The following is a 72,089-nucleotide window of genomic DNA, read 5'->3' as shown; positions in this document are numbered from 1 at the left end:
ATAGGAAAGAAATTCATCTTGCTGTTTCAGGTTTAAGAACATTCATTAATTCCCCATTCTTCAGCCACGGGTGAATTCTCATTACGGCTGTAACGTATTACTCGCGCCTCTAACGTTATTGTCTTTTCTAAAATGCTCACCAGTCTGTACATACGTTTTTTATATATATCGTTTGTTTTCTTGTTTTCCTTTCTGTGATGTCACGTCCCGGACGACTCGGCATTTGTATACAGTCGAGAGATGCGCGTCTACGCTCTGTTAAATGGATATATTCTAACACAAGAAACAACAATTCTTCTTCATTGTCAGAAACATCGCTCCTGGAATATGAGGACTAAAGCAGACTAGTTCAACATAGGATTTTCGTTGGTTAAATTTATAGTTTAGTAAACATAGGGGAGGACTGTTCTTGTTTTTCATTTTTGAGTTGACTGTTTTGTTTGTGGCTTCAGAGGTGAGATCTGATCACTTGTTTGCTGAAAACGAATCAGTTTGATACCGATCTAAGCGATAAGCGCGGGCGAAAGTGTGACTTGCTAAGGAGTATGCACTTTGGAAGATAAAGACTTTTATTAATGGCATCGTTTCTAAATGTTACAGAGAATTTGATAGAAAAAGCGATTATGAGTGTTGACGAATATGCGTTCTGAAAAAAGTCAAATTCAAAAAAGGAGAGCGCTAAAAGATTTGAAGAGTTATTTTTGTATATGGACAGAATAATCTATTATATAAATTTCACCTTTCTGTTAAAATGTATGTATGTATGTATGTATGTATGTGTGTATGTCAGGTCATGTCATATGCTACTGGTACCATGTAACCCAGTACTACCTGCCTCATGGTCGGGTCACCGGCGACTAAACTGATTCCCCCACCAGACTTGTTTGGTGAGGAGGGTGGCTAGTCTCTCTGAAGGATTAAAAACAAGACCTTCCAAAGGGCGAATGAACCCTTTTCTGGGGTCAACGGTCAAGTAGCACCGTGTGTTTTTGTGTGTATGTATGTGTGTGTTGGGGTGGAGAGGACTCCCGTAAGCCGTAGTGAAGGCAACCTTTCTAGAAGAAGCAAATCTCTGATTTAAAAAAATATATAAAGCGGGAGACCAGTACCCACATTAAGCTGGTCTGCAGGTTAACTTGTTGCTGGATCTCAACATTTTGAACCAGAGAGAGACTTAGCTGTCGTACAAAGCTAAGACTCTGTAACATCATCTGTGTATAGATACTCCCTTAGTCATTTGTCTATTAAAATGGTCCTGTGGCGATGGAAGTCATTTTGGGCTCATGGATTTTAAGTGTCTGAGGGAGTGGCACTCGTCTGACAAGACGTCGCAATCATCATGTGTGTATGTATGTATGCATATATGTATGTATTTATGCATAAATGTCTCGCAAAAACTTTTGAGAGAGGCGATGAATCCTGACAAGATCGCTACCATTTTCAAGCTCGACGCCTTGGACGACAAATATCGAAAATTGGACAAAAACATTAAACCCTTCACCCTAAACTCGGCCGTTTTATACAAGTAGGGGTCGATGTTTTTCGCCGACGTTTTAGCACGTCATTGTCACCGTTGGTATGACTTCAGTTAATTTCAACACTTTTGATTCCGGTCGCGTCATGGAGATATCCGCTAAGACGTCAGATTTGATTCAATTTTCTTTTTGCGCCTTCGCGGCACGGGTGCGAACCTGTCTGCCTACTACTACTTTTTTTTTTTGCTCAACACATACCTATAAACATCCACCGGGCCCTCAGCCTAGTTATATAGAAAACTAATATATATATATACATATATATATATATATATATATAGTAAATTATGACTGAATATTCCGCATTGCACCACTCTAGGATTCTTCAAGCTTAATATATTTATATTATACATATATATATATATATATATATATATATATATATATATATATATAATGAACTCATTTTTCCCTTCTGATTTTGACCTTAATAGGATTAAACATCAAGATATTTGATGCAAATATAATATGCACAAACAGTAGCACAATATCTGAGGTATGTTGTAGGGCGATTACCTATCCACTTCCTCGATAATCGTAGACTCCTATATTCTATCTGCGGAGAGTTCATGGCCCGAATCGGTTAAGATCAATGGAAGTGGTAAAATCTTTACTGTCTATTTTTTTTACAAGGTGGTCACCACTTATCAAGGCCCGGAAGCGACTCAGGGATGAGGGTAATTGTAAGTACAGTACGTTAGTGTGGAGATTTAAAGTGTCTACTTAAGGGGGCGCTTCATCAGGAATTTGGTTACGTTGGACTTGAAGACAGTCAGGTTGTAGTCGGGTGGGAAGCAGGCAGATGGAACAGAGTTCTAAGAAAGAAGCTTTGTTCATGGAATCTACGTTTTGATTCATGCATAGATAAAGAGTAATTAAAGTTTTGACAGTGGATTCAGCTTAACAGGTGGCGAGGGGGGACCAGAGATTGGAATTCAGACGACCACCTGCCATGGAAATAACGATAAAACAAAGATAGGCTTGCAACGTCTATTCTGTGGGAGAGAGGTTGCAGAGAAGAGAAAAGGGCATCACCCACTAAGCCACGAAGTCTATTTTGTACTCTATCAAGGCAGGATGGGCTGTTTTTAGCAGCTCCTGACCAGATATGGCAGCAGTATTCCATCTTTGGACATACTTGGCTTTTATATAGATAGAGAATTGCATCAGTAGTGAGATATCTTCTGGAGCGGTAGAAGGTTCACACCATCTTTCCAGCGACCTTGGCAACAGACTTGATGTACGTGTTCCATTTAAAATCAGGAGTAAAGGTCAAGCCTAGAAGCTTGTCAAAATATGGGGCCTCTCCTAGACGAGAGCCATCCATTTCAATTGATGCCAGCTGGGAATCAGAGCGTTGATGATGTAAAGATAGGAGTTTGGTTTTAGATGCATTAAAGGTAACCAGCCATGTCTTCCCCCACTGAACCACGCGCTCGAGATCAGAGGAAAGAGAATAAGAGAGAGCTTTGTCATTTACAGCCTTTGATGTGTTGTCGTAGATGGTCCTGTCACCAGCATAGATATCAACGAATGATTAAGTATGTGTTTAGGGAGATCATTGATGTAGATCAGAAAGAGAGTTTGGCCCAGGATTGACATTTGAGGGACTCCAGCATTAATACTGCAGGCCTCTGATTTTTGTCCATTGACCACTACTCTTATAAGCCTATCACTGAGAAATGATTTAATGATAGAGAGAACATTTCTAGTTATACCGCAGCTGGAAATGTTGTGAAGTAGGCCTTTATGCCATACCTTGTCGAAGGCCTTTGATATGTCAAGAGCAATTGCCCTAGAAAAAAGCCTTTGTCAAGAGATTCACTAATCCTCTGAGATATAACCGTTAACACAACTGCGGTAGCTCTTGCAGTGCGGAACCCATATTGCGTGTCACCAAGAAGGTTATTTCCGCTGAGGTGGTTGACTACTTCTCTATTTAATATGGATTCCAGCAACTTACTCATGACACACAGGAGACTTATGGGTCTGTACTGAGAGGGAGATGACTTATCACATGAGTTCTTTAATACAGGGCATACTGATGAGTTTTTCCAGGGTGTTGGAGGCACTTCTCCTTAAGGCAACGCTAAAATAGTTTCGTAAGTATGAGAGCAGGTTCTGGTTGAAGCTTTTTTACACTATAATTGGGATGTCGTCAGGGCCAGTTGCTTTACTGAAATAAAGGTTCTTGATTAGCTTGGCGACATCATGCACGGATATTTGTATGTTACCTAGCGTGTTGTGTGTTATAGGAGGAAATATGGGGAGTTGATGGCTTTCGTCGCATAGGGTAGAATTAGCTGCAAAGTTCTTTGCAAATAGTTTGGCCTTGTCTGACGCTGACGAGATGACTTCTGGTCCATTGATAATGGTTGGGATAGAACGCACACTTCTGTTCAGGATCCTATTTGTTATTTGCCAAAACTGGTGGGAACCAAGCCGCTGATCAGCTACTTTGGAGTTAACAGACTGGGCATATAGCTCTCTTGCATTTTTATTACTCTTTTACAGTGGTTGCTGGCGTTCCTGAAAGCAGCTTTAGTCTCAGTGCATCTATTACGTTGGTAGCTATGGAAAAAGTGATTTCTGTGCGCGATGGCAGCAGCACATTCTGGGGAGAACCATGGCTAGCTTGCTGTTAGGTTTTTGTTGGAATTTTTCGGATGATATGAATCGGTCTATGCCTACAATTTACCATTCGGTCAGGTCTTATACTATAGAGGACACATACTTTATAACATGGAAATCAGAGGTAGATCAGATATGAATGTACGGAAGCTATCCCAGTCAGCCATAGAGTATCGGTATACAGTACGGTGGAGGGGTACGTCTGGGGACTTATTACATTTCATTTTTATCTTAACTGATATGCCGGGGTGGTCGGGGGATCCTAGAGGAGAAAGAACGGAACATGAACATAGCTCAGGGGAAGTTGAGAGAAAAAGTTCTAGGAGGCTTGCATATTGACCTGTAGTATCTGGCACTCGGGTGGGCTCGCGAATAATCTGAGTGAGGTCATTAGCAATGGCAAAATCATGACAGAACCTCCCCTCATCGTCCGTCTTATTTGAGTGGGTTAGCGATTCCACGTTATTGACGTTGAAGTCACCACAGATGTGGATGTTAGTCGAGGGATGTGCAGACAAGATATGGTTTATTTTCTCAGATATACTCTTAAAGATAGTAACTCCGCTATTATGTGGCCGATAGAGGGCAAATATAAATGCAGTAGTGTAAGCAAGTGCAACCCGGAAGCACATATAAGGTAAATTAGGATCTTCTCTAGAGATATCCCTGCCACATAGGGAGCCGTCTTTAATGTAGGCACATATTCCACGTCCATGGCGATCTTGGGTGTCAGATTTAGATGTTAAGTTAGAGTATCCGTTAATTATGAACTCATCTAGGGAAACGGTCGGCCCTATTCCAGTTTCACTTAGAAAGAATATGTCCGGTTTCGTCTCCTGTAATTGGGTTTTAACCTCTGGAAAGTTGGAACGTAGACCCCTGATGTTGGAGAAGGAGACAAGGTAGTAGGAGTCTACGTTGGAAGATGGGCTTCTAGGTTTATTCAAGTTTTTTTTTCTGGATATGTTTTATGTTGAGGTTTTGGAATTTGTGGAACAGGTCGTCATACTTGGTTATAGCAGGATATGGTGGGAAAGTAAGAGAGACAAAGGGAGGATTTTTTTATCACATGAAAAGGTAAACCCGTAACAATTGCCCACTAGTATGGCATCGAGAGGCCCCACCAGAGACTACTGCATGGTCCAGAATCCATTCACCAAATGACAATACAGCAGTCGCAGTACTTTGCGCCTGCTGATACGACAGCCTCCTTAGTGGTTATTCCAAGCTTCGGGTCCCTGACTATCAGGCGGATAACGTCAACCCAGATGAAACGTTTACCTCCAGCACCCTTACTATTGATATGGCCACAAGGATAGACATAGAGATAGAAAAATTTCCGACATCTCAGACTACTGTTCACCAAGTACTACCGACCTTTAAAGCAGCTTTTTCTTCACCCTTTGTCAGAAAAATCTCTCATGAATGAGGACTGAGGGACAAAAAAAGAGAAGCGAGAGTTACTGGAGCTGCCGATTGCATAACCACTGTATTATCTACTCTCCATTAAAAAAGGGGGAATGGGTACAAGGGACTTATTACTATCTACTTATACTAAGTCCGGTACTCAATTATCAATTGAGGACGCTTTTGAAGATAATCCCCCTCCCATATTAATGGGTGGATGTTTTGGGCGTAATCTATCTCGAGTTTGAATCATTCGAGCTTCACCTTATAATTTAAATCCAATAAGGAACCTTTATCAATTTGTGAAGTTGGCTTAATATTAATTTACATTTGAGTTTAGATAATTATTCAAGGTTTCAATTTGGGAGGTTCTCGTTTTCATAGGTGACTTTTTTCTTACCGTTTTACGTGTAACAAGACAATATTGGTTAATAGCATATTTGACCAAGATTTCAGAAAAAAAGCAAGACAAGATAGGTAAAATTTAGTTACGAGTTTTTAAGTCAAAGCTGTAATAAGAAAACAGTTAGCGTTAATTAGCACAACTTAGGTTTAAGAAAATGGAAGAACAAAAACTGTGTACACATGCAAAATGGAAATTTAAACCTTTTTCTCATTTTGGAACTTTTTCCATTGCGCCAATTTGAGCCACAGCAACGTATGGCAGGGTACAGCTAGTATATATATATATATATATATATATATATATATATATATATATATATATATATATATATATATATATATATAGCGGCGCTAGAGGCCTGAAATCTTTGAATTTTTATGGATCGTTCTTTTATTGGTCTTTAACCGATTAAAATAGAATTTAATGGGTCAAAATGAAGAAATCGTCATACAATTTGTAAATTCATTTTATTTTATGTTTTACTTTTAATTTTTTTTCATCAGTTCAAATGCATGTCACGTTTGTACAATGGTAACGTCACCAGCTTTGAATGCTACAGTTTAGCTTTCGCGTTTGATTCTAGCTGATGGCGTCTAAATACTTTTTTATGTTTGAAATTACTACTCTATAATAATATATACAAAATCTGGAGAAATTAAAATACTATATTTAAGCGTATTTTATGACCGGGTAAAGTCCCCCCCACCGCTACTCTAGCATATAAAAGGCTATATGCCTGTCTGTGTGTATCCATATTTCTACACTCTATCTCTTTCGAAACTAAATGTCACAGAGCGGCACTAGGGGTCTCGAATAATTGGATTTTTATGGACCGTTATTTTATTGGTCGTTAGTCGGATAAAATAATTTTCAAGGTTCAAAAATGGGTAAAAATTGAAAATAATCGTTTTTACATTCGTCTTAATTTATTTTTAATTTTTATATTTTAATCAGTTCATATTCGTGTCACGTTAGTACTCTTGTAACGTCACCAGCTTTAAATTCTACAGTTCAGCTTTCGGTTTCGATTCTAGCTGACGGTATCCAAATACTTTTATTTTTACTTTTGAAATCACGACTCTGTAATAATATATACGAAATCTGGACAAATTAAAATATCAGATTTAAGCGTATTTTACGACCGGGCAAAGTCGGATGCCACCCCCTCTTCCCGCTAGTACTAGAGAAAAGAATGATAAAACAGAAAACGAAAGTTCCAACATAAAAGAAAGAAAACGCCGAAATAGAAACAATAGGAAAGATAATAATAATAAGTATACAGAAATAGTGAATAATGAAAAAGACAAAAAGTTTGAATAACACAAAAGACGACTAGAGACAAAGGAGGAGAAGGAGGAGGAGAAGAAGAAAAAGAAACAGAGCCCGTCTGTTTTGTTGTTGTTTTTTTTTTTAGTTTTTTTTTTTTCGGAGCAAGAGTCCTAGAGACCGATCTTAATTTTAGTAGTAGAAGAAGGACGAAAAGAAGCAAAAGAAAGATGCGGCTTAAAATAGAATAAAACAAACATTAACTCAAAAATATTGTACAGCCTCATGGGATATTATTTCTTATTCGTTTTTATTTAATTATTTAGGTGTTTTCCTTAGGAACTTTTCTCACAAAAGCATTCAATAGCGTAAACATTCATCAGTTGAATTTTCGAAAAAAATATCCTTAAAAGAAGACACATTTTTTGCTTCTACATATAATATCACATTTCAGGGCTTGTGTATTGTAAAATCACGATTTCGCAATATCAAGGTTCTGTCAGTCGATCTATCCTTCCGCCCGCTTCTATTTTAACTCGCACTTCTCAAGAATGAAATTTGTATTAAATTCGCATCTACAAGAGACTTTGCAGGCCGATCTATTTGAAATATTTTTGACGAAAATCTATAGTTGTTAAGTTAGACATGGCATTCACGTAAGTGGACTATAGTTTAGTTTGAAATAGAACCATCATTAGCCTGTCACGATCAAGTCTGAAATAGACTTTACTAAATCTATCATATTCAAGTTTGAAATAGCATTATAGTCGATGTTTTTTAAGTTGTAAATGCCGTTTTTGTTGTCCTTCATTCTTAAACCTGAAATAACGTTAGCCTCGGACTTCAGTTTGAAGTAGAATTATCATCGATAACGTTTGTTTAAAATAGAATTACATCGGTCTGTTATGCTTAAGTTTGAAATACATTTTTATGAATTTATCACATTTAAGCTTGAAAAACCACTTAAGTCGATCTTCACACTTAGGTATAAAATATCCTTTTTTGTCGGTTTGTTAAATAAAAAGGTAAAATAGAATTATCGGTATCGGTCTGTCACGTTCAATGGTTTAAATATAATTTAGTGAGTTTGTTATATTTTTGGTCGTATTTTAATTTGAAATATCATTTTCGTTGATCTGTCAGAATAAGGCTTTAAATAAAATTTTCTATCGTGTGTCACGTCTAAGCAATGCATAATTTGAGTTAAAAATAGGATTATCATTTGTTTGTCAAACTTAATATCAAAGAAGAATTCAAATTGATTTGTCGGAATTGAATATCGAAATAAATTATCGTCGGTTTGTTATACTTAATTGAATATCAAATAGAATTACCGTCGGTTTGCATTACTTAAAATAAAATTACCGTCCGTTTGTCAGATTTAACATCAAATCGAAATACAATCAGTATGTAAGACTTAAATAGTAAATCGAAATACAATGGGGTTGTTGAACTTGAGTTTAAAATAGAATTACTGTCGGTTTGTAATACTTACGTATTAATTAGAGTTACCATCGGTTCCTCAGACATACATATCAACTCGAATTACCATGGGTTTGTTATATTTAGGTTTAAAATAGAATTACTGTCGATTTGGAAAACTTAAGTATCACGTCGAATTACCATCAGTTTGTCAAATTTAAATATCAAATAGACTTACCATGTTTTTTATACTGATCATTGTATCTTAATATTAAACTTTTCAATATAGTGTTCTTGTTTTATTCTGCTTAAGTTCGAAAAACATTTCCCAGTCTTCTATAATATAAATCTCACCTGTCTTTTTAAATGTATGTATGTATGTTTGTATGTCTGCCTAAAACTTTCGCCAGAGGAGACGGATTTTCACAGGATCGGTATCATTTATAAGCCGACCCTTCGGACGACATATATAAAAAATTTGGTCAAAAACATTTATTCCTCCACCCTCAACTGGGCAGTTTTCTAAAGGGACGGGTCGCTTTTCTCGCCGATATTTTCGAAAGTCATCCCCTCTTTTCGATTGTTTAGCCTTAAATTAAACCTACGTCACTTCCGCTATGGCGAGGGCTCTCTCTCTCTCTCTCTCTCTCTCTCTCTCTCTCTCTCTCTCTCTCAGTAGTCCGTCGCTGACGACGATGACGTTGCATCATGCCTAACAGTCCCAGATAGATTACGCCTGATGGACTCGCTGGTGACTGTGGAGTCCAATTCGTGAATTGCATACATGGCCGCAGGCAGCACAGGGGAAGATGCCGTCTGCCCGCTGCGCCGCGTGCCTTTGGTGTCTTCTTCGCTCTGCTCGGTCGTTATAGGTGGAGGTGAAAGTTTCCAAGCCCTCTTGGCAGATGTTTCGCCATTCTCTCCGATCAGCAGCAGCATGTTCGATGGCGTTGGATTCTATGCCACATTTTTTCAATGATGTTTTTGTTGGTCCTTGAAACGTTTACGTGGACCCTCAGGGTTGCGTCTGCCCTCTGCAAGTTCCCCGTAGAAGACCTTGCGTGGGAGCCTTTCTTCTGGCATCCGGATGGTGTGACCAAGCCACCTAAGTTGTCTATGAGTTAGAATTATTTCAAGTGGGTCCATTTGAGTGCGCCTGCGTATCTCATTGTATGGCACCCTGTGCCACCATTTTAAACCTAGTATACGCTGTAAGCAGTTGGTATGTAATGATTCTAGCTTTTTCAGGTGGCGTCTATGAGGCACCCATGACTCGCTGCCATACAAGAGGATGGAGAGACAGATTGCTCTGTAGACAGAAACCTTGGTGGTGGTGGTGGTGGTGAGGTTACGGTTCATAAAAACTCTGTGCGAGAGTCTGCCAAAGGCTGCAGCAGCCAGACCAATGCGCCGTTGGACCTCACTTGTTAGGTCACAGGAGTCAGTGAGCACTGAGCCAAGATAAGTAAACTCTTGAGTTTTTTCAGTGGCTATTGGTTGATTGTGAATATTGGGGGTTCCTGACGATGTTCACATATGTTAAGTGCCTCTGTTTTGTTGATGTTGATGGCTAGACCAGCTCGGGAGTAAATGTTGGAGATAGTGTTGATGGTGAGCTGAAGACCCTCTTCAGATGAGCTCACCAGAGCTGTGTCGTCAGCGTATTGCAATTCATGGATTGCTTCTTCTGTCACACGTGATCTGGCATGGAGGCGACGCAGGTTGAAGAGGTTGCTATCCAGCCGGTATGAGAGGCGGATCCCATCAGCAGGATGGATTTGCTGTTTGGCAACATTGGAAACTGCAGCAAGAAAAAGATTAAACAAGATGGGCGCAATGACGCATCCCTGCTTCACACCTGATTCTACCAGGAAGGGCTCAGATTTTAGTCCTGAACTGGAGACGCGCGCCATAGATCCATTATGGAAAGCCTTCAGGACACCCAGGAATATTGGTGGGCAGCCAAATTTGACGAGTACTTCCCAGAGCAAAGGACGGTTCACAGTGTCAAAGGCCTTGGCGAGATCTACAAAAACCATATATAGATTTTGGTGTTGCTCGACGCTTTTCTCCTGGAGCTGTCTCGCCACAAAGATCATGTCAATCGTGCTGCGCTCCTGTCTGAAGCCACACTGCGATTAAGGTAAGACTTGATTGACAATGTGTTGGATGATACGAGACAGTAAAATATATAGAATTACCATGTTTTTTTTTCGTATTGGCGAGGGCACTACAGCAAACACGTAACGTTTTTTTTTTTCACGTTCTTTTCCTCCTTCGTGGGACGGATTCGAGCCTGACTGCCTGCCTACTACCCCCTTTTTTTCTTTTGCTCAACACACACCTCCAAACACGCGGGCAATGCCGGACACCCAAGCTAGTAATTTATAAATCATAATTTTATTTGAATCATCGCAAATCTATACGAGTGTCTGTTCGTGTCTTTGTCTATCATCCCTAAACACGAATATGAAATGGACGCATCTTAATTCCTACTTCATTAAACACTAGTATCCGACAAATATAGAGAACAGAGATGAAGGTATCCAAGATGTACCCATTTAATAAGGAAGTCGCTCGTCGAACTAAGAAACAAACATGATTTATTTTTTTAAATTTATTTAATTGTCGTTGGATTATTTCTTTTTAAAACCTTGTTATATTTGATAAAATCAACTGATGCTTTCGTCTAATTAAAGTGAATGTTCACATGCTTTCCCCGCCGTTTCTTATCGCGTAAACTTTTGCTCATTAATTCGCATTAAAAAATTGTTAGGATTTTTTTAAACCTGATTTCATTTTCAGAATAAATAAATATTTATAAACAAAACCAATGAAGAAATCATATATAATTGGCATTTTCTGTAGCAAAATTTTACGGGGTTGCCGGAGGATACAGGCACAAGATAACATTTGAAATTATAAGATAATATTTAAATCTGGAGGTTCTCTGTTTTGATTGTAACGTAGAACCAGACTATTATTATTTTTTTTAATTTTAAACCTACAAAGCACCTGCTATGAACTTTTAATTTACACTCTCTTTTTTGCGGCATTTCAAAATATAGCATAACCCATTGTATGATAACATGTTTGTAAATATTGAATTTAATTCACTGAATAGAGTTGTCTTGCATCATTTTATGTCTCCTTATGAGGATTAGGTTATATATTTTATACAATCTTATACCAATAAACACCATTCCTTTTGTTCCACAAATTAAATATTTAAAAGAGAAATTATCAGTGTAAGTCAAGATCTATGTTACAAAAGAAGATGGTGGACTGGATATAGTGGACAATCAATGAAATTTATTGGCATTAAATTTTTCTCTTGTAATAGTGGAGATCGATCAGTGTCGTAATTGATTACTGAATAAAACTGATTATATTAAAATTACTTATTCGCAACTTCCATACTTTTCTATGGTATAATTAGTAAAAACAAACATTTGCAAAACCATGTGTTACGTAATTTCTAATGTGACGTAATTCCTGATGCATGGTCGTTTTCGTATTATCATCAATAAATATATTTGTGTTCATTAATTGTTAAAAACAAGACATATTGCGACTGAAGCGTAAGGGTCGTGATAGGTGCTCATATATATAGTATGAACCGAAAATTGTACCATCAAGGGGCTGCTTTAAGGTTAGGTATTTCCCAAAATTTTATTACAATTTATGCTATATTCATGAAGTTATGGCATTTGTTTTTGTTTGTTTTTTTTTTGTTTTTTTTTATTATTCAATTTTCCCCCCAAACGAGGCGCATTTTGCAAGGGTATTATTAAGGGAGATGAGTAGCAAGATGTCTGTTTACATTACACGTGAACATCTGCATGTCAGTACAGTTAGGAAAACAGAATCCCGGAAACGAGTTTCAAAGTCTAGCAGTTCTGGTGAATAAACTATTGGAGTAGAAGGCTTTTTTTAAACCTAGGGATCTCTACTGTGAAGGGGTTGGATTTAGCTGCTTGTCGGGTTTGTCAAGGGTATTCACGTCGAGGGGGCACAAGTGCTTGCAATTCGTCAGAGTATTCACCACAAATACTTGTAGAACAGGCAGAGGGATGCAACATTTCGTCGATTGGACAGAGGTTGAAACCTAAATGATAGTTCAGGACCTATCAGGTTGTGTGACTCTCTTTTGAACTCTGTTCAGGGGTGGGAGACCAGTAGCAGATGCACTAGCCCAAATGTACTCCATACATGGGGGAATAATTTTATCAGGGAGGTCATTTATGAATATCAGGAATTATAACGGTCCGAGGATAGACCCCTGAGGTACTCCCACATTTATATCATATTGTTTTGATATACGACCGTCGAGGGCAACCTGGATGTTTCTCTTACTTAAGAAGAATTTAATTACATTATGTATTCTTCCGGGATTCCATATGATCTAATTTTTCTTAGACCATCGTGTCATACCCCGTCAAAAGCCTTAGATATATTGAGGGTTACTGCTCTACTCTCCCCTGTTTTGTCCAGTGACTGTCCATCGCTTTATTGCGGATCTCTTAAAATGCCAAAAATTAGGCGATTAAGTTATTTAAATACAAAGGATAGTTGCTGGACTCGCAGGAGGATCGTCCATCAAAGATTTAGCTACGAAGCTGTAAACGGATCCAAGAACCTTGGCCTTATTCCTGAACAACGCGAACACCAAATCCAGAAAAAAGGCACAAGGAAAAAACCTTTTAGATCGTGATATTCGGAAATTTCGTAGGAAAGTCAACCGAAACACAAGTCTCACCAGTGCTTTCGGTTTTGAAAAAGCTGAAATCGCTCCAAGATCCAGACAGGCTGGATACAATATGTTGAATGAGACTGCAAGGAACATCAAACCCCTTCCAATGCCTTCATTGAGCAAACAACCTAGGGAAAAACGAATGGCTTGGGCACAGAGTTACATGAAAATAGATTTTCAACAGGTCATATTTAGGGATGAGGCCCATGCTACTCTTGACGGTCTGGATAGATGGACCAAAGTTTGAAACCCGAACGGAACTCCGATCCGTTACAGAGTTTATCGTCAACAAGGAGGTGAAGGCATTATGTTTTGGGTGGGAATCATTGGGGATAAGTTGATTGGACCATGCCAAGTACCAGAGAGTGTAAAGCTTATCAGCAATGCGTACACGGCCTTTTTGGATAATTATTTGTCGACATGATTAGATGACCTACCATTGTCACATCACTTTCAGATGATTTTTATAGATGGCAATATACCATCCAATTCTGTTTGAGCGACTGCAGCATTCCTTGAATCGATGGGATTCGTTGGGGAAACTCTGATGACCTGACCAACATGTTCTCCAGACCATAACCTCATTGAATATCTCTGGTCATATTAAAAAGAAGAGCTTACGAGGGAGGAGAGCAATTTACTTAAAAGGATGCCTTGTGGAGGAACATAGTTGATATTGCTAGAGCCATAACTCCTTCTAAGATAAAACAATTGGCTTTCTTGGGGGACAAAATGTTATTATAAGTTATTTAAAAAAATATCGATAAATATATGAGGGTTATACCTGGGATATGGTTTTGTTTATTTTTATTTGACACAAATATATAATAAAAAGTAAAGTTCGCTAGATAAGACATTGTATTATTTCCCTAAAAATACATTTTAAGAGACCTGCAATAAAGCGATAAACAGTGGAAATTCCTCAATAAAGAATAAAATGTCATAACTACGTGAATATCAAATGAATTTGAATTAGATTTTGGGAAATAACTAGCTTAAAGAAATCGTTTAATGATATAATTTTCATTTTTTTTCTGACGTCTATTTGTATTGATATTTTACTAATCTTCCGGTGTTTGGAGGTGTATGCTGAGCAAAAAAACGGTCAATTTTTTTTAACTTTGACCCCTATTATGATCCCTTAACATTTATTGTTTTGGGCTCAACTAAAGTTATTAAGTTACATCCATGTCCAAGGGATCTATATCTAAAATTTGAAGTATTTAGACCCAAAATTGTCGGAGGAGTGTGGTAGAATTCTCAAATGTAAAATCGTTTAACTCTGACACATTTACAGCCAAATTTCTGGCCGAAAACGGATTACAAAGATTTTTCCAAATCTCAGTAACCTGCATATCCAATTTCGAGTCTGTAGACTAAAAATTAACAGAGTTATTGTGTAGGGAAATGTACACAGACAGACACACAGACACATTCACTTTTTAATATATATATATATATATATATATATATATATATATATATATATATATATATATATATATATATATACTAGCATGGGCGCCCAGCGTCGCTCGGCGATTTGGAGATGTATATTGAGCAAAAAAAAAGTGATCAATTTTTTTAACTTTGGCCCCTATTATGCCCCCTTAAAATTTATTGTTTTGGGCTCAAAGTTATTTAGTTAGATCCATGTCCAATGTACCTATATCTAAGATTTCCAGTGTTTAGATCCAAACTTTTAGGAAGAGTTTGGTAGAGTTCTCAAATGTCAAATCATTGAACTTTGACCCCTTAATCGCCAAATTTCTGGCTGAAAACCAATCACATCGGTTTCCCCAAATCTCAGTACCCTGTATATCATATTTCGAGTCTGTAGACTTAAAATTGACAGACTTATTGCGTAGGGAAAAGTACACACACAGACACACACACACAAACACTTTCACCTTTATAGATATGCTAGCATTTCAGCCCGGCGTTGCCCGGATGTTTGCATGTGTCTGTTGAACAAAAAAAAAGCAAAAAAAAATGTGGTAGTAGGAAGGCGGGCTCGAGCCCATACCGCGAGGGAGGAAAGGAACGGGGTAAAAACCTAACGTCTATGCTGTTACGACCACCGCCCCGCCAAACTGGAAGCGGCATTTTTTTAAAAATTAAGGCTAGACAATCTAAAGGAGAGGATAACTTTAAAAAATATCGGCGAAAATGTGACCCTCCCCCTGTAGAAAAGTGGCTACTTGAAGGGGAAGATATTAATGTTTTTAGCCAAGTTTTCGATATTTGTCATATGAATGGTTGAACTTAAAAACGATACTGATTTTGGTAAAATCCGTTGCCTCTATTGAAAGCTTAAGGCAGACATGAAACATAAAAACAGATACATGCATACATTTATATATTGGTAACTAAAAATGTTCGACCCAGACCGATGAAAAAGCTTGCCCTATCTCTGAATAACCTTTATGTAAAATTTCAAATATTTAGACCAGAAATTGTCTGAATAATTTGGAAGAGACCGCAGAGGTCAATTTTGACCCCTTTTTGACACCTTAACATGTATTGTTTTAGGCTCAAATCAAGTTATTAAGTTAGATCCATGTCCAAGGAACCTACATCTAAAATTTCAAGTGCGTAGATCCAAAATTGTCGGAGGAGTTTAGTAGAGTTCTCAAATGTCAAATCGTTGAACTTTGACCGCTTAATCGCCAAATCTCTGGCCAAAAACCGATCACAACAATTTTTCCCAAATCTCAGTACCCTGTATATTAAATTTCGAGTGTGTAGACTAAAAATTGAGAGAGTTGTTGCGTAGGGAAATGTACACACACAGACAGACACACAGACAGACGCTTTCACTTATATATATATATATATATATATATATATATATATATATATATATATATATATACATATACTAAAATTTCAGCCCGACGTTGCCCGGGTGTTTGGATGTGTATGTTGAGCAAAAAAAAAGTGGTAGTAGGAAGGCAGGCTCGAACCCGTACCGCAAAGGATGAAAAGAACGGGGTAAAACATAAACATTAAGGCTAGACAATCTAAATGAGAGGATAGCTTTGAAAAATATCGGCGAAAAAAGTAACCCTCCCCCTGTAGAAAAGTGTCTAGTTGAAGTGGAAGATATTAATGTTTTTAGCCAATTTTTCGATATTTGTCCTATGAACGGTCGAACTTTAGAACGATACTGATCTTGGTAAAATCCGTTGCCTCTATTGAAAGATTAAGGCAGACATGCAAACAGACATACATACATACATTTATATATTGGTAACTAAAAATGTTCGACCCAAACTGATGAAAAATTTTGCCCTATTTCTGAATAACCTTTATGTAAAATTTCAAATATTTAGACCAGAAATTGTCTGAGTAATTTGGAAGAGGCCGCATAGGTCAATTTTTTAAAACTTTAACCCCTATTATGACCCCTTAAAATTTATTGTTTGGTGGCTCAAATCAAGTTATTAAGTTAAATCCATGTCCAAGGAACCTATATCTAAAAATCAAGTGCGTAGACCCAAAATTGTCGGAGGAGTTTGGTAGAGTTCACAAATGTCAAATCGTTGAACTTTGACCCCTTAATCGCCAAATTTTTGTCCAAAAACCGATCACATCGATTTCCCCAAATCTCAGTACCCTGTATATCAAATTTCGAGTCTGTATTGACAGAGTTATTGCGTAGGGAAAAGTGCACACACACACAGACGCGTTCACTTTTACATATATATATATATATATATATATATATATATATATATATATATATATATATATATATATATATAGCAATGTTTGATATCATTTTGAAGTGCGTTGTTAGCTATATGGGATCGTGTTATTAGTTACCGTTCTCTATCTCTTCATTATTTTTTTTTTTGCAGATTTTCGACAACATGGACACAATTTAAATTTCGAGTCTGTATTGACAGAGTTATTGCGTAGGGAAATGTACACACACACAGACGCGTTCACTTTTACATATATATATATATATATATATATATATATATATATATATAGCAATGTTTGATATCATTTTGAAGCGCGTTGTTAGCTATATGGGATTGTGTTATTAGTTACCGTTCTCTATCTCTTCATTATTATTATTTTTTTTTTTTGCAGGCTTTTCGAAAGCATGGACAAAATTTAAATCCTCACGATTTTCTTATTCCAGTTCAAACTTGGCCGAAAAGCTCGTTATATCAATGATGCGTTTGGCCCAGGAACCAGTAACTAATGTAAGGCACAACAGTGGTTCAAGAAATTTCGCAATGGTGAAGAAAGCCCCGAAGATGAAGATGGTTGCGGCCGGCCGACTTCGGTTATTAACGAACATGTGAAAGCCTTAATTCAAGATGGTCCTCGCAAAAAGCACACGAGAATTTGCTGTTGAACTCTCGATCGACCACTCAACAGTCGTTCGCCATTTAAAGCAAATAAGGAAGTCAAAAACGTTGGATAAATGCGTGCCGCATGAATTAAAAGATAATAAAAAAAAAATCTTCGTTTTAAACTGTCTTCTACGCTCCATCTGCACAACAAAAACTACCCATTTCCTCGGACAGATTGTGACGGTGGATCGGCACAGTGGTTGGATGCCGGAGAAGCTCCAAAACACTTCCCGCACTAAAAAAGGTTATGGTGACTGTTTGGGGGGGGCTGCGTAGGTTTCATCCATCACAGCTTCTTGAATTCAGGCGAGATGATTACGGCGAAGTACTGCCGATAAACTGACGAAATGCACCAGAAGCTAAAACGAATGTACTCGAGATTGGTCAAACTGAAAGGACAATTCTCGTCCATGGCAACGCTCGCCTGCATGTTGTTCACCTGACCGCGCAGATGCTGAACGAATTGGGCTACGAGACTCTGCCTCATCCCTCATATTTACCGCACCTCTCGCCCATCGATTATTACTTTTTAAAGCATTTCTACAACTTCTTGCGCGAAAAATGCTTCAAAAGCCGAGATGATACCGAATCGACCTTCAATAACTTCATCACTTCAAGAACTCCAGATTTCTATGCTAACGGGGGAAAATCGGTCCCAGTATAGAACACTTTGGAACCTCATATAATACACTTAGTAGCTATGTTTTTTGTTTCTCTTCCATCATCCCATGCTGGGGAAATATCAGATATTTGCTAATTTATATGCAAAACTAGGAAAACAAACAACTATGAGTGAAGTATTGGTAAAGATGCAGTATCTTTCCACTCACGACAAATCATTTAAAATTACCACCGTTATAGGATTTCGAGGGTGCTGAAAACGAAAATAACAGTAAAAATTTCAGAAAACGAGTAATTTCCCAAGATATGAAGAAATTATCAAATCGGGGATCACTTAAAATGCATATCCACTTTATAGGCATGGTAGCCATAAACTGGGTGCTCATTTAACGTTAAATTAATATAAAAAAGTGATACACCACTTCTTTAAACAGTAATGTGCGACGTCAAGGGTAAATGTCACATACTACACTACACAAGTCAATGCATTAGCTTTCCAACAAGTCTTCATTTGTTAAATTCTGATCAGCAGTTGCGGAGATTTCGAACTTATAAAATTGACCAAAGAAGTGAATATGAATATATCTATACTCGTCGCCAAATTGAATATTGAAATGCTCATATCTTTGGTTCTATGCACCGAGATTACATGAAAATATGCAGGCCTATGGAAGATTATAATACCATTCTATGCTTAAAATTTTATGACCATTAGTTACAAAGAACCTATATCTTACAAACAATAAAATTAGCATATATATATATATATATATATATATATATATATATATCCTAACAAATGCCCCGGATATCCGAGCACTAATCGAGACTAACCTACGCTCCTCCATCCCCTCTACCACCAAATTCAACCCAAATACCTATCATACTTTAATAAATCAGAGTCCATTTTCTGTAGGCAGTTTTTGAACCCAGTCAACGATGGGTACTTTTGCTAGTATATATATATATATATATATATATATATATATATATATATATATATATTACTAAATTGTAAAGGCCAACGTAATTAAAAAAAATAAATTGTAAGATGGTCAACATCATGAAACTTAGAATATAAACTCTTGTCATTTGTTTGTTATATGCTCTGTAATTACATTGAACTTCAGACATTAAGGATTAGTATATAAAAAATGGCGAAATATAATTGAAAACATCATATTTACACACACACAAGCGCGTGCGCGCGTGCGCGCGTGCGCACACAGACAAACACAGCCACACACACATATATATAATACATATTTTACAATAGTTGATGCAGTAGTAAAAACACTAACACAACTTCTATCTATTTGCATCTACTGAAAACTTGCCCAAATATCTATTTACTTAATTATACATACGGAATATGCCATGACTTAACATGTACCTCCAGTTACACCCTGAGTGTACTGCACCTACACCTTAACCTTCGTAAATCGAAATATACAGTGAATGCGCAAAATTCTTAGCTCAATTCCTAATACCTACTCAAACTATAAGGTTATCCTGAACCTACACTAACATAAAGTAAAAAAAAAAATGGAAAAACCTAAAGGTAAAAGTCTTAATCCGCATTAACGCCTTTCTAACAAGCCTGCTCACATAACTGCTTCCACTGCATGTCCCTAAATCACGTTGAGGAGTGTAACTATTCATTAGATATATAACCTTTACAAACTAACCCTGTAACATTAACTAACCGCGCGGGGTCGCAGAAATACCTGGATTAGGACTCAGGCGCGGAGCAAACTCTCTCAGGGCTGATGGACCTAGTAGATCTTCCCAGATAACCCGTCTAGGAGAAGGAAAACTCTGAAACTAAACCAAAGGGGAGGGAGGCCTCTCCAGTCTTAGATCACAACCTTCCTAGAGCTGGTGACTCAAACAAATTACCGGTCTGCAAACCTAAATTGCTTAAGGAGTAGATAGGCTCTGTCTATCGCCGGCTTCCACACTCCTTCTTTGCCGATTAGTCAGGCGCAGAGACACTATCACAAGTGAATCGACAAAACACTTAGTGGTAGATCTTGTTTCTTGTCTAGGGCAATGAATGCCGTTCCCCCACTACTGACACTTCCCACCCCTCAAAACTGGGTACTTGGGAGTGCTTGAGTACCACGCATGCCAGTGACATTAGATTGGGGTGAGTGTACCGGATTGACAGCTCCTGGCTGCTGTTTTCGACTGGTAGTACAGAAGCCCTAACTTTTTGGTAGCGCTTAGAGAGGCTGCTCCATCAACAGTTGTATAATATCGGGATTTTTGTAGTGCCATATCGCGCATGGAAAGGGACCCTGCACTCATCCCCGATGGGCTTTCCTGAGGCCACAGTCCTAGTTAAAGAAAGGTCAGCTAATGGTCGACTTGTGTTGCATGTCTGATACCCTGCATAACCTCTTGTTCAGCTCCCCCTCACCTAACTGAAACTCTTTAAAAACATAATGACAGTACAATAAAAAATAAGCTTAAACCAGGCCTAGGGACAAACAAATCCAACTTGCCTCCTCCTTTGAGGCTTGCATTCACTAACATCCGTTGGCTTAGAACTAATTTAGCTGATGTTGAAGCATTTGTCCTAAAAAATACTCCGGATATCTTAGCACTAAGCGAGACTAACCTACACTCCTCCATCCCCTATAACTACTTTAACATGCCTGGATATCTCCCACTCTGCCGTAAGGACTCTGGCAGATATATGCACGGACTTGGAGTCTACATTCGTAACACCCTTCCCCTGACTAGAGAAACAAACCTAGAAACGGACGATTAAGCCTTTATGTGCTTTAGACTAAACATACAACATAACATTAGCTACTTGTATTTTCTCTACCGCTCTCCCTCGACCCATGATTACACCATAATAAATAAAGTCTCTGACAGCATAGACACAGCATTCTCCCTCGACACTAGTGCACAAGTACATGTATTTGGTGACTTTAATGTTCACCACAAAAACTGGCTTGGATTCTCTACTCACACAGATGCAGTGGGCAGCTCAACACATAGTTTCGCTATATCTCACTCCTTATCACAAATGGTTACGTTTCCAACCCGTTTCCCTGACAAGCAAGAACAACACGCATCACTTCTAGATCTGTTTCTGACTACAGTTCCCGAGGATTGTATAACAAATGCTGACAGCCCACTTGGGAACGCTGACCATGCAGTGATAATGGTAGAAATCACCCTAAATTCTAGACCCAAAACTGAAGAGTCAGTGCTCAAAACAACGAGATATTATAAAAAGGCTGACTGGGAAGCCATCAGAGATCTTATCAGAGATGCCCCATGGGGAAATATTTTTTCTCTTCCTGCTGAACAGTGCGCAAATGAGACCACTGAATGGTTCAAAACAGCAATTGAAGCACATGTTCCCATGCGGAAATTTTATAGCAAGCCCCACTCTCCCCAATGGTTTACTTCGACTTGCGCAACTGCTATTGCTCAAAGGCAGTATGCATACCGCAGATTTAACCGACATAAGTCCAGTTCAAACAAACAGAAGTATATAGTAGCTAGAAGTAACGTTAAGAAGGAAATAGCGACAGCTAAGAGAAAATTTACTGAAACAACTAAAAAACGCAATGAGGAAATCGTGACTTCTGGAAAATCTACAACAGCGTAGCAAATAATGGGCAATCAACAATTCCCCCACTAACCAACAATCACGAGGTTGTTTGCTCAGCAACCGACAAGGCTAATATGGTTGCCAGCCGGTTTGCCTCGAACTCCACACTGGACCCTTCCAACCAGCCTCTGCCTGACTTTCCTTTGCGGACAGACGCCACGCTAGACGATCTAAAAATCACCCCTGCTCAGGTACACGCTATCATAAAAACCTTGACACTTCAAAAGCATGTGGACCTGATCTCATCCCAGCTGTGCTATTAAAAAAGTGCTCAGCCGAAGTAGCTCTAGTTCTCTCCAAACTCTACAACAAATGCCTTAATGAATCTTGCTTTCCGGGCTGTTGGAAAACTGCTTCTGTGGTACCAGTATTCAAGAATTCTGGTGATAGAACTGACCCATCAAATTATCACCCCATTAGCCTCCTTCCACTTTTCGCCTAAATATTTGAGACCATAATTAACCATGCTCTAGTCCGTCATCTTACAGATGCTAAACTTCTGACTGACCAACAATATGGATTTAGACAAGCCCGTTCCACAGCAGACATCCTCACTGTAATCTCTGAACGTATATACCATTCACTGGACAAAGCAGGATAGGGCAGAGCGGAAGCTCTAGATATATCCAAGGCTTTTGACAGGGTATGGCATGAGGCTCTCCTCAGGAAAATTAAATCATACGATATCACTGGTAGAATACTTAACATAATTAAATGCTTCTTAGATAAGAGAAAAATCCAGATTGCCCTCGACGATCGTATATCTAAACAGTGTGATATAAATGCGGGAGTGCCTCAGGGGTCTATACTTGGGCCTCTATTGTTACTAATATTAATTAATGACCTCCCCGACAAAACTGCATCTGAGATGGGTATATATGCTGATGACACTACACTCTATAACAGGCACGACAGGAAAACAAATGAACACATAACTAAAGAAATGTCAAAAAAATTAGAGGGTTACCTCCAATCTGTAGTGGAATGGGGACATGAATGAATGGTCACATTCAATGCTGCCAAGACTAAACTGGTTTTCTTCAATAATTACAAGAAACCTTCTCTACCACCAATAGCAATACCTAGTGACTCCCTGTCTGAGAGTACATCTTTCAAACTGCTTGGCCTAACGTTCACAGGAAACATGTGTTGGAACAATTATATTGAAAACATTGCCAGGGCCGCTGCGAAAAAGGTAGGCTCTCTCTACCGTGCTAGAAAACTACTGAAACCTGAAAGTATCCTGTACCTCTATAAGGCCACCATTCGCCCATGTATGGAGTATTGTTGTCACATTTGGGCTGGTGCATCTGCTGCTAGTCTCTCGCTCCTAGACAAGGTTCAAAAGAGATTCGCCAATCTGATAGGCCCTGAACTGACATCTAAGCTTCAGCCTCTGTCCCATCGACGAAATGTTGCATCTCTCTGCCTGTTCTACAAGTATTTTAATGGGGAAAGCTCTGACGAACTGCAGACACTTGTGCCCCCACGACGTAGACACCCTCGACAAACCCGACAGGCAGCTAAATCCCACCCCCACACAGTAGAGATCCCTAGATGTAAAAGATATTTCTATTCCAGTAGTTTCTTCCCCAGAACCGCTAGACTCTGGAATTCCATTCAAGGTCCCTGCTTCCCTAACTGTACTGACATGCAGAAGTTCAAGTGTAACGTGAACCGACATCTTGCTGCCCAAATCCCCACATAGTGCCCTAGCAGTTGCTGCCCCTGAAAATAGCCCCCTACACCAAAGTGGCAATGTGCCTTGTTTGAGGTGAAAATGTAATGATATATTTATATATATATATATATATATATATATATATATATATATATATATATATATATATATATATATATATATATATATATATATATAGTGTTCTAGCAAGCCAGCTTTAGTTTTTCTGCTTTCGGATGAATTTTCAGATTTTTTTGCTTGATTGTCTCCCCTGTGGCCTTGCCAGGCCATTTATATATACTAGAAAATACCTATGCCAACACTTTGAAACGTCTTTTATGTCCTTATCATATTGATATAATGCTTCTACGTTTATTCCAATTTTGATAAAAATTATTGCATCGATTTGATAACATCTCTGAAATTTAGGATTTAAGCTCACGGCGTCATCAAAAATCGAATTTCAGTGAATCTTGCCTAATTGGCGTATAATAACATTGGATCGAATTTGATACACATCTGAAACATCTTGATTTTTAAGTAGGAGGCGTGTCCACATAAAAAGCCGTTTAAAATACACCTGGTAAATTGAAATCTATGGAAGGTTGATTAATTAATAACTTGGGCTCAAAATTGAATAAAAATCGAAAACTCACTTTTTGTTTGCATGAAACGATTAGTTATTAATGTGCATTTCATTTAAAAAATTTTAAACAATTACAAGAAAAAGAAGCAGCATGTTTCTTTACTCTTTATATTCTTAAATTAAAATATGAGTTATTTCTCCTTACTTTATTTCGACTCTTTGGTCAGAAAATACAAATGTTTCCATGTTATAAGCTTTAAAAGCGTAACTATACAACTTTTGAAATACAATGTCGCAAAGTACGCTCTTATGCTGCCAATAATACGGTATGAAATTTATAAATCAAAATTGTCAAATCAAGGTTTGATATTTCATTTAAATGCGTTTTAATTTTTCAAACATTTATTTTCTAATATTTTTCGCTTATAAAATGTTTTAATATTCCAATAACATTCTACATTAGTACGATCTTCCATCGGTAGTTGTAGTTATATAAAAACTCTTGAAACCCATCATACATGGCCCTGGTATCACTCTTTATTTACGGCATGGTGCACAGTCTAAAGAAATATATTAGTGTTGGAATGATTAATCGGAAATGGAATCGGGAATCGAAAAAAATTAGAATTTTGGGATATCGGAATAAGTATCCAGAAAATTTGCCGATTTTTTCGATGACAAAAACGATTCTTCTAATTGTCCTTTTTTGTTTGATTTTGTGTAAAGCAATACATGGCATAATCACGTTCGATACACCGGTTCCCATCATATCACCAACGATGAGCCTGTCCAATACCAGATGGGTGACCATTTTTTATTCCAGGTGCTGTATGTGCTCTCCGCTTATCTCCGCGTTGTTTCCAGTCGTCTTGGACTTCTCCTTGCCACTGGACTCAAACACTGCCGATTCAGGAGAGGTGTGGTTGGAGATTGCGCAACTCTTGACACAGAATTACAAGGGGGCCTCTTTTATCATTAAAGACTAAACGGAGGAATTGCGTAAAGTAAAATTTCCCGCTGCTGGTAGTAATGATGGTTGGTTGGTTGTTTTTGTTTTACGGCATATCAACCCTTTTCAGGTTATTTAATGCCGAATCCAAAGATTTGGAAGAAAAACATAATTTTAATAGGATATATTTGTTGTTTTCACATCGGTTTCTATTTAACCCATAGTTGGAACCCTAACAGGTACTACCACTCCGGGTCAGAGTGTACCTGGGAGCAATGGTAATTAAAGGGTGGCTCCACACTCCCCAAAGCCCGCAAGCTGGGGCCTCACCACTGGATATAGTTTAAGGTCATATCCAGGACCCCCATTGAGGGACTTTTACCCCCTGCAGGGGGGCAGTCAGCGTATTCTAATGCCCCACCGACAGGGCCGGTAGTAATGATAAAACAATAAATGTTTACTGATTTAAAAACTAAACTTTATAGACCGCCCACACCTACAAATGTATTTTTACCTTTAAGAAAATATCTGCAAATGTAATGTGTTTTTACGATAATCGGGAAAAATAACAATTCTATAGTTAAATATTTAAAGATTTATAAAAAAAATTAAAAAATCGGAATCGAAATCGATAACTGTATCGGAATCGGGAAGTTTATACAGAATCTGTAATTGTATTGGAAGCGGGCAAAATATTGGCATAGTCGAATCACTAATATATATATATATATATATATATATATATATATATATATATACATATATATATATATATATATATACATGTGTGTGGGTTGTGTATGTGGCCGTTTTTATTTTTGCAAAAATGGATACATTATTTTTATTCGAAGTTAGATATCGTGAAATAATAAAAAATTTAAAGAGAAGTAAAATAAATATAAAACAAAAACGTTTGTTAAAAATGGAATCACAAACGACTCCCGTTTCGGAGTTGTGCATCTGACATCGAAATAGATCACATGCGTACTTCCTTTTCTCCCAATGCAGCCATGAGCCGCTTAATCAAATAGCAAATAGGCGCTACTTTTAGACACGTCGTCTTAAACAAATGCGGTGAGTAGTCGGTCGGAAGTGTTTCATTTTAACAGTATTCTGATCATTTTGCTACATCTGGAAATGGGGCATCGTACCAAATGCCAGAAATTTACCTGTTATTTCATACATTCTAACCGGGAGATATTTTCAAATTTTAACCGTCCTTTTAAGTTGAATTTTCGTGCCTCTCTTTCACTTTGTCTACTGTGTATATTTACCAGTCAGTGTGATTTTTTTAGTTCTTTTTCATGAGTTTGGTTACTGTGGTGTTCATCAAAGAAGCAAGTAGCTACGCGTTTGTGCTTAGTGTTACTCTACAAACAAATAAATAATCAACAATCATATTGGAAACGCCATTCTGTCCTGAGGGCTGTGACGAAAGAAAAATCAAAAAGATCCAAGATGGCACCTGTGATCTTCAATCTCGTACAGTTCTCGCATGGTCACATGACACACGTGCTAATGAGGCATGCTGGACACGATAAAAGCAGGTCGCTGGGAGGAGTGGGAGAGTGTTCGGACCTGCGTACCGTGAACAATCTTCTTCATCGCATCAGACTTTTTGATACAACACATGTCATGAAATTTGCTTTCCGTCCCGTTAGACTTTTTCTTTTTTGTCTTACTACGGTTGCTTATATAATTACTGGGATGATGGAGATCTTCCGAAGATTTCAGTTTTTTTAATGTTATAAATAAGATTTTGGTATTTCATTATTTTATCACTTAGCTCTGTTAAACCCAGCATCACTGACGACACAGACTTCTACTAAGGTTACTTCTTCCTACTTTTATCATACTACAATAACCATTTTTAATACTCCGTTTTCTGGGTACATAGATGTAGGAATTGCATAGTTATATTGGATGGTGTACAACTTATTCCCAACTGTTCTAATAGTAGTTTAATTCCAAGTGAAACAGTAATCGAATGCAATTTGCTTTGGTTTGTCACTTTTATGTTTCAATGTTTACTCTGCAATGTTTGATTTTGTAAATATAATTTCTAAATACACCCACATATCTCTAAAATATCCTCTGTCTGTTTGTTTTTCGATTCGCTGGTTTGCAACGCATAGGATTGAAATGAGATTTGCATTGCTAAATGCGTGAATTAAATGGACGTATCTTATTTAAGATACATCCGAGCATCTAGAAACAAAACTCTGTCTGTAGGTGGCTTCACGATGGAGTAGAATTATCGGTATACAACAACGCTTTAAGTTAAAATTGTGTCAACGTAAAATTGTCACGCTTATATGCGTTTCTAAAATAAGCTCCGTTCGCATGAAAGACTAAGATTCGAATATAATTTGCTTTAGTTTGGCCCACTTTATTTACAAATAGTCTTAAAATGGTTTTTCCTCCATAATTTGGTAATATTATTTGCTTGAGCCGTTCACACGAACTTTTGAAATATATTTTTCTTTAATATGTCATAATTCATTTTAAAATATATTTTACTTTTTTTTTTAAATATATTTTATTTTAATATGTCACACTTTATTATGAAATATGTTCTTGTTAAACATGTCAAACTAAATTTTGCCTTAGTCTGTCACATTTAATTTTGAAATATAATTTACTTTTGTACGTCACAAGTTATGTAAAAATAGAATTTGTTTTAATCTGTTGAACTTTATTTTGTAATATAAATCACTTTTATCTGTCACACTAAATTTTGAATTATAAATCGCTTTTATCTGTAACACTAAATTTTAGAATATAATTCGCCTTAATCTGTCACGCTTTATTTTGTAATATAATTGGCATTGGTCTGTCAAACTTCGTTGTGAAATATATTGTGCTTAGGTCTGCAGCACAATTTTAAATTATTATTTGTTTCGTGTCACCCGTAATTTTGAAATATACTGCATTTTGGTATGTTATAGGAGTTCGTAAGTTCGTAGTTACTTTTTTTTGCCTTACAGTTTAATTACAAGTTTAAAATTTGTAGCATATCTGTCATACTTAAGTTTAAAATTTAGATTATAATTTGCACCCTCATACACACGGAACTGTATCTCTGGCAATCACTTAGGTCTGTCACGTTTAATTTTCAAATATAGTATTTTGTCTGTCACTTTAATTTTGAAAAACTGTTTCGATCTGTTACAATTACGTCTAAAATTAAATCTAACCTATTTAAGATAGTCTTTGGTCTGTAGCATTACAGTTAAAAGTACCATAAGATGTGTCCACTAATTTGTATAAATTGTCTTTCTCCATACGTCCGTTGGTTAGTCCGTCAATCTATCAAACCTAATTTTGAAAGTTGGATTTACATCATATACTGTGCAGTTTAAATAGACGCATCTTACAACTCCCGTGTATCGTGTTTTTTTTTTATTTCTATGCGATACGCATCGTCATTTACTCTCCAGAAAAGATCACCCAAAGAGTTAGGTTTCCAAATCTGGAATAAAAGAATTAAAAATAGAAGCTAGAATGAAAAATAATGTCTTATAGAATTTGCAAAACGCCAGGAAACACGTAGACATTTGTCTTTCGATACGCCATTTTTTTTTTGCATATATCTCGATCGATGCATATACCAATAAATAACGCAGCATCACAAACAAAAAATAGATAGTTATATTCAGAAACGCAGTGTATCCCCACAACATACTTATTACAAAATTCTTGTTACTTATAATCAATGATGTCGTTTAAAAACTTTATTTATATATATATATTTATATATATATATATATATATATATATATATATATACTCGAAGATATAACAAGTGTTGACCAATATAAAACGCAACATTATATTTTGTTATAGAAATTACGTAAAAAAAACAGAAAAGAATCTGAGACATGTGCATGCGAGTATTATTTTTTTTTCTAAACTTCTTTTTATTTTTAATTTAATTATTTCGACTATTATCCTCATCTTCTAGTTGTTGCTTTTTCACGACGTTCCGGCCAATTATTCCTCCGGCCTTCGTCAGGTTAACCGCAACGGAATAGGAATGCCAATCAAGTTTACGCATCTCCAAAATAATTCCAAAAATTAACTCAGTTCATTTCTTGTAAGTAAAACAAAAATACTAGAACAACCAAAACCTAACGACAGTGGGTAAAGTAGGATAAGCATTAGCCTAAGGGAACACGATCTCCCTAAGGTGTTTACAAACCTTTTAATTCTTGACATAATGATTAGCGCATGTGCAGCCGTGAATTAGTGACAAACAGATAAAAGAACGACGGTTTCAAGGAACTAAGTTTTCAATTTTGAACGCTTACCTGACGAAATAGATTAAAAGGTTTTCCACGTGTCTGAATTGTCTATATACAAAATGTCAAGTCTGGAGATAACAACTCGTCGAGTATATACGTTGAAAAGTATCCTCACACACATGCTCACTGATATATATGTATATATATATATATGTGTATATATATAAGTGATATATATATGTATATATATAATATTATATATATATATGTATATATATAATATTATATATATATTTATATATATATGTATATATATATATATTATCAAAAGTTTATTTAACACCTTAAAACTATTTAAAAAATTGTCTTTCGTTAGAACATAATCTTTGTCAGTAAGTCAATTAATCTTTTTAAGTTTTACTTACACGAACAAACAATAGTACCAAGGCTCTTTAAGGGATAATCAGTTGTTTACTATGAAACATTGTTATCTCTCTCTCTCTCTCTCTCTCTCTATATATATATATATATATATATATATATATATATATATATATATATATATATATATATTCCTTTTGAGAAAATTTCTCCGAGACTGTTGTAATAGTAAATTTTTCATAAAATAAAAAAGATACAGGATTTTTGCTATTTAATCTGCAAAGAAAACATGGTCGGTGTAAGCGAAAAATTAACGATAACAAGCTATTTCGGTAACGCAAAAAGATTTAGAATAGTATCCAAAAACGTTGGAAACTGGATTCTGGAGAGATTTTTGTCACTGAGACTGCAAGGAATGTTTATCAGTTATGGAGACCGAGAAATCATTTATGCAGCCTTGGATAAAAACACTTAGTAAGCAACTTATAATAATACTAAGACCTCTTTTAATGCTACTACTAAAACCACTACTACTACTACTGCTACTACTACTACTACTACTAATAATAATAATAATAATAATAATAATAATAATAATAATAATAATAATAGGAAGAACGAGGAAAAGAAAAGATGGATAATGGAAAGGAGAACGAGGAAAAGAAGAAAAACAAAGAGAGGACAAGAAAAAACAACTTAAAAAGAAGAAATAAAAAGAAGAAAAAGATGGAAAAGCACAAACATGAATGAAACAGAAAAAAGTTATCAAAAAACAAAAATAAGAATAAGAGAAGAAGGAAAATAATAAAAAAGAAAGGGGGCAAAAAGGGAAACAAAAACGAGAATACGAAATAAAAGAAAAAGAAAACGAAGAGCAAGCAAAATAGTATTAATCTTCCACGTGTATTTGTATTAACAAAACGTCTAATCAAGAAATGAATTCGATTGACTCTATAAAAACGGCCAAAAGTCGCCTGAGTCGCGCCTCCTTAGAAGGACGGTGATGAATTTATTGATTGTGCCAAGCTCCTTCCGTGCTCGGCTGATCAATTTCGAAAGGCTATGAGTCATCCGTAAAGGGAAGACGTGAACGAAAATGAGACAAAAGGCTCGAGAGAAACGGCGCCAAATATGGAAAAGGTCTTTTGCTACAGATGAAAAAAGGTAGCTTTGTTATATATATGTTAATAACTAGGTATGCACACATCTATGTAATCCATCCTCCGCACGCATATATATGTGTGTGTGTGTGTGTATATATATGTATATATATGTGTGTGTATATTTATGTATTGCATGATTTTATTTACTTATACATACATTATTGATTAGATATATGCATACATGTTTCAGCTATGATTACTTTCGTAAGGCAACGTCAACAGAGGTCAGATAGAGCTGTTTTTTTTAGAAATTATAGTCTAAACGTGTATGCAAATATGTAGCCAATAATATTTGCATAAACAAAGAAAATGATATATATATATATATATATATATATATATATATATATATATATATATATATATAAACTCAGAGGTAGAAGTGGTAAAAAACGGATAAAACTGCTCAATACGTTGGTAGAGCTGCGTACGTTTGTATTTTTTATTTTAAAACCATAAGGTATTAACTTAGTCCATTACAATTGTTTCGGGATCCTCCTTCATATATATATATATATATATATATATATATATATATATATAAAGAGGGAGAGAGAAAGAAAGAAAGAGAGAGAGAAAGTGGGAGAGAGAGAAAAAAGAAAGAGAGTGAGAGAGAAAGAGGGGGAGAAAAGAACACAATTCAAGATTGCAAAGTATTCTTTTCCTGAATTTACTTTTCGACAAGATACTCAAATTAGAAATATTAAAAAAATATATAAATTTCCTTAATCCGTTGAGTTTCAAAGAAATGCATTCCTCAATCTAAGAAAAGATATTAGCAAATGAATATTATATTATAATGAATATTATATTATAATGAATATTATAGCAAAGCTATGAATTTGCTGGCGCTGGCATAAATTGAAACTGCATTATATAAAAACAAGTCATGAATACAAACTAAAAGTTTAAGTGCAAAGAGTTCATGAAATAGGTTAAAAAGACGAAAACAAATGTGAGATAAAAATTGATGATTAAAAATCCAGATGAAAAGATGTAAAGTGTTTACGTGTTTATATTCACAAGGTTTCAACTGTAGAACTCTCCGGACTTCTTTATGTTGGTTTTTGTTTTGTTTTTGCAGAAGATAACATTCGCAGTTCAGAAGCAAAGATCATTCTAATAGACATACTGTTCTTTTAGACTTCTTTTCCAAAACGTTTGATCCAAACACGTTAATGTTGATTCGAATTTAGTCTTAAAGACTTTCTTAAATGCAAGACTTTCTTGTCAATGCAAGACGAAATGATCATAAGAGTCAATGTTCCCATACGAAGTGGTCGAATTTATAATCTTCACAAATAAAAATACAAAATGTATGTAATCTATGTCTGTAGAAGGATCTATTAAAAAACAGTCTAAACCTTCTTTCTTTTCCAGCTTTCCTTAATTCGTCTTCTCGAACCATTTTGTGTTGGAGAAGTGATATATTTTACGATTATAGCAAATACAAATATGTTATTTTACTTCTGGTTACATAGTCCAACCTTCTGATAAATTTAACCTTATGCGGAAGAGACCGTTTTTTTTTCACTATTTTTTTTATATTCAAGTAATTAAACATTACAACACAGTTATAATTAACTTTACCTGGGAGATAAGAGTTCAATCCTTAGTAAATAAGCTTCTGAAATATCAACTGATACCCGATATCTAAACATGCACGAAATTTAGAATGATATCACTATTAAATTATGTCGGGGCGATATCGGATAACCTTGCTGATAGTAAATTTAGGAAAATCGGCTCTTATCATTATTACAAGTTAATTGAAAACAAAAAAAATAACATTATTATTTGTCGGTTTTCAGAATCAGTTCATATACAAAGACAAATATTTTTATAAGTTTTAGAAGTTTGAACGCATTCTAGAGAATAATTAATCTAAGAGCAATATTATAATGTTGACTAAAAGAATGTCAGAAATACACAAGCAAATAGGTTTTAAATAATAACTTGGAATAGAGAAAACGTGATTAAAAGTCACATATTAAAAGATGTGAGTTAAATGACATACTATCGACCGAACAGTTGGATATATACAGTGAGTTGTCAGTTAGACAGAAATAGAGTTGGAGACAAAGTCAGCTAGCGACAGGACTTATGGCTATGTACGCCGAGGGAATCAGATTGATGATCCCCCACGAGTGTATTCTTTTCGTTTAGTAAAATATATGCACGTTTAACATGCGTTTTGACGATAATCAGGGGAAAAATAACAATTTTAAAGTTAAATATTTACAGAGTTATAAATAATCGGAATCGGTAATTGTATCGGAATCGGGAATTTAGTACAGAATCTATAATTGTATCGAAACCTAAGAACAAGAATTTGACCTTGACCAAAAGAATGTCAGAAATACACAAGCAAATAGGTTTTAAACAACAAATCAGAATATAGGAAACGTGATTAAAAGTCACATGTTAAAAGAGTTGAAAGACTTAATAGCAACCGAGTAGTTAGATATATACAGAGAATTGGTCATTTTGACAGACAGAGAGTTAGAAAGTTGGAGACAAAAATAGCAACAGGGTTTATGACCATGTACGCCTGGGGAAGTAGAATGTAAGACATATTCAGTCTTTCAATGGGAAAGCATTTGAAACAAATTGTCTGAAAATACAACCCGAGGCTTGTTGGTCATTCTTTGGAATGGATCCTTATTTCAGCTTTTGGGCAGATTCTTAAATCAAGATTCATAGTTAAACGAAGATATATTTTGTTTATTAAACAGATGCATAATCACCCAAAACTGTGTCCCATCCCCTTTATGTTATTTGTATTAAAATTTCCTGCAATCTGTGACACACACACACACACACACACACACACACACACACACACAGGGAATTATGAACACTAGGCGATTTAAAGAAACCCATTATATACACAAGTACATTATATACACTTTGTACACATTAGTAATCTAACATACAGTTAATTAAGTGCAGTGCTTCCCTTGGAGGGAGTACTACGTAACAATACTCTATCCCAGAAGATTAAATAAAGGGCCAATTAAGAAAGTCTTTAAGACTAAATTCGAATTAGGATTTACGTGTTTGGATATAATATTTTGTAAAACAAGTCTAAAATGGCATTATATCTATTAGAATGATTTTTGCTTCTATATTGCGAATGTTATGCTCTATAAAACACACACACACACACACACAAAGAAGGCCGAAGAGTTCTACAGTTGAAAACTTGTAAATATAAAATGTATCTGAGCTAAAAACAAAAATGAATGATTATTTTCTCCAAGTTTTTCTTGTAATTTTCTTTGGCATTAAAGCTAAGAAACAACATTCAATGTATATATTTATATATTTATACCTACAGCAAAACAGTGCAAATATATACAATTGAGGGAAGAGATATTTTAGTTATACCCATTGTATGATATCGTGATATTTTATTAAATTATAAAAAAATAAAATAGTGAAAAGTTTCAACAGAACGTCCTCAACAAATATTATTGTCAGTATATATTGCATAGTATATATATATATATATATATATATATATATACAAAATAAAATGATAATGTCATGATATCTTTAAGCGAATTCAAGTAAGAATAAAATTCTATTAACAAAATGCATGAATGTTATTTTACAAGGAATCGTAAGTAAGTGAAATAACAACTATGCAAAAGTTTCACGAGAACAAGAACGAAGTCGACATTTTTATTTGCAAGTAAATCCGTGTTAAAAAAAAGTGTGAAACAAACAAGTACAGATTGATCGTGAGTGAAGCGCATGACTAAGTAAAGCAATGTGAAGATGTCGTGCGAGAAAAGTTGGGGAATTATTGATAATTAATTTACTGACTTTTTTAAGGTCTTACACAAACTGAGGCATGCGTTTGTATCTCTATGTATCCCTGTGGCTTTTTTTATTATAATTCTCCGTTGTGATGTGTATGTATAAATGTGTGTGTGTTCACCTTGGCAAGGAAAATACGAAAAGAGGGCATTTAAATATGATTGATATACCCTACATTTCCACTTTCTGTATATATATATATATATATATATATATATATATATATATATATATATTAGATAGATAGATAGATAGATAGATAGAAAGTGTGAAAGAATATATATAATTATTTTCCACTGCCGAACCAACGTCGCAGCCTACGAGCGTCAAGAAAGACAATAAACCGGAAGTCAAAGACTCGAGTTTCGCCCTCATTTGGGCGAAACCCTAGTTTTGGACTTCCGGTTTGTTGGCTTTCTTGGCTCTTGTAGGCTGCGACGTTGGTTCGGCCGTGGAAAATAATCATATATATATATATATATATATATATATATATATAGAGAGAGAGAGAGAGAGAGAGAGAGAGAGAGAGAGAGAGAGATAGATAGATAGATAGATAGATAGATAGATAGATATACATATAGACAGGTAGATATATAGATAGTGCCTTATAACTATCGGTTAGATTTATTGTAAATTTGAAATATATAAATATTATGGCCCTTAAATACCTTTTGTATACTCGAAAATAACAGTAATTTTGAAAAATATTTATGAATTCGTATCTCATAATTTTATTTTAATTTAACAAAAATCTAAGATATGTGAATTTTCACGGAAGACTTTCACCTTCTTTAGCCTGTTTTCATAAAACATAAACTAAATATAGCATAGTTTATTTATCAACACTTAAATACAAATAATTTGTAAAATAATTCCTTATGATCAGTTAATTAGTTGGAGAGCTAATTCCTGCATAAAAATATATAAACGTATTTTCATTTCTAACGTACTCTTTTTTTTTTCATTTTACTTCAGTATAAGTTCTTAGAAAACATGGTACCCTCGTCCGCGGTCTAACACTTGATCTCTATACGAGATACACAAATATTCGAATATTCTATCAAATGTTTCACTTACTAGTCAAACACTGAGCTAGGAAAGAAGTTGGGAACATAATTTTCCTCTCTTTTATTAATCATGTTAATATGTTATAGTATATCTTGCTTGTGGTCGCTTAGTCTTACTGAATTCGAAGACAATAATTCATCAGGTCTGGTGGAGTATCCAGCTTCATGATTTTTACCTGCATTAACATCATTTGAAGAAAATTCACCGTACATGCCGAGAATATTATTTTGGCGTCGATAATTCTATGTGATTTTAAATATTTAGTCCGGCTGTACATGTAAGGAAAAACTATCATCATGCCAGGTCGTCGCGATAAACCTTACACACTTAAATATATGGTAGGCATCTAAGTTCTCTGCAATATATATATATTCTCTTGCATATGTGTGTGAGTATCTGTGCACGGCTACATGTAGGTTAGATTTCAATAAAAATCTTGGACGGTTTCGTCCACACTTAGACAACTATAATTAAAAAAAATGCATATTTTTTTTTACTTTTCAATGAGTGCGATGTATGAAAAAAACGTGCAAAACAACAGACAATAGAAACACAGATCTTATAAAATCACATTATTAAAGTTCATTGACTTTCTTTCTGGCGAGTTGCAATAATCGGAAATCCAAGATGTATAACTCTGCATTTTAGTTGTCGACAAAACGGTCCACGACGATCTGTATCTTTTAAAATGAATATGAACATTGATTCAGCAATCAACCTTCCATTGTTCATTCATACATGCTCTAGTTTTAACAAATACCTATTCAGCCCAAATCTGTAAATTCTGACTATTACTAGTCGATATATATATATATATATATATATATTTCTTAAATCAGCCCAGCCTTGATAGTCGGGTTTTAAATTTCTTCCATTTCTTTTTTCTACGTATATCTTTCTTTTAATAATATTATTTGAACTCATTCCGTTTATCCTTGCGCCCATTTGTGAATTATTCCACGGATTTCTGCCTTTTGGATTATTTTGGACCATCTTCCAATTACGTGATTCCCTTGGATTTTACTTGTGGAAATGGAAATTTAATCAACTTTTTGATTTTACCGTTATTGGATATTTTACCGTTATTCACCAGACTATCCATTCACGTGCAATCACCTTTTTCTTCCCCCTATCCCCTCTGCTTCACTATTTGTTAACAAGTAAGATCTATGACTTACTTGTAGTTCCATTAAATATTTTTGCAAGCAAAATCAGATCCCGCATTTTGCTAAATCCTACCCTCTGATGAGAAGAAAAGTATTTCTTCGAAACTCCACGGATTAAGGACTATCCACTTATTTTGTGCTTCTTTTTTTAAAATTAAATATGTTTTTATCTCTTTTTCAAAGTGTTTTTAACATGTTTTATTAACTACTTGTTCTTATATATATATATATATATATATATATATCGATCATTAATTTATATATATCTCTATGCATGTATATGTATAATATATACATGTATACAATATATACATGTAGATAGATAGATAGATAGATAGATAGATAGATAGATAGATAGATATAAGAGATGAGAGCTGGGAGTTGATTAAAATCTCATCATATAAATAATGAATACGGAGAAAAATAACCTCTTAATACGATGATATTTCGAAACCAAATTCTTCTCATCGGATGAATGTAATATAGTACATATGAGCGCGTGAGAAACTATGATCAACAGCAAAGGATTGCTGGCTTGTGAAGAGATTGGCAGTAGCAGCTGAGAATGGCGCATATGCAGATAAGGAAGTGTGCGCGAAAAGAAAATGGAGGAAACAAGGAGAACCAAAATGGCGCTGAAGGAGACAAGCGTAAAAAGCAAAGATGAGAATGGGCCGGCTGCGCCGAGCATGAGATCGAAAAAACATTTTAAGTGGTGCGGAAAGTAGCAGTAATAAAAACTTTTTGTAAAACAGAAAAAAATGTCGACCTGAATTTTATTTATTTATTTATTTATTTATTCTAACGGCAACGTTACATTATAATTATTTGGGCTGACGTGCCTATGGCTTTTTAACATAAAAGGGCCAATATGAAGAAAAAAGGAAGTAAAATAAACGTCACTATGAAACAATACAGCCGGAAAAAGAAAGACGGAAAAAAGGCCGAGAGTGAAGAACTTAAAAAACGAAATAATAAATCATTTAGTGAAAACATTTGTTCGCTTATTTTCTTCTTGTCTGTTCACCTTCGATTTTTTCTATCCTGTCAGTCATATTTTCTTTTTTTTTGTGTGTGTAAACCGTGGTTTTCAGTCAATGTTGTTTAGTGTTAAAAACAAATGTGCTAGTCTTACAGGCCGTTTATGCATTAGCATAAGTAATAGATTTCATACTCATTTTAACATAGTAAATAGCTTATTTGTTTTAGAGATAAATTTGGAATAAATCATTTTAACTTGAACATATTTTTTTAAAAGATGATCACCACTTATCAATTTCTATAATGAGTAGTAATTTTGTTCTGCACTTGTGGGTCGTCTATTTATCCTATAGGATTTCGATGTCTACCATTTATTCAGAGGAGAAATATTAGCAAATAGTTATAATGGGTTACACCTTATTTGGTAAAGTCAGTGAGACGGGGAAAATCACAATTAAAATGTTTTATTAAGTATTTAAATATCATAGACTAAGGGAAGTTAATGAAAAGGATATAAAAATTTACATCCAAATTGCATAGTAAAATCCGAAGTTAATATCTTTGATAGCAGTGTGGTAAAATGATCCAAACTGTATACTGAGTAATTCACATCACAATGTAATGGTCCGATGTAGACATTTCCTTGGAACAATTTCCTTTGTTTATACAGGGTGACCCAAATAAATAGGGCCCCAACTCTAATTAGGCCCCGTTTCTTAGTGTTTTGTCCGAATGAAATAAAATGTTGGTCATAACTAGTTTATTATATTCAAAACATCACATCAAAACACTAGGGTCTTTGGCCTTTTTCCTCCGTTCTACAGCATATGTTCTAGATATACTTTCTATGTTCTTTGTTTTTTTGGGGGGGGTCACCCTATACTATTAATCCTGCTATTGTGAAAATGATTATTAAATATGAAGACATTGTATTTTTAAAATTTGTGTTGAATAAGAAACTAAAAACAGAAAGAGTAACGCTCAATTTTAGAAAGGGCTATGCTGGGTAGCATAAATAATTTTTTATTTGCTAAGTTTTCACCATATCTGGTGCTTTTTTGTCGGCATTTTGCGCCGTCGAATCAGATAAATAGGGAACACTGAAATATTAAATTAAATATTTTTAATTTGGAAGTAAAAACAATACTGTGTGACGATCAAGTAGGACACCTGAGATGAATGAAATTATTCTTTGTAACTGAAACTGGTCTGGATGATAAAGCCGCTATGGTAGAAATGTTATGTTGTGGGTATTACTTTTGAAGTACCAAATATGTGAGTATGTTTCGTTGTTCTTATTTAGAAGACGACTTATACATTTGTTGTTGTTCGTGTTTGTAATGGGTCTTAGAGTGATAGAGACAGTCTTAGGAGTGTTCATGTTGTTGATCATGTAGAGACATAAATAGGATATATATAAAGAGAGAGACAGTTCTGTATATATTTATATATATATATATATACATATAATAGACAGTGTGCATGTTACTACAAGAGCGCCTAGCCTGTAATTCAATGAGAGGCGATTTATGAATATCTTGATAGATAGACCGAGAGTGCGTTTGACATTTACGTTTTGACAGTTGTACATTTTTATAAACACAAAGTTCATATTAATACAATCTCACTTTACCTTTGTTTTGGTGATGATGATTTTCACAAAGTTCTTATAACATAAATGGACAATAACTTTTCTGTTGAATAACAACACGAAGATGCAGATACAAAACCACATGATGATACGTTTATTTCTTCTTCGACCGGTCGGACATGGTTATCTATAAACCCTCTCGCTTCCAGAGAGTGCCTTGACTCTAACTGAGGATCGGTATGAACCTCTCTGCTTCTCTTATCTGACTGATCTCGCTTCTGCTCTGACTGATTCTGATTCTGACTTATCTAACTAACTTCATAACTCATGACCTCACTGCATGACCCACGTGCATATGAAAACACATGGCACGACATGCCTCCGTGTGTAAGCATCCATTTTTATTCCGATGTTTCTTACAAAGCCGACCCTTTAACCTTATTTTCGTAACCCACTTTACAAATAACATTTTCCATTGTCCGTTTTTAAATTGCTTATTTTAATTTTCATTTTTATATCAGAAACAAAATTCATCATTACATTCCTTTTTCAATAAACAGATATCTAATTATTTGTGTGAGCTAAACAATGGCAATTCCACATTCCCTTAGTTTCAATAATATTCTGTATTTATTTTAACTTATGATTGGAATTCTCAATTCCAAGTCTAGCGTCGCAAGTTCGAATCCTTGACTATCCTATTTCATATTTACATTTAACCAATTCCCTATTTTTTACTTATATGAAAAGGGGGCAGCCCTTATCATGTACCTATTTACTGTGCCTCCCCACGGGACAGAGTTGGACACCAGGGTCGTTTTTTAACGTGTAGAAAAGGTACAAAAATAAAAATTGTCTCAGTCGTGAAGGATTTCTCCTCGACCGAAAGAGAACAAAAAATAGAAGTGCAGCATCTGAAGAACAGATACTACACTTTGATCTTGTCCCGAAGCCCTTATCTGGTAACAGAAAGATAAGTACCTACTAAATATTTGGGGATGCTCACAGTCCTCGCTTTCGGAGATTGAGGATATAAATAGCGATGAATATCTTTCAGTAGGCAGTCAAAAAGATGTCGTAAATTCGGGTAACGGAACAAATTTCCAGATTATGCACGTTACCTAGCCATCGTAACTTAGGGATTGAACTTTGGTGGATCGGTTTACGAACAAAGAAGCTTAGATGAAAGCAGCAATTAGAGAACAGTGAGTGAATAAACAGTGCTCGTATTACAATAGTATGACATGAAAAGGGGAAATGCATTAATTGTGATATAATTTGGATGTCCGAATAAGTTAAAGGCACAGATAATTCCTATCGTTCGTTGGGTCAGGTGTCAACCGTTACCGTCTCAAATAATCTCGTCAAAAGTGACTGAACACGAGAGACAAAAAAAGGCAGAAATTGTCTTGAATAATGCCACCAAACAAGAGCTGAACTGTTAAGAGTCAAAAACGAGCAGTGGACTAAATAAATGGTTAGATTAACTAGTGTTCTCTCAAATAATCTCGTTTAAAGTAACTCAAAAATAAAGAGAAAAATGAACCATAAGACTAGAGACAATGCAAGGATAAATAGTTTAATAAAGATTTCAAAGAAATTTTAACACAAAAAAAAACTATTTGAGCAGTTGGCGTAAAAATTTATTCATGAGCAAAAACGGATATAAATGTTTGTTTCTTTTTACACGGTGGTCACTACTTATCAAGGCCCGGAAGCCACTCAGGGATAAGGGTTATTGCAAGTAAAGTACGTTAGTGTGGAGATTTGATGAAGTGTTTACTTAAGGGAGCGGTTCGATTAGCAGTTATTTAACTTCATAGAAATAAAGACAAAATACATGTGCGTGAATCGTCATGTATTTCTATATTCTTTTTTATTAAATAAGAGTTTTAATAATTGTTATTTCTATTCTCTATGTTTTATTATTTTATCTAATAATAAAACCTGTTGCTATCCTATACATCAGCCCTATTATAATGCTACTTACCGATTTTTATATTCTTTCTTTATAAAATTACAAGTAATTTTAGGCACATAAGAGGTTTCTATCTTTTGGTAAACATTTTTCGTTTACTAAAATTAAAATATCTAATATGGCGTCTATAGCCATCACGTGATACGTGATCCGTGATCCCATTGTGATTTTCTTTTTGGTGCTTTAAATATTTATAAGATTATGAAATTGGAGAAAAGCAAATTTGCTTGAATAATGAATACTTAAATTTTCAGATGAAAAAATGGCCTCATACAGAAGGAAGGCATAAATAAATACAATGAAAAATTGATTTATCAGATTCGCATGTACATAAAATTATAAATTACCAGTGGTAGTAGCAAAAGATAAAGAATAAATAGAAAAAAGTATAAAATATGAGGAAAAAAAATAAAAATGAAGCAAAAAGAAATAAACTAAAGTAGAACTGTACTTAATGAATAGAAGATATACCTGCCAGGTCCGCTGCAAGGAAGGTGGGCTCTCTCTTCCGTGCTAGAAAGTTACTTAGGCCTGAAAGTATCCTGAAAGCCTGAAAGTATCCTGTACCTCTGTAAGGCCACCAGTTGCCCATATATGGAGTAGTATTGTCATATTTAGGCTTACGAATCCGCTACTAGCATCTCGGTCCTAGATAGCGTTCAAAAGAGATTCGCCAACCTGATTGCTTCTGAACTGTTATCTAGCCTTCAGCCTCTGTCCCATCGACGAAATTTTGCATTTCTCTGCCTCTTCTACAAGTATTTTAATAGCGGATGCTCCGACGAACTACAAACACTTGTACCCGACAACGTAAACACCCCCGACAAACCCAACACTCAGAATAATCCCACCCCTACACAATAGAGATCCCTAGAGGTAAGAAGGCCTTCTACTCTAATAGTTTCTTCCCCAGAACTGCTAAACATTAGAACTTCCGTGTTCCTGCTTTTCCAACTGTACTGACATGCAGAAGTTCAAGTGTAATGTGAACAGATATTTTTCTGCTCAACTCCCTACATAGCATATCTGCAACTTATCGCCTCGATAGTAGCCCCTTACATCAGAGCGGCACTGTGCCTTGTTTGGAGTGAAAATGGAATTTAAAAAAATGTTTGCTGTTGGACTATCAAAGAAACGTTTTAACTTTTTTTTTTACACAGTGGTCACTACTTATCAAGGCTCGGAAGCCACTCAGGGATAAGGGGTATTGAAAGTACATTAAGTTAGTGTGGAGATTTGATGAAGTGTTTACTTAAGGGGGCGGTTCATTAGGAATTTGTTAACGTTGGACTTGAAGACATACAGGTTGTAGTCCGGTGGGAAGCAGGCAGACGGGACAGAGTTCCACAGGCGTGCAGTTATAAGAAAGAAGCTTTATTCATGGAATCTACGTTTTGATTTAGGCACAGATATAGAGTGGGGGAAATTTTTGACAGTGAATTCAGCTAGACGGGTGTTTTTCGTGAAAGATAAGCGAGGGGGGCCAGAGATTGGAGTTCAGACGAGTACCTGACATGGAAATAACGATAAAACAAGGATAGGCTCGCAACGACTCTTCTGTGGGAGAGAGGTTGCAGGGTAGAGAAAAGGGCATACCCCACAAAGCCACGAAATCTATTTTGTACTCTGTCAAGGCAGGATAGGCTGTTTTTAGCAGCTCCTGCCCAGATATGGCAGCAGTATTACATCCTTGGACGTACTTGGATTTTATATAGATAGAGAATTGCATCAGTAGTGAGATCTTCTGGAGCGGTAGAAGGATCCCACCATCTTTCCAGCGACCTTGGCAACAGACTTGATGTACGTGTTCCATTTCAGATCAGGAGTAAAGGTCAAACCCAGAAGCTTGTCGAAACACGGGGCCTCTCCTAGACGAGAGCCATCCATCCCAATTGATGCCAGATGGGGATCAGAGCGTTGATGATGTAAGGATAGGAGTTTGGTTTTAGATGCATTAAAGGTAACCAGCCACGTCTTCCCTCATTTTCATCTAATGAAAATCTCAATAGTAAAATTCACTGAAACTAAAATCTTACTTATTGTCTCAGTTAAAAATAACGGGTCTTAATCAATACGTACCCTGTTCCTTCTTTCACATATACATAACAATGTTCACTTGCATAATTAAACGTTCGTCATCGCAACAAAAAATAATTAAGGCCATTTACGTATAGGGCTCCAATGGTTTGTTCAAAGCGTTATCTGGATGACAAGATTACATTTATTACAAAGACTTTTTGTAACAATCGCTATCCTTTAGACATTGTTGAATCTACCATAAATTAAAAAAATATTTTTTTTATAAATTAAAACAACTTTAATAAACAGCTAATCGATTTACCATCACCAACCTTAGCTTAGGTAATATAAGTGACAGATTTGCTAAATAAATATCACTGGCAATTAAACTGTGTTGTTATTTTTGCATCGAATCCACGTGTTTTCTTTTTTCAACCAGACTGATGTTGTTCTCAATCCGAAAATATCCCCTCCTCCCATCATAATAACTTTATTTTTTATTCAGTTAAATGTTATTGCGGTTCGCACTACGTTGGGTGGATGTCGCAAAGATTAGACTCCCGTGTTAAACAACATATTCTATCCAAAATTCGCTTTGCAAATTATTAATTAATAGATGTTTTAAATGATATCTACGTTCGGCTGTCCGTGAACACCTTGTTTGTGCGTCTAGGGTTATCATTTGTTTGTAGTCTATTCTAAGCAGGTTGCACGCGCTTTTTCATTTGAAAATTTTAGAAACCATCTACATTAAGTCTTTGAAATTTTCTCTTTGCAGGCAAAAAAGCACATCTTTTAAGACTATTTAATTCTGTCTTACTTTTTCCTTTCTTTCCCCAGCTATATTTCTATTTTCATATTATTTTTCATGGTAATTTAACCAGGATTTAGCTCGTTAAGCGAAGGAACGCCATCAGTAAACTACCGTTTTCCTTTTCAAACTTTTCAATTCATTATGTCTAATAAATTTGGTCTGTATATATTTGTTATCCCTTATTTACTACGAAGCTTCTGTTCACATACTGTGCTGCTAAACAGATACTGTCAAGAATTGTAAGTGTCAACTGAATTAAAGGACTAAATTGTAAGATGGTCAACATTATGAAATTTGGAATATAGACTTTTGTCATTTATTCATTCATCTGCTCCTACATTAGGTTTTTTTAAATAAGGATTGGTATATATAAAAAGGAAATATAAGTGAATAAATAATATTTCCGCAGAAATATATATATATATATATATATATATATATATATATATATATATATATATATATTATGTATATTGCAGTTTTCTTGACGCACTGTGGGTAGTGTTTAACTGGTAGGTATTTGAAGCTATGACCATGCAGTTTTATAGAAAAAAACCCTCGTTGGATGCGAGGCATGGTAAGCAGAATAGTTGCTAATATTAAAGAATTTATTTAGTTATGAATGGCATTCATCTAACTAGTGTGGCATCATTAGTGTTTTTTTTTTCGAGATAAAACTTCATGAAGAAGAAAATAATGTGTATAACTACTCGATTTGGGTGTGTTGTTTCGCGTTTTTACGGTCGTTAGTATGGAATATGGTAGTATCGCCGGTCAGACTATTCGAACCTCTATTCTAATATATATGATATCAGTTTTCGCAGACATTCTGCCAGCATGACGATCACAAAAAAGCATACACCTTATATTTTTCAATATCTACGCAAGTACTTAGCGTCTAAAAAGAGGCTATTCGGTATCTCATAATCAACTTTTCACCTGTATCAGTTTTATTATCTCAATCCAATCTACTTATATATAAAATACACTTTTTCTTTATGTGTTTTTTTGCGTTCGTTTCCTATGGACTCCAAATGGGGTGAGCCAATTTTTTCAAATTTGATACAAATGTACTTTATGTGCCTGGGCATGTTCTTAGATAGTTGGATTTTTATCGGAATACCTCCGATAAGTATCGATAATCGAAAAAATCCTATTACAAAAAGAAGATTCCGATATTTTACCAAAATTAACAATTTTTTTACACATGTTTACATCTCAGATGCATTGGAGAATTTTTATCACCGCACAAGCAGAAAGGGCGCGGCGTATAAAACAAACAGTAGTGTTTTATGTTTAGAGCCCAATTAAAATATGATTCTTGTCGTTTGCATTTTAAACTTTAATTCTCGCCATTATATAAAAAATAATTTAATAAAATCACAGTAGGTTCTCTACAGTGCAATATAGACTACAATGTATTGTTGAATAATGATCTATGTTAAGACATTGGAGCTTCCTCCCGATGCACCTCGATGGACTCCTGACTAGAGCAAACAATCAATCGATTTGATTTACGAATGGATGATTTAACAGATTTCGATGACAATATAAAATATTGTAAATGTTGCGAATCCGTTGATCATCATTCAATTTCGAGCAACGTCGAGTCTCTCTGCTAGTCTGTTGAGATTTGATATTGACACTTGACTTCGAATCGATTTATCAGCCTAACCACTTTGACAAATGTTTTTTTTTCTTTTGTAAGAATTTGTCAGGGGTTGTTTAATGAATTTCGATTGGAATTATTAAATTAATCGAATTTGAATCTACTTTTACAACTGTAATTTACACCATAATACAATTGTAACAATAAGCACAACCTCGTTCAATACAATAGTTTGGTTTGGTTGTTTTGCTTTACGGCATATCAACATTTTGGGATTGCTCATTTAGGTAAAATGTTTTGTACTTTAAGTTCTGTATTTATTTATATTGATTGGTTTCGATTGTTTTTTTATTTTTTTTTTATTTTACGGCATATCAACAGTTTTCTAATCATTTAATGCCGACTCTTGTTATTGTAGTAAATGTTATCTGCTTCAAGTTCAAATGAAAATTGTTGCTTTTGCTTTGGATTTTACAGAACATGATTGTAGTTTTGCAAAGAGAAAGGAAATAAACAATAAAAATATTTAGTGTCTTGAAGCTGATATCTTAATACAGCGTTATCTGGTTTAACACTTTAGGTATAAAAAAGCAAATTGTTTGAAATTTATCTGTATACAATATACATTGGTATCTGCACAAAATAATTAGAATAGGCTCGATATACCGAAAATTTCTTAAACAAAAACTGGATTTTGTTTTTATTTAATAATGCGAGCTTTAATTTCAATTTCGAATGTGGCTGTGCTGAAATGAATAATGCCGCCGACTGTCGACCTGAGTTTAATTAGTTCGAACCCAATTCGTTCCATTATACAAATTGCATTTATATAATAGATATTGATGCGATAGCTCAAATGCCAGTGACGCGGCTTGGTGGTGAATGTTTTGGTTTCGATTCTAGCCGATGCTACTTAAGTAATTTTTTACTTTTTAAATCAGTACTATATATATATATATATATATATATATATATATATATATATATATATATACATATATATATGCATATATATATATATAATATTCAATAACGAATTGGCTCTGTACTAAATAAATACAAAATTTGTATGAATTAAATGTATATTTAAGCGTATTTGGAGTTTACTTACTGTTTTTTAGAGGTGGCGCACTTTAAATTGATAAATCTACTTTCAATTGCAGATTTGGCAACTACGGTTATTTTGAGTTCAGCTCGGTTTGGCTATTCATCACAAAAAGAGCGTTTGCAAATTGTGCAAATTTATTTGAGTTACCTTTGGTGAACGAATAATTTACAGTTCATGAACGAATAATTTCATGTAATGGGCCTGTCTATTGGCTATTTCATTCGAGCGATTTAACCCCATTTTCATCAGGAATATACAATGTCCCATATCTATGCTGATGAAACAGACACAATAGACTATGTGGAAGAAAACATTCGATGTATTTATGCGGAAATACAGTCTAATTTAATACGTGAAAATTGTGAAAATTGGACTAGATTGCGTCATATACGCACGAACCGCGTAGGCTATACGTCGGAAATTGTATTTAAATTTTAAATGCCGAGAATTAGTTCGTGGAATGAACCACATATTTGTATGATAATATTTTTTTTGCGATTTATATTAATTTGATGTTCGCCGTCCGCAGAAAACACCTTGTATTTTTAATCTCACATGTTCATAAGTTACTTCGTCAAATTTAATTGTAACTCTTCTGCAGATTGAAGGTTCAATCCACAGTGCAGACGACAATAAATACAATTGCGAATTAGGACTTTCACCAGTCATGACTGACTAGACGATAGCATACTATCGTTATTTCCATGGCAAGTGCTCGTCTGAGCTCCAATCTCTGGTCCCGCCTCGCCAATCTTTCACGAAAAACACCCGTCTAGCTGAAACCACTGTCAGTAATTTTCCCCACTCTTTATCTGTGCCTAAATCAAAACTTAGATTCCATGAACAAAGCTTCTTTCTTAGAAGTGCACGCCTGTGGAACTCTCTTCTTCCTGTTTCGCAGCTGACTACAACTTGGATGTCTTCAAGTCCAACATAAACAAGTTCCTGATGAATCACCCCCTTAAGTAAGACACTTTATCACATCTCCATTACTAACGATTATTACGATATTATCCCATTCATTACTGTACAGAAAATAGCCCTTATTCCCGAATGGCCTCCGGGACTTTATAAGTGGTGACTACCATGTAAAAAAAAATCCCCGTTGCTTAAAAAAAAGATTCCGTTCAAAATTCGGTGCTTCCTTCCAACTTCGACAGAAAAATTTCCGAATTCGATAAGATACGCCTGAAGAAGGTCAGAGGTTACATCGACCGAATTGTTGTAAAAATAGCTCTCAAGATTAGAACTGTAGTCCAAATAACCTTCTTGTATATTTGTATGTTGACTGTTCTCGTCCTTATATACTACATTCGCGTAAGATTACAAAACAAAGATGAATACAAATATTGAAAAATGTTTTCTAACATTTTAGAAAAATTAAACAATAGACATTGGAGATTATTAGTTATATTAAGATTTTTTACAAACATTATTTTTGAAGAGATCCCGCTAAGCGTAGAAGCATCACAGCTTAAGATTACAGTCTATATTTTTGACATTATTTTCACAACATCGTATATCAAGACATATAGGTCACCTGAGGATACGAGTTAAGTAAAATTTGATTATTTAAGAGGACAGCTGAAAAACAATTTGTTTACATTGAACTTGAAAAAGACCATGTTGTAGTCAACTAGGAAGAAAATCTGCGGTATTGTGTTCAGCAGATGGGTAGTTCTAGAAAAGAAATCTTGCTTATGCACGTTTTGTTAAATTTTAGATAGATAGATAGATAGATAGATAGAGAGAGAAGGAGAGAGAGAGAGAGAGAATAGAATTATTGTCAGTCGTTGTAGCGCAGCTAAACAAGTTATCGTTTGGAAAGTTTTACAAGGAGGAACCATAGATTGATCCCCAATCGAGCACTTGGCATTAAAAGAATGATAGCGTATAGACAGACTAGCAATACCCACAAGATTTCGAAGTCTATTTCATATATTACCAAAGCAAGAAAGGATGCTCTGAGCAGCAGCTCCTTAGTTGTGGCAAGAGTATTCTATTTTAGGACGTATTTGGCATTTATGAAGCTAGAAAAAATTTTAAGAGCTGATACATTTAGCAGCAGTGGAACGATGTAGCAACTATTCTTAGAAACAAATTTGATGTAAGACTTCATACTTTTACCGAATGTAACAGAAAAATTAAGCTGTGAAAAAAGTCATTTTTTAACCATTGATACATTATGAAAAAAAACTAGCAACGCTCACTAGATTATAAAGTCGGTTTTTACTCTGTCAAAGTAGGAAATGATTTCTGCAGCTCGCCAATTATGCCAATAGCACTTTATTTTAGGACATATTTGTTCTTAAGCTCGTAGATGATTTCATCAGTGATGACATACAATCTGGAGCAGTGGAATGATCCGATCAGTTTCCCAGCTACCTTCGCAACGGATTTGATGCAATACTTAATACGTTTAACGAATGGAACAAAATATGAAGCTAAGAAAATAGTTGTTTTTTTTATTATTTATCGTGTAACACGCGTTTTATGTACAGATGAAAGCACGTGCTCTCTGATCTGGAGTTGATTAGTTCATTTCCGAAGTGCCCAGTAGATTTGTCAAGTTTCGATCTTGACATGAGATTAGCCGTTCAACTTAAGTAGAAAATATCCATGGGGAAATCTCCCCAGAACTGAGTAATAAATCCATTCACTTCCTGACCCTGGTCGTTATATATTCCCTATAATTTCACACCCCGAACACTTGCTAACGTTCACTTTGAAGCCCCCATCCAACTCCTCTCCCCTCCTTTCAATTAAGGCTCCTGTCGAATCTATAATTCGAGACTCAACAACACCGTTAATTAAAACACGCGTAAGTCGTCTGATTGGCAAGATGAAGTATTGTGTTTGCGTCCGGCCATCTTTTGTAACTTGCCTGCGCTAATGAAACGAATGCATGCAACGCCATATTCGTAGAGAATCCAAAAGAATTAGATTATGATAAAGCAATACTTTGTTCTCGACTCGGGATTCAGACAGTTCGGTCTGCGATTGTCTCCCTTGAATTTTCTCTATAGCTGACAAACTAGAATTGGATATTAGCCGAGTCGGACTTTTGAGACGAGAGATTAGCTTAATCCACTACACAAACAGGCATTAACGTTGTTGGCCGCATGGATACAGTTCAAACGCGATAAGTCGATTTAGAGCATTTGTTTGGCCAATGGCTTCGTATAAACCTGTCCTGCTCATTAGTTCACACGTTGATATAATCGGTTCTATATGAACGAATCGATTTATGTAAACACCGACTTATTAAAGTTTGCAATCGTATAAGTGTGTATATTAAGTGAAGGCAGGTAGTTAGTTACATGCCTTCCCACCACATGAAGATGTGACACAAGGTCACAAGGTGGGGAAAGTCAAGTCAGCGGTCCTAAAGAAGGAGCATTCTGGCTAAGCACAAACTGCCTGAACAGTCCCGTCAATATCTTACGGGCATGGTGCCTCGGGCAATAAGCAATAAATTAATTTCGCCTAAAAGCCGAATGTCATGACCTAGAAGGGCGAACCTCGTGTGTATGACCACGATGAAATACCTCAGTTCAGCAGGTAAAGGATTACGTAAATGACCCGAACCTGTGAGGCTGTTGTCGAGAGCGGATCTTCGATTAGTATTTCTATCAAAATCCGAAAGCAACAAACCGCGAGAAGATTACACTTACCCAATAAAAAATGATGAGAGCCGTGTCGCATATTTGACAATGTTTGTAGCTACTTGCGCTTTTACTGCAGATGCTGTATACGAGACACCATATTTTAAGGTTCAATCTGTCACCTGCCTTAAATAGATAAAAAGATAAAGACTAACAACGCCTATTATGAGAGAGTTAAAAGAATCTATTTCATAAGAAGTTATACAGAATTTTGTTAGTAAATGCATTGCGCGACGGGTCCTTGCGGCCCACAAGGACCAGTGGTTAGAGTACTTGTAAAAATCAATTATAAAATGTGATATTCTCCTGAAGGTTCAATCCTCAGTGTGGGCGACCGAAAAATACAATTCCGAATTACTTAAAACCGTCATGGCTGACGAAACAAGCGTACGCTTCCCCCGTGGAGTAAATAAAGCATTTCGCTCGAAACTCCGTGTGAGTCTTACAGAAACATTTTAGAATACGAGAAGATACACCTGAAGAAGGTCGGAGGTTACATCGATCAAAATGTTGTGAAAATCACACTCAAGATGAGAACAGGAGTCTGAAGAATCCAAATAATACGAATAAGTAATCCTAATGTCAAAAATTCGTCATAAATCGTCATAAATGCAGTTCATCTGAAATAATTTACTGGTATTCAGAAGGCCGAGAAGTGATACATGAATCTAGAAAACGGGAAAATGGGAAATCAAAGAAAGACACAATATTAGTTGGTGATGCGGGGAAAATCTAACTTCTCTAAAAAAACGGCAACTTATTTTACACTTTTCTTCGTCACAAAGAAGGCATATTGTCACATGGACATAATGGGCAACTATCAATGAGAATGTTTATAGGACATTATGCAAGCATATGAGTGAAATGTCTTTTTAAATTATGTTTAAACTTCTGCATCTCAGTATAGCCAGGAAGAAGCAGGAGGATTCGAAAGTCTACTAGTCTGATGGAAGAAACTGTTATAGTATAAGGCTGCATTAAAGAGATGTGATTTTGCTGTTAAACATGTTGGTCAGAAGTATGTCGAAGGGTACATGTGCTACGAGTTCATCAGTAAAATACATGTAAAACAGTCACAGGGATGCAAAATTTCAGCGATGGGACAGGGATGGAGACTTGGTTGAGTGTGTAGGATCTATTAGAGTGAACACTATTTTTTAGAGTATGTCAAAGAGAGAGAGAGAGAGAGAGAGAGAGAGAGAGAGAGAGATTGGCTAGATTTTTCTAATTCTTTCTATTTCTTTTACTCTATTATTTTAGATTCTCGTGAAAGAAAAATCCGTCTTAAATGATACATACAACCTTCTTTTTTTATGGGGGATCACCACTTATCAAGGCCTGGAAGCCACTCGGGGATAAGGGTCATTGTGTGTACAATAATCAATGGGATAATATCGTAGTAATAGTTGGTTTTGGAGATTTGATAAATGTCTTACTATAGGGGGCGATTAATCAGGAATTTGTTTATATTGGATTTTAAGACATCCAAGTTGTATTTAGGTGTGAAACAGACAAACGGAAGAGAATTCCACAGGCGTGGACTTCTAAGAAAGAAGTTTGTTCATGGAATCTACGTTTAAGACCTCTCTTTTTATATTTTTAACAACAACAACATGAACAACAACAGCAACAAAAAAAAACAACAACAAAAACAACAACAAAAACAACAGCTCCAACAACAAAAACAACAACAACAACACAAACAACAGCTACAACAACAAAAACAACAGCTACAACAACAAAAACAACAACAAAAACAACAACAACAACAAAAAACAACTATAACAACAAGAAGAGTTTTATCACTCTATGACGAACTCTTCCTTGGACTTTAGCCATCTAAATGTGTCTCCAGTTATTAACAGTCACATGGGACCCATGTGCTGTATAAAGTCGTCCCTCCATCTCATTCTTGGTCTTACCTTGGCCGATTATATCCACGAGGTGTCCATTCCGTTGTCCTGATGAACCATCTGTTGTCATATTGTCTGGCTATGTGCCCTATCCTTCTGTGTTTGCATGTTTTTTTAGGGAAGATAAGTTAAGCCATTTTAACAATATATACCATCAGTTTTATTTCCAAACTTACACCAGACTCGCTATCAAAATATTCCTTCTCTATATTAGAGTTTGACTTCCAACGTGACAAAGAATAAAAAAAGAAAAGAAATAAACAAATCTTTTACAAATAAACAGTTGTTATTTAATTATGAAAATGTCCAAAAGTAGAAAGCCTCCAAGTCAGTCAACACCATTTAGTCATTGGCACTTCATATTATTCAGGAGAAATAATTAGAATACAAAAAAATGTACTTTTGCAGATCCACGATTAGAAAAAAGGGCAGGCCAAAGGGAAAGGTAGGGATAAGAAAGATGATGTTAATGGTTTTCTTTATATATATATATATATATATATATATATATATATATATATATATATATATATATATATATATATAAATATATATATATATATATAATAAATTCCACAGCCAAACAACGTCGTGTGGAATTTATTATATACAATTTCTCATATTCTGAAAATCATCTCTCTCTCTCTCTATATATATATATATATATGTATATATATACTAGCTATACCCTGCCACGCGTTGCTGTTACTCAATTTGGTGTAAATGAAAAATCTAAAAAAAAAAGGAGAAAATGTATGTTTCTTATATTCTAAGTACAGCAATCCATTTCAAAAGTGTTTCAAAGATACGAAAATAAAAAAACGGTACTCTTGCAGAATCTGACCTAGATCCTTAGGAGTTTCCATCAATCATAGCTTGGGCTCGACCAGTAGCTATTGGATTAAGCCGAACGTTGCTAATCATCGAGTGTTTTCCTGTAGTTTTTGTAATCAAAAATGTTACGTTTCAAATAATATTTTGGTGGGTTACTATACACACATTCGAAAAGTTATCCAAAAACAAATAAATGAAAGCAAAGGTAAGGTAAGTTACGTTTCTACATAACTGGATAATTTGTTAGTGTTTTTATTTCATGTAAAATGCTTAATCAACTCGGAAAAGCACACAGTGTTTGTCGATGTATTTGAAACAGACAAATGGTCGTGGACTCTGTTGAATATCTCCTTTGAGAAATAAATAAAAAACTAAAAAACTATACAAAACAGTGTAAGAACCCACCGAATATATCTGACCGTGAACAAACACCCCGAACCCCCCAATAATAAGAACGGCTTTTGAAATAAAAACCGACAATCTCCCCATGGGAAGAACAGCATTAGGAATAAACATTCTCAATCTTCCCATGTAAAGAATGGGTTTCAGAATAAACATCCTTAACCTCTCCATGTAAAAAAACGGCTTTTGGAATAAATACCCCCGTCCTACCCATGTTAAGAACGGCTTTCAGAATAAACAACCGCTATCTACCCATGTTAAAAATTGTGGAGGTGGACCAAAAGTAAATAGTACCTTTTTTCTTTAAAATAAGTTGTTAGTTTAATGCACAACGCTAATGAGTATCACGGTTTTAATAAATAAAAAGCAATCATATTTTCTTATATAAAAACAACTCCGAAAAAAGATGCTAATGCAGAGAGTGATCCGCGCTATTTTATAAATCGTATTTTCACGTTTAATTAAAGTTTTATATGTTTTTTATTACATTGTAACGTTAATGTACAGAATAGGTACAAAATACCATCCCCTCCCCATATTAAGAACGGCTTTTTAAATAATAACGCTATTATTTCAGCACGGATAACTTTCTGCATGAGTACCAAAAAACAGTATACTTTCGAGTTTGTTAAAATAAGTTTTATCGGGGGTGGGGGACAAACAATTCTTTACTTATGCTTTATTTCTTTGTTTTGAAAGTTGTTCTTCACCGGCGACACCGGCTTAATTTCCTTGACAACGCTGTCGCTCGGCTTACTCCGACTGTTGACGCCATTGTCCGGGGAAAGACGGGCGTGTGCTGAGTTACGTTCAGATCACTCTCTGCATAAGTACCAAAGTTTGTTTAATATGGTAATAATTGAGTAATCTTGCATAATTTGACCCGAATTCTCGTGAATTCCCGTCAAGCATGGATCGGGCGAGACCGGCAATTATTGGTGTCAGCCGAGCAGCGAGTAAATATAAAACTGCTTAAAAAAGGTGGGTGTGTATAAGGGCGAGGGGATAAAGTAAAGAATAAGCGACACACACACACACACACACACACACACACACACACACACACATATATATATATATAGTCATCCACATAGAGTATTGTTTCGCTGTTTCACAGCTGATCAGTACGGCTAGACAGGCATTGAAACCCGACCGTTTGTACGACAGTCAAGGCTCCTAACCACTACGCTCTTGGCGGCAGCTGCGTGAGTCATGAGTTTAACGATGTTCTGACATGCTCGATTTGGTTACACAAAGAGCATCGCTTATACGCTAATGGTAATTCGTGTATCACTTCTCAGTATGCTCAACTAATGATAAGGAGCATTATAGTCATCCACATACAGTAATGTTACGCTGTTTCACAGCTCATCAGTGCTGTTAGACAGGCAACTACCTCAAGCCAGGATTGAAATCCGACCGTTTGTACGACAGTCAAGGCTCCTAACCACTACGCGATATATTATATATATATATATATATATATATATATATATATATATATATATATATATATGGTAATCGGCTCGGCTTAAATCGAAAAGTATTCTTGACAGAATAAAAATTTATTTTTTAATATGTTAATATTTTTTACTTTTTAATATTTAAAAACACAGTTAGATAATAAACAGTTACTCTTATGAAATTTTACGGAAAACGGGCGTGTAAATTTCTAGTTTATCGACTTTGAACACACCAGGGTTATATATATATATATATATATATATATATATATATATATATATATATATATATATATATATATATATATATAAGTGAACGTGTCTGTGTGTGTCTGTCGGTGTGTCTGTTTGTCTGTGTATCTGTGTACATTTCCCTACGCAATAACTCTATCAATTTTTAGTCTACAGACTCAGAATTTGATAAACGGGGTACTGAGATTTGGGAAAATCTTTGTGATAGGTTTTCGGCCAGAAATTTTGCTGTTAAAGGGTCAAAGTTTAATGATTTGATCTGTGAGAACTCTACCAAACTCCTCCGACAATTTTCGGTCTAAACGTTTGAAATTTTAGATGTAGGTTCCTTGGACATGAATCCAACTTAATAACTTGATTTGAGCCCAAAACAATCAATTTTAAGGGGTCATAATAGGGTTCAAAGTAAAAATAAATTGACTGTTTTTTTTTTGCTCAACATACACCTCCAAACACCCGGGCAACGTCGGACTGAAATGTTAGTATATATATAAAAGTGAATGTGTCTGTTTATCTGTGCGTCTGTGTGTGTGTCTGTCTCTGTATGTACATTTGCCTACGAAATAACTTTGCCAATTTTTAGTCTACAGACTCGAAATTTAATATACAGGGTACTGAGATTAGGGAAAATCTTTTTCATCGGTTTTCGGCCAGAAACTAAGCTTTAAAGGGGTAAAAGTTCAACGATTTGACCTATGAGAACTCTACCAAACTCCTCCGACAATTTTAGGCCTAAACACTCGAAATTTTTGATATAGCTTCCTTTAACATGGATCAAACTTAATAACTTTATTTGAGCCCCAAACAATAAATGTTAAGGGGTTATACTAGGGATCAGATTAAAAAAAAATAATCGTTTTTCTTTGCCCAAAATACACCCCCAAAGATCCGGGCAACGCCGGGCTTAAATGCTAGTCTATCCATTTATCTATCTGTCTATATATATATATATATATTTATATATAAAAGTGAAAGTGTGTCTGTGTATATGTGTATCTGTGTGTCTGTGTGTCTGTGTACATTTCCCTACGCAATAACTCTGTCGATTTTTAGTCTACAGACAGGAAATTTGATATACAGGTTACTGAGATTTGGGAACATCGATGTGATCGGTTTTCGGCCAGAAATTTGGCGATTAAGGTGTCAACGTTCAACGATTTGACCTTTGAGAACTCTACAACACTCCTCCGACAATTTGGGGTCTACGCACTTGAAATTTTAGATATAGGTTCCTTGGACATGGCTCTAACTTAATAACTTGATTTGAGCCCAAAACAAAGAATGTTCAGAGGTCATCATAGGGGTCGAATTAAAAAAAATTAACCTCTGCGGTCTCTACAAAATTACTCAGACAATTTCTGCCCTAAACATTTCAAATTTTAGGTAAAGGGTATTCAGAGATAGGGCAAGCTTTTTAATCGGTTTGGATCGAAAATTTTACTTACCAATATATAAATATATGTATGTATGTATGTATGTGTGTATGTATGTATGTATGTTTGCATGTTTGCATGTCTGCCTAAAACTTTCGACAGAGGCGACGGGTTTTACCAAGATCAATATCGTTTTGAATTTCGACCTTTCATACGATAAATATCGAAAAATTGACTAAAAACTTTAATATCTTCGCCTTCAACTGGGAACTTTTCTCCAGGGGAGACGGTTCGCTTGTTCGCCGATATTTTTTAAAGTTATCCTCTTCTTTCGATTGTCTAGCCTTAATTTAAACATAAGTCGTTTTCTGTTTGGCGCTGGTCGTAACAGCAAAGACGGCAGCGGTTTTTTCTGTTCTTTTCCTCCTGTGCGGTACGGGTTCGAGCCTGCCTTGCTACTACCACTTTTTTCTTTTTCTTTTTTGCTCAACAGACACATCCAAACACCCGGGCAACAGGGATCCTGGAACTAATTAATCCCCTATCGCGGGGTTCTACTGCATAAGTATAGTATATATACATATATGTGTATATGTATAGATATATATGTGTGCACACACACATACACACACACATATACATATATATATACACATCCACACACACACACACACACACACACACACACATATATATATATATATATATATATATATATATATATATAAGAAGGGAAGATTTTGTCTTTCAATAACACTTCTTTTAAACGTAATTAAAAGATTGCGTGAATTTGTCTCATTTCGAAATATCAGAGATCTTAACTTTTTTTAGAAATGCATAACATTGAATAAATGTATAATATATTTCCAAGAAATAATTCTAATATAGTCCAGAACGATTTATTTCAACTTCATCTACGTAAACGACAATCCAATATTCAATATAGTGTAGTATATGAAACTATAAAGCTTAGTTTTGGTCTGGAAAATTCTTTCTCGTGTCCACAGAAATTAGTAGATAATATTCAAAATGACTGTATTTAATTTAAACCGAGTCGCAAATTCTTATTAATGGCACAACAATTGGAAAAGCGATCGGCGTTAGCAAATTTGGTTATTTTATAATGTTGGCGAGTATCTATTTAAAAAAAAATCATTTTAATCGCAAGAGATAATTGGATACTCACTGTACGATGTCTGTGCGGTGAATTTATATTGTTACGTAATCTTCAATTTCAACTTCTTTGAATCGGCAAACGTGGCAAAAAAAGAAGTCCAGAATAAATGCAAACAGAATAAGTATTCATACTTCATATGTTACAATTACTTGGAGTTTAGTCTTCTATTTAATCAATAGTTATCGTGTGGATATGTCAATTCTATACCATTTTCCAACTAAATTAGTAAAACTAATGCAGTAGCTTTGGTATAAATATTCAGTGTGATCACTTCATTTTGTAATACATGTATAGCAGTTCGTTGCACAATTATTAAACGTAGTATTCCACTTCTTCCCCGTACTACCGTCTGTTAGCCGAACTACAACTTATATGAAATAAAATTTAACTGTTTGTGTATCCATAAAGGCCAATCGAGTTCTGTCGAGATTAGCCGATGCGAACTGCTTTGGAAAAGTAACTTGTCATGTATTCAGTGATCCAACTTGAACGCCTGAAAATATTGGCTTTAGAAATGGAAGTTTCTATAAAAGATTTCTTGACAGATCTGAATTTGCAAGGTATGTTACGCATTTAATTCTTTTGAATTACTTTGACGTCCATTCAAAGATCTGGTCAAACATAATTAATTTACTATAACTGTCGTTATGCTAACGTCGGGGAAGTATGTTATGAATGCCGTTTCTTTAGTTATCATTATCGATATAAATCTCTCACTCTCTCTCCCTCCCCATATATATATATATATATATATATATATATATATATATATATATATATATATATATACTTCAGAATAAAATTATCCAACAATTAGCTGGTATGGAAATCTGTGATTATAAGAGTTACAAGATATTACTGGCAGTATTATTCTATACGTACTATCCCACCTAAATAAGAATTGCTCGATATACAACATAGAGCAAATAAATTAAATTTTGGTCGTTCAATGAATTTAAAAATTTATGACTTGAAAAGTTTGAATTTCAAATCAAAAGTTTTTTATTATATTATGTCAGATAAAGAATAGATTTGAAATATTATAACGCCTTATCCTATAGGATTTCGATGTTTACCATCTTTTCAGAGGAGAAAATATTAGCAAATAGTTATTATTGTTTACACCTTATTTGCTAAAATCAGTGAGACATGGAAAATCACAATTAAAACTTTTTATTTTATTTAAATGTCATATAGTAAGGGAAGTTAATGAAAAGGATATAAAAATTCACATCCAAATTGCATGGTAAAATCCAAAATTAATTTCCTTATTAAAATATTAAACGAGTACATTTTAAAATGTTTCTTTTAAAAATGGCGCTTTGAGAGTTTCTGCCAATTTTATTAACACTGGATTAAACAGCTCACATTTAAGAGTTCTCCCGCGTGCGAATGAAAACACCAACGCATACCCTCTAAATATTTACATGAGGGAAGGGATATTCAACTTAAGGGGAAAAAAACAAAAAATCAGTATCCGATAGATTTTCTAAAGTCTAAAAGATACATTTCAATTACAAAAACAGAAAAAAAAACAAAGATGTCGTAAGAACTAAAAAAGAAAAAATAATTTTTCTTTTTTTCTTTTATACATTTAATAATATTTTTGCATCTTCAAGTGATTTTTAAAACAGTTTATCTGTTCATTATATATATATATATATATATATATATATATATATATAGTTGTGTCGTATATATATATAGTTGTGTCGTGGAACAACAGTGAAAATAAGAACAATCAAGTTGAGGTTCGGTTAAGGAACAAGTGTATCAACAATAATGTATAAAGATAGGAAAGCGTGTATATTTGCTGGGCACTCGGCTAGCAGTTGAAGTACAGTTGCATTTCTCTCACCGGTGTTGCAAAAAAACTACATTTTCAATTTACGTGTATTACACTAATGTATTATTTCCGTAAACTTATTTTTCCATAGCTACATATAACATATACTGATTCAACCGGCCACGAGTCTTGATTATAAAGAAATATGTGTATAATATTGTGGATGGACTTTATTCGCAGTTGCCAGACCGAAAATGTATTGACGACCTGGCTTTTGTGGCAAAATGTGTCGTTAATCTCTGAGAGTGTCGTTAATCTCTCACAGACAGCAACTAGTATTCGCAAATAGTTACCCATCTAGTACTGACTTAGCAAGAAAATCGGTAAACTTCGCTGATCTAACAGAGACCGCTGTAGAAACATGATTACGACCGAATATTTTTATGTGTAAGGCGCCCATGATTGATGCATATATTTGTGACTGTTGGCCTCTCATATAATTCACGTTCATCGATATCAATATGCATTTATGAGTCATTTGATCCGAAACACATACACACGCACACACACACACAGATATATATATATATATATATATATATATATATAATCCAAAATTGTTTCTTATGATTCAGATATGAATGAATGCATAAGATTACGTAGTATTGTAATGAGAATAACAACATTATACCATGTCCGAATTACACTGATATATATATATATATATATATATATATATATATATATATATATATATATATATATATATATAAAGCTGAACGTCTGCGTGTGTGTGTCTGGTCACGAATAGGCTCCTATATGGTTGACTACTATAGAAAACTGATCACATATAATGATAGAAGATGTATCGAGACACAGGAATGGGTATGTTTGATCTGGCATAATAATGATGATTCATTAAAATTGTGGGTTCTGCATACGCGCCTGGCCCACAAAGTATGGAAATAAAAAATTTAAAAATTAAAAATATCGTTAATTGTTTTGTTTATAGATGTGCATAATAATACTTTGATAAGTATGTTTTAACTTAAATAGGGATGGTATAATAAAATTGTGGGGTCTGCGTTAGCACCTGGCTTCCATAGAATGGAAATAGGCATAAACTTTAATAAAGACTTTTCATATCTATCTGCGTAAGTATACTTTGATAATTATGTTTCAGTTTGAAGAAATATGGTATAATAAAATTATGGGATGTTCGTTCGCACCTGACCTCAATAGAATGGAAAAAAAGTTTGTCAAAAAGTTTAACAAGGTCTGGGACTCTCCATGAGACAACTAAAATACCTCCGATAATCCCAGCCCAAATCATTATCCCACCACCCTATTGTTGGCACCTTAAATGCTGATCAAGATTTCGTCCATCTAGGACACATAACTTTCTCCAGCCATCTGGGGCATCAAGAGTGACACGCACTTACTCCGTAAACAAAACTCTGGAAAATCCGTGTTCATATTGTCCTCTGCCCATTACATTCGGTTTTGTATGTGGTGCTGCTTTAATGGAGGTTTTATCACAGGCTTCACGGACTTTGCCACTTTTTTCAAAAGGCGAGATCAAGTACTTCTTGAGACATTTTTTTAAATATGGCTTGGTCAAAAACTCCTCGACTTGTCTGTCCAGGGTTCTTAACAACTTCACGTTTAATTTAGAGTACAGAACGGTGTGAAACAACTCTAGATTTACTTTTATCAGCTCTCTCACGTACTTTTGTAGGGTCATTGACCAAGTTTTTTTTTTTTTTTTTTTATTACATTTTCACCCCAAACAAGGCAAATTGCCACTTTGGTGTAGGGGGCTACTATCAGGGGCAACAACTACTGGGGTACTATGTAGGGATTTGGGCAGCAAGGTGTCGGTTCACGTTACACTTGAACTTCTGCACGTCAGTACTGTTGGGGAAGCAGGGACCTGGAATGGAATTCCAGAGTCTTGCGGTTCTGGGGAAGAAACTATTGGAGTAAAAAGATCTTTTACATCTAGGGACCTCTACAGTGTGGGGGTGGGATCTAGTAGCCTGTCGGGTTTGTCGAGGGTGCTCGCGTCGTGGGGGCACAAGTGATTGCAGTTCATCAGAGCATTCACCACTAAAATACTTGTAGAAAAGGCAGAGGGATGCAACATTTCGTCGATGGGACAGAGGCTGAAGCTTAGATGCCAGTTCAGGGCCTATCAGATTTGCGACTCTCTTTTGAACCTTGTCAAGGAGCGAGAGACTAGTAGCAGATGCACCAGCCCAGATGTGGCAGCAATACTCCATACATGGGCGAATGGTGGCCTTATAGAGGTACAGGATACTTTCGGGTGTTAGTAGTTTTCTAGCACGGTAGAGAGAGCCTACCTTTCTTGCAGCGGCCCTGGCAATGCCTTCAATGTAATTGTTCCAACTCATGTTTCCTGTGAACGTTAGGCCAAGGAGTTTGAAAGATGGACTCTCAGATAAAGGGTCGTTGGCCATTGCTATTGGTGGTAGAGAGGGTTTCTTGTAATTATTGAATGAAACTAGTTTAGTCTTGGCAGCATTGAACGCGACCAACCACTTTTGTCCCCATTCCACTACAGATTGGAGGTCTTCCTCTAGTGTTTCTGCCATTTCTTTAGAAATGTGTTCATTCGTCTTCCTGTCGTGTCTGCCATAGAGTGTAGTGTCATCAGCATATATACCCATCTCAGAGGCAATGTTGTCGGGGAGGTCATTTATGAATATCAGGAACAATAGAGGTCCAAGGATAGAACCCTGGGGCACTCCCGCATTTATATCATATTGTTTAGATGTGCGACCGTCGAGGACTACCTGGATTTTTCTCTTATCTAAGAAGGATTTAATTATGTTAAGTATTCTACCAGTGATACCGTAAGATCTAATCTTCCTGAGGAGACCCTCATGCCATACCCTGTCAAAAGCCTTAGATATATCTAGAGCTACCGCTCTGCCTTCCCCCGCTTTGTCCAGTGATTGGTATATACGTTCAGAGATCACGGTGATGATGTCTGCTGTGGAACGGGCTTGTCTAAATCCATATTGTTTGTCAGTCAGTAGTTTAGCATCTGTAAGATGATGGACTAGAGCATGGTTAATTATGGTCTCAAATATTTTGGCAAAAAGTGGGAGGAGGCTAATGGGGCGATAATTTGATGGGTCTGTCCTTTCGCCAGAATTCTTGAATACTGGTACAACAGAAGCAGTTTTCCAACAGCCCGGAAAGCAAGCTTCATTAAGACATTTGTTGTAGAGTTTGGAGAGAACTGGAGCTACTTCGGCTGAGCACTTTTTTAATAGCACAGCTGGGATAAGATCGGGTCCACATGCTTTTGAGGTGTCAAGGTTTTTTATGATAGCATGCACCTGAGCAGGGGTGGTTTTCAGATCGTCTAGTGTGGCGTCTGTCCGCATAGGAAAGTCAGGTAGGGGGTGGTTGGAAGGGTCCAGTGTGGAGTTTGAGGCAAACCGACTGGCAAGCATGTTAGCCTTGTCGGTTGCTGAGGAGACAACCTCGTGATTGTTGGTTAGTGGGGGAATTGTTGATTGCCCATTATTTACTACACTGTTGTAGATTTTCCAGAAGTCTCGAGTTCCTAGCTTTTGTGCTTCGATGCGCTTTTTAGTGGTTTCCGTAAATTCTCTCTTAGCTGTCGCTATTTCTTTCTTAACGTTATTTCTAGCTTCTATATACTTCAGTCTGTTTGAACTGGACTTATGTCGGTTAAACCTACGGTATGCATGCTGCTTTTGAGTAATGGCAGTTGCACAAGTCGACGTAAACCATTGGGGAAAGTGGGGCTTACTATAAAATTTCCGCATGGGAACATGCGCTTCGATTGCAGTTTTGAACCAGTCAGTGGTCTCGTTTGCACACTGTTCAGCAGGGAGAGAGAAAATATTTTTCCATGGAGCATCTCTAATTAGTTCCCTGATGGCTTCCCAGTCAGCGTTATTATAATATTTCGTTGTTTTGAGCACTGGCTCTTCAGTTTTGGGACTAGAGTTTAGGGCGATTTCAACCATTATCACTGCATGATCAGCGTTCCCGAGTGGGCTGTGGGCCTTCGCTATGCAGTCATCGGGAACTGTGATCAAAAAAATATCTAGAAGTGATGCGTGTTGTTCTTCCTGGTCAGGGAAACGGGTTGGAAACGTAACAATTTGTGATAGGGAGTGAGATATAGCGAAGCTATGGGTTGTGCTGCCCGCTGCATCTGTGTGAGTAGAGAATCCAAGCCAGTTTTTGTGGTGGACATTAAAGTCACCAAACACATGTATTTGTGCGCTAGTGTCGAGGGACAGTGCCGTGTCTATGCTGTCAGATACTTTGTTTATTATGGAGCAGTCCTGAGTCGAGGGAGAGCGGTAGAGAAAATAATAGTAGCTAATACTGTGTTGCACGTTTAGTCTAAAGCACATAAAGGCTTGATCATCTGTTTCTAGGTTTGTTTCTCTAGTCAAGGGAAGGGTATTACGAATGTAAACTCCAAGTCCGTGCATATGTCTGTCAGAGTCCTTACGGCAGAGTGGGAGATATCCAGGCATGTTAAAGTGGTTAGAGGGAATGGAGGAGTGTAGGTTAGTCTCACTTAGTGCTAAGATATCCGGGGTATTTGTTAAGAGAAATGCTTCAACATCAGCTAAGTTAGTTCTAAGCCCACGGATATTTGTGAATGAGAGCCTCAAGGGAGGAGGCAAGTTGAATTTGTTTGTCCCTAATCCTGGTTTAAGCTTATTTTTAGATTGTACTGTCGTCATATTTTTTTTTTAAGAGTTTCGGTAAGGGGGAGCTAAACAAGAGGTTATGCGGAGCTTCAGACATGCATCACAAGTAGACCATCAGCTGACCTTTCTCCAATTAGGATTGTGGCCTCAGGAAAGCCCACCGGGGATGAGTGCAGGGTCCCTTTCCATGCGCGTCATGGCACTGCAAACAACCCGATATTATTCAACTGTTGATGGAGCAGCCGCTCTAAGCGCTACCAAAGAATTAGGGCTCCTGTACTACCAGTCGGGAACAGCAGCCAGGAACTGTCAATCCGGTACCCTCAACCCTTTAGAAGAAGGTCAACCCAATCTAACCGCTCAGGCATATCTTATACTCAAGCACTCCCAAATGTTCAGTTATAGGGGTGGGGCATGCTGGGAATGGGGAAGAACGGCGTTCATTGCCCTAGCCAGGAAACAAGATCTACCGCTGGGTGTTTCTGTCGAATCACTGAGATAGTGTCTCTGCGCTTGACTAATAGGCAAAGAAGGAGTATGGAAGCCGGGCGATAGACAGAGCCTATCTACTCCTTAAGCAATTTAGGTTTGCAAACCGGTGAATTTGTTTGAGTCACCAGCTCTAGGAAGGTTGTCATCCAAGACTGAAGAGGCCTCTCTCCCCTTTGGTTTAGTTTCAGAGTTTTCCTTCTCCTAGACGGATGATCTGGGAAGACCTACTGGGTCCGTCAGCCCTGGGAGGGTTTTCTCCGCGCCTAGGTTCTAATCCAGGTATTTCTGCGACCCCGCGTTGTTAGTGTTACTGGGTTAGTTTGTTGGGGATTATATCTACTGATTAGTTACACTCCTCAAAGTGATTTAGGGACATGCTATTTACTTGTTAATGGATAAAGGGGGTGGGTGAAGTTCATGCAGTGTAAGCGTCTATGTTTGTAAGAGGGCTTGTTAGGGAGGAGATAATGTGATTTTAGTCGTACCCTTTTTTTTTTTTATTAATGTTAGCTTAGGTCTAGTATAGTGTTACAGTATGAGTAGGTATTAAGAATTGAGCTACGAGTTGTGCCCGAGCTATTTTAGATGATAGGAGGGTTAAGATGTAAGTGCAATATAGCATGGATAAGACAGCAAGTATTGAGTCATGCGTAATTAGGTGAATAGATATATATGGGCAGGTTTTCAGTAGGTGCGAATAGAGTTGGAGTTGTAGATATTTTTTAGTAAGAGTCATGGGGCGTTTTGCATAACAAGGAGTGTCGTTTCAATAACGTAATTAATCGTTGCAAAACTCGAGACAGTTGTGTAGTGCATATCGCTTTGTTTCTGGGTACTTTGGCTGTTAAGTACCTGCCTTTGTGTGCATAGGCTGTTAAGTCCCTTACTGGATAGGAATGAGCTGTAATGCATGCCTTAGAGGTAGAAATGTATAGATGTTTAGTGATGGTTATTAAAACAGTTTGCATGTGAGGGATTAGGGGCTGGAAGTTAGCGATTCAACTACAGATGCGGAGCAATGTGGGAGTTTAGTGGCGGATAGGTTGGAAGGAGTAGATTGTTAGCGTTCAAGAGAAGAGGGGTTATTTATTTACAGATGGATTTCCATTAGGATTTTTGAGTTACAGGTAAGTTCTTCACAGTTTGATGGTACCTTCCTATCATTTTCGATATTTCGATGGTAGTTTTACCTTTTGCTAGCTGTTCTGTAATAGTACTCTTTTCAGAACTACTCAATCCACCTTTACGGCCCATTTTATTGACGAAACAAACTGCCTTGTTAATAATTTGACCCACCTCAAATACCGTGGATTCAGCAATTACGATGGCAAGTTGTTTCCCTTGCGCAGAACAGTAAGAAAATTTCACAGTACACGCAGCTCAGCATTGCTAAATTGCTTTTGATACGAACCTACCAGTAAGTTTCTGAAACTGGTAAAAAAATGTTACGACGTTAATAATTTGACACGCAGTGTATGTATGTATATATATATATATATATATATATATATGCATTTTTTAAATATTTATTATTTTTACCAACCAACACTAGTGTTTTCTGTTTAGATAATTCTTCGAAATTTCTTGAAATATGACTTTTCAGAAGGAAACAATAAATCTTAGTAGAAATTAATATGAAATATTAAATTTGTCTTAATTCTATAATATATTTACATGCATATATCATAACAACGAAGCGTTTAGCCCAGGAAACACTACTAAACGCACAGCATAGTGGTAGTTTAAGAAAGTTCGTGGCGGCGACCAGAATCTTGAAGATGATGGGAGTATTGTTCGGCGATCAGATTTTGACAACAACCAATTAAGGGCCTTAGACGAAGCCAATTCACGCACAACTGTTAGAGAACTGGCTTCTGAATTTTCTGATACTTATTTACAAGGATATTTATATATAAAATGCAGGTTTCGTGGAAAATGAAAATCTCGAAATGTATATATCTATATAAAGTCGTATTCCTGTTTGTTTGTCTACAATTTCATTAATATATACAAAAGGTTCCTTAATTTACTCTTTCATTTATTTCTATATATATAATATGATTCTTGCAAAATATACAATTAAGAGATCGTGTCATTTGCATCTTACATTAAGAAAACTCGATTTTATTAAATAGCGGTATCTTAGTTAATATTTCTAGCGAGAGAATTATTTTAAGTGTTCTATATAAATTGTTATTTTATAAATTATTATTATTTAATAAATTTAAACAATAATTATATTGATGCCATATTTAATTTATTTATAATTATTATTCCAACATTGATTCTTTAAAAGACTTTTTTAGAATTATTTGCCCCTAGATACTCGAAACATAAACACACAAACCATTCACCAAATAAAATAATTTGTTAATCTCAATAAGTTACTAGCCTGAAAAAATAATTCTGCGTAGATAGAAAAATGTTTGGCCTTTATTTTTTTTTTTATATTCAAACAAGAAAAACACTTACGAAAAAAACTGAAAAAATTAACTTGTTTGTATTATTATTTAAACGGCTATACAGAAATCAGTAAATGTTTACGATATGACCGAGTGTCGTTTAACAATTTAAAAAATAAACATCTACTGCCCCTCTGAATTCCACAGTTTACATTTTTTCTTTTTTCACATTAATCTCATCGATTGAAAACTTAACTTTCTAATTAAAAAAAAGTACATTTTTACATGATGGTCTACTTTTTTTCGCCAAATATGTTTGTACAGCCTTTATAGATAATATGAAAGAATAATTTTTGAAAGAAAAAAATTAACATTTTAGAATGGGGGATCACTTTTCTATATAAATTTAACGTAAAACGAACACCCACTTTTTGGCCATCAATCGTTCAACGAGACATGTTACCTCTAGGGTTTATATAAATTTCGTTATCAAGGGTGGGAGCAAAACATGACAAATACAATTTGTTTTGTTTTTTGTGTGGACGGGAATTGCATTTGAAACGTAAAATAACGATAAACTTAATTTTTATGAGACCATTCTGTACATTCAGCTAACAATTTCATAAACAAAACGAACCCCAAAATATGACAAATTCAGTTTTTTTGTTGGGGAGATGATTAGATTAGAAGCATAAAATGACAAAAATGTCATTTAATTGTTTTTGGAATTAATTTTTGGTAGATCTTCATTTTTTTAGGGGTTCTGCCTACTTGGGGTTTTTTTTTTTTTTGCAATCGTACGGACATTCGTTGTTATTTTTATTGAAACAAAAGTTGTAATGATTTATTTTTAATAATTTTTTAGGGGTTTTTCCAGTGCTCAATATCCGGAGAATAGTTTCATCTACTTGTATCTCTTCTGCCGAAATGTCTGATCGAGAAGGTATCATGTACTTCTTTTTTTTGCGGGGGGGGGGCGATTACATTTGCATGTTTTTATCCGTTCTTTTAGTTTTTGAATTGTTGCAAGGGTATCCATGTTGTCCATGATGAAAAGATGAAAATAAGTATAGCAGATGTGTTCCAAACGGAACTTTATGTCAACCCAGGCAACGCCGGGTACCCATGTAAGTATATATATATATATATATATATATATATATATATATATATATATATATATATATATATATATATATATATTGTCTTATTTTAATGAAACCCTTACCTAACGTGGTGAACCTTTCACGCCTTTTCTTGGTCAACAGGAGTTGCAACGAATTGCCTTGTTGCTTACAACGACAGATCGTCTTTGTAACAGTAACTATGAAACGGGATGCTGGACTAAAACAAAAAGACCAACCAACAATATCACCGATAGAGGTGTTTTTATAACCACTAGTCGATTCTATGCAAATGTTAAGTCCGATCCACGTGAATGGACAAACAAACAAACACTATCATAAAAGCAGTCGACCAAGCACTTTCAAACCTTTTGCTTGAACGACTGCCACACAGAATGCCATTGCTTCACCCCTCTACATCGAGTCCCGGTAAGTAAAACTTATCACAATATATATATATATATATATATATATATATATATATATATATATATATATATATATTACATTTTTCAAAGAAAGTATATTATAAATGAAATGTTAATATTTTAGGAAGCTGAAGTAAGTAATCCGGTTATATCTCATATACCGTGAATTTGTAATAAATGGGAAGGATTACAAGTTTATTAATTTGTTGTGAATGAATTTTTTTTTAAAAGTTCATCAAAATGCGGCATTCAATTTAATAGCAAAAAAAAATCTCAAAATAAATAGTTTTAATTGAACAACTAGTTAAATCAAGTTTCATCTGCGTTTGTTTACACTTACGTCGGCTGTTGTTCGTGTTTTACGATGAATGTCATGGAAAAGTCCTTTTTCGTTTATGTTTACCAGTTTAAAAAATATAATCCAATTCAGGACTGGTGCAAAACGCAATAAAATATCAAGGAATTCTGAAACAGTTTCGTAAAAGTAACAAAGAAATTGTATTGGCAGCGATTGTACGGTTAGTACTTCATGTTAATGAAATGAATAATAGGAAATATAATTAAAAAAGGTTGAATAAAGTGTTGCAGTTGAACGAAGTTTGAGCAAAGTGCATGTCGAACTGAAAGCCATACTTAAAACTGGTTACCGGCCAGTGTGAAAGAAACTCCCATATTTTGATGCAGTCGTTAAAAAATGAATAGATTTATTCACTGTTGAAATTGATGTATTTAATGGAAATGAACCATGTTGTGTAGGAGGTACGCGTTTCAATAAGTTTGTAGACATTTTTTACAGGCATATAAAATTGTCATGGACACTTGAAAATTTAATATGTTATTGCTACGCATCTTATGAGATGACTGACCAATTTTTATGATTTTAGATTCAAAGACACAGCTACAGCAGGAATTGGAATACACCTTACTAAAACTTGATTGTCACAGCTGGTTAATTTGAAAACTGCAATTTAGACGTGAGTACACCTTAGAATAACAATATGCAATAAATTTCTGTTTTAAACTTATAATGTCACAGAAACGTACGGAATGCTTTTGAATGCTTTTGAATGCTTTTGAATGCTTTTGAATGCTTTTGGAAAATTTTCCATCAATCGAGCATGTTTCTGAGTAACATAAGAGATGCAAGAAAGGCAGAGAATCTGTGCGGTATTATGAGAAGTGAAGGAGGAGTAATGAAGTCAGAACACCTGAGTTAGTTGGCCAAATAAAAGAATTTCATGAATAATGCCTGTCGTGTGTCTATAGAGACAATAAGTGCAAAGTTTGATGTCAGTGTGGAAACTGTACACACAATTATTTGCGAGGAACTGAAGATGCGAAGGGTTTGCAGGAGATTGGTCCCAAGGGTGCTCAGAGAAGATCAGACAGAAAGACGTTGATATGGGCATCAAAACAGTTCCTCATCCTTCCTACTTAGCTCTCTGTAACTTTTTCTTATTCCCTAAGCCCAAGGAAATTCGTTATGTGACAATTGAGATGAAAGAGGCTGTGACGAGTCATGGACACTCACACAAAAGCACTTCTACAGTACCTTCCAGAAGTTGTTGGGGCGGTAAAAGTGCATTGCAGGCCAGATGAGATTATCCGCAGATGACTAGATGTGTGTACTATCAATATAAGTGCCCATACGAAAAATGCCTGGAAACTTATTGAAGGAATATCGTATAAACAAATAAATCTGAGTATTATTCGCGGTAAGTAATCTAGAAGTCCGTGCCGAATTATTCTATCTGTGATAAATTGTTCAAAATGCAATCTCTTGAATGAATCTTAGCAGCCAATGAAAATGCCTGGAACCAAAAACACGAAAAGAATGTAAGCGTTCATAATTTCCTTACTGAATGATTATTACATGGATCTTAATAAAAGCAAATACCTAAATGAAATAACGACGAACACGTGTAATAATTGAAACCTCATAAAATATTTAGTCACAGTGTAAACTAATATAGCAGGAAGACATAACAATAAGTGAGAAAGTATTTTTAAGCATGAGCTGTTTGAGAGAGTAATGTTCCTCGGAATTATTGTAAACGCCTACTATATTGAATTAAATCTATTAATAATGGAATGAATTAATGCATTAAATACTGACAAATAGTGTGAATATATATATATATATATATATATATATGATGCCTATTTTATTTCTATAATGTTTTTCTAAAGACGAGAAGTCGTGTCCATTTTACACACAGCATATATATATATATATATATATATATCCTTCTGATAGAAGCGTTGTTCAAATTTAAATTTAAAACGTTCGTCTATGAAGCTAATAAAACGCAGATTTTTTAAATAAACTATATTTTCGGCTAGCATAGCACCTTTGTCGGATTAAAAATAGTTTGTGTGTGTGTTTTCCCCCCTTCCCATTGTCACTCAAAAAGCGAAATCCGTTTGGTGTTCTTCAACAATAAAATTAGAAAATGTCGTGGAAAGGGCTTGGTCGCGCGTGAAGTCGCTTATAAAAATTAATAGCTCGTTGTTTAAATGTAAATTGAAAACGTAAGTTATGAACCCAATACAACGTTAGGCGCAAGGCCGATGTTCAATGCGCAGAAATCCAGATCTGAACACAAGTGTTGCACATATTTATAACACATAATTGATTATGTTTTTGAAATAATATTATAATCCATGTGAAGAAATTTGATTTTGGCGTAAAAAACATTTTCGAAGTTTCTTCGGCTAAAGAAAGATGTCTGTTACTGAATGTATATTGTTTTCAAAGTTGTACTGCTTTTTTTTACAATAGCGTGTGAGTGAAAGTAAATTGTTAAGCAAGCAGTAATGTGAGGATTGCGAAT

The sequence above is a fragment of the Euprymna scolopes genome, chromosome 2 (genome assembly GCF_053919585.1).
Source record: "Euprymna scolopes isolate OS-2025 chromosome 2, ASM5391958v1, whole genome shotgun sequence".
Taxonomy (NCBI): Eukaryota; Metazoa; Mollusca; class Cephalopoda; order Sepiida; family Sepiolidae; genus Euprymna; species Euprymna scolopes.
Note: the sequence above shows the minus strand (reverse complement) of the source record.